The sequence below is a fragment of the Ustilaginoidea virens genome, chromosome 3, assembly GCF_000687475.1.
Source record: "Ustilaginoidea virens chromosome 3, complete sequence".
In the NCBI taxonomy this organism is placed as follows: Eukaryota; Fungi; Ascomycota; class Sordariomycetes; order Hypocreales; family Clavicipitaceae; genus Ustilaginoidea; species Ustilaginoidea virens.
In genome coordinates this window covers 1,646,705-1,718,793 of record NC_057318.1, presented here as the reverse complement: position 1 = coordinate 1,718,793, position 72,089 = coordinate 1,646,705, and the positions used below count along the sequence as shown (strand labels likewise).

General features: G+C 37.5%; 2 protein-coding genes across 2 annotated transcripts; one reads left to right on the top strand and one right to left on the bottom strand.

Moving 5' to 3' along the window:
• Window positions 1–43,915: 43,915 nt before the first annotated feature.
• On the top strand, window positions 43,916–45,929 carry UV8b_03724 (uncharacterized protein; the record flags this gene model as incomplete). The annotated part of the gene is made up of 5 exons (XM_043141222.1): window positions 43,916–44,058; window positions 44,165–44,906; window positions 44,974–45,544; window positions 45,634–45,754; window positions 45,815–45,929. The coding sequence occupies 5 exons, from the start codon at window positions 43,916–43,918 to the stop codon at window positions 45,927–45,929; spliced, it is 1,692 nt and encodes a 563-aa protein (XP_042997156.1).
• An 891-nt stretch (window positions 45,930–46,820) lies between these two features.
• Window positions 46,821–48,511, bottom strand: UV8b_03723 (uncharacterized protein; the record flags this gene model as incomplete). The annotated part of the gene is made up of 3 exons (XM_043141221.1): window positions 46,821–47,085; window positions 47,146–48,081; window positions 48,234–48,511. 3 exons carry the CDS (start codon window positions 48,509–48,511, stop codon window positions 46,821–46,823), a joined length of 1,479 nt encoding a protein of 492 aa, XP_042997155.1.
• Window positions 48,512–72,089: the final 23,578 nt, after the last annotated feature.

Genomic DNA, 72,089 nt, shown 5'->3' with positions numbered 1-72,089 from the left:
TATACGGCCAAAAGAGTACGTATTGTACCAAGTTACCATACTTGGTACAATTGACACCTATATCCCCTTGGCACTATACTGCGCGCAAGCTTGCCCTTAGCATGATACAGGCGTAGCTCGAATCCTTAACATAGCTCCCCTCTCCGCAGCCGGCTATATGATACCACGCACCCCCCAGAGGCTAGTAGCATGTCCTCTGTAAGCCCAGATAAGGAGCCCGCTATACGCACCACATACGAGATTCGAACCTATGACTTTGGGTAACTTGGTATAAATATAACGATATGGCCCAATTAGGCCCTAAGCGGGTGTCTGCGCATATCGCCAGGTGTTGAGCTGGCCCAGGTCCCAGTGCGTAGGGTGCGCGCGTAATACTACTGTATCGGTGACTATCACGGTATCACCTATCAGAGGTATTGATCGTTCCTAAAGTGAATATATTGTAATGTATCTATCTAAGAAAGAAGAAAGCAAGAAAAGACTAAGGGCGGCGATGTGCCCTATATGCTATATGTGCCGGGCACGCAATGACTATGTATGCCTGTATGCTATAGCCATATATGCCGCGTCACTATTAGGTGCACTGACTAAGTGACTGACTGACTGACTACGTATATATATGTGCTATAGCCATATCTGCCGTGTCATTATCAGGTGCACTGACTAAGTAACTGACTGACTGACTGACTGACTGACTGACTTACTAACCGACTGACTGACTTACTGACCGACGATTCCGACACTAGCAGTCTCTCTTTTTATAATAACAAAACAACGGAATCGCTCGGTTGTAAGGCAGATACATAGAAATGCAAGTGTGGCTAGGTCTAGGAAGGTTGTGCTTCCGACCGGTATTATACCCCTATTGGATTTGGCTAAGATGTTGAATATCGTAGCCATTATGCCAAAAGAAATAATAGGAATTGCGTAGCATAAAAGAAATAACAGGAATTGCATAGCGTAATAGAATATAAGAAAACAAACTCACTTACCTGCCGTAAATAACGGCACTTATCCACTTGCTGACCTTTTGACCCATCCTTCTATACGAATAGTAGCCTTATTGTGGTCGATAAAAGTTTCGAGGGCCTTATTTGGTGTTCCTTTAGTTATAGCATCGGCAAGGTTATTATTTCCGTTAATCCAACGGATCTTATAAATCTCTCGATGTTTATATGACTGTCTTAAGGCCATAATATCTATCATTAGTCTCTTTTCTTTTATTATGCCTAGCTTAACAAGGCATTCGTATAGTGAAAAAGAATCTATGTACACGACCGTAGGAATTCTTGGTAATCCTAGCTTTATGGTAATTATATTTAAAGTCGTGCCTATTGCATATGCAATATCGACTCCTTGTACTATACTATATAACTCAGAGGCAAGTGCACTGCGTGTTACGCGCTTGCTTTTGGTAGAGCTATACGTTATAATATTACCAGTTAGCATAAAGGTATTTTCTTCCATAGGGTTATCTTTTTCGTTGCCAATAATAACAATATATCCTATCTAGGAGCTTAAATCTTTATTGTTGACAAAGGATCCATCCACAAATACAAAGATTTTTGCTGTAGTAAGGTCGAGGTTAATATATTGTAAGCCATGGTCCTGATTATCCAGCTGCCATTTAAGGCGTTTATTTAATCTAGCGATATCATTAGAATCAGGCCGTTGTTATTATGCTGCAACGGATAGGTCATAGGATGCTTCGGGTTGGCAAACAGTTGCAATATAGGCGCCACGGGCACGTTGTTCGACATAGTTTTGTTGTGCCGTAGGCGTATTCTTGTCGATAAGGGCGATATTTTTACTCTGGCCTTTCTGGCATAATGTCATGGTACCATTATTGGCATTGATAGTTAGCTTGCAACCGTTAAATAATAGGGGCGTTGTGGGTGATAATTTTGTCTTAGGCTTTGCTTTAAATCCTGCCTTAGTGAGCTCTATATCTTCGCGGTCGAAAAAGGATATATTACTAAGGCCAAGTGTATCATCTGTTTGCATTCCTATTATACTAAAAGGTGTGGTATTATTAGTGGTATTATTCGTAATATTATTTGCGGTATTATTTGTGGTATTATTATTATCGTCATTATTGTCAGATATTAATAAACAAGGGTCGTATGTTGATATGGTCATGCGTAATTTATCGCAATAGTGCCGGAAGTAAGTTGCCCACTAATGTGTGCCTGCCTCAGCTATACCATATAGTGGCTTTATTACTTTTATAATAGTATTATCGGGATATAGGTGAGCTATTTGCTTAGGTAACTTCGCAATAATTAACCGGTTAAGAGTGGTTGATAACTGCACATAGGCCTGTGTGATATCTCTTATCCATAAGAATAAGCCGTAAGAGTGGTATAGTGATGGTGCTATAGATATTAATAAACGTTGACTTGCCCGTTGAATTGTAGGCGATTGGGTTAATATTAGTTGCTTTTTATTATCACTATGGCCTTGTATTATAAGCCTTGACTTTTCGTACGGCGTTGCGGTGCCTTTGCCTTTAATTTTCCTTACCATCCTAGAATTAAATAAGCGTTGGTTACCGTGCTTGCTATTATTATAGGTGGTAAATCGGAATATATCGCGGGCCTGTAATGCTTCTATTTCGGCTTGGTCAGACTGTTCAAATGGGTTTCCAGGCGTTGTAATTTTTCCTTATTAGCGTAATTCACTCGCAAGTTGTAAGTCGGCTTTTTCTTTTGCAGTTAAAAAGGCAGTATTAATTATACTATTAGAATTAACGGTATTATTACGGACTCGGGCTATGCCCGTATCATGGATTGACTAAGGCTTAGGCTACGCCCGTGCCTAGTCCGGGACGGATGACATAAGATAGATACGCGGGCCTATAGGGCAACGTTAGGGCTTTAGCCCGCGCCATACACAGATATATATAGACTGCGGAAGGGACCCGATTTAGGCTCTTCTCCCTTCCTCCTTAGTTTTATTAATACATCCAATTGACGCCTATTTGCAGCCGCCCTAGGGCCAGTCCGTCACAATTAATAAAACTCTCTCAACCCTTATTGTTATATTACATACAACTGCCGATAATAGATAGAGGCCCCTTATAGAATGCTATAGGCCTAAATAATGCCCGGCGCGCCTCTGCTTATTAATAGGCCGCCTAATGGGAGTTAATTACTAATGCTATAGAAGTTCTTAATACGAGGTTCTAAGAAAAGCTATCCTAAAGCTAAAAAAGCGAGCATTAGATATATACTTAGGCCGAGCAGACTGAGCATTAGATATAGGCTCTTATCGAATAGCTATAATAATAACTATTATTAGCCCCTATATTAACCTTTAACTAGTCTTAGACCGATTTTATTCTAATCCTAAAGGAAACCCAATTAAAGTATAAGCCGATACTAGTCGGGGAACCCTTTAATAGTAAGAAGGCTATATTTACTATATAGAAGACCTTTATAGAGTATAAGCTAAAGATCGACCGAGACTTTATTAGTAACGATAAGACCTAGTAGATATTTATCTATTAGAACCTTTTAGCTATAATCTAATCCTAAATTATAGTATTCTTTAAGAATAATACAGCCCTTTACTACCGCCCTATAGCCTTTTTTAACTACCTATAGCGACTCTTTAAGGACCTATACCGAGAGGAATACGCAATTAGTAAGCTTAAATATATCTTTTATTAAAAGCCAAAAGAACCCTTTTCTACCTTCTTTATATATTTTAAAGAAAAGTTAGTATTAGCGGGGGGGCTTAAGTGGCCTAAGTTAGTTAAGCTAGAAATGCTCTAATCTGCTTTTAACCTTTATATATCGGAAAAAATTATCGGCCTAAGGGTCTCCCATAAGGACTATAATACAGCTATTATATAGTACTATAAGATTGCTATCGACCTAGAGACTAGCTTTACCGTAAAATACTATATAAACTTATCCTGGAATTATAATGCTAATGATTGGGATCTATAGATAAACGCTTGGGATAAGGACGGTAATATGCCTATAATAGGCATTAATAAGTTAGGCTTAAAGGGTAAGAAGAAGTTATTTATAAAAAGGGTAGTATAGGTTTTAATAGACGTCCTTAAGGAATACTACTAAAAGTTATTTTATCCTTAATATAGGGATACCGGCTATAAGATATCGGAATATAAGCTAAAGCCGGCTTATCCTCTATAAGCGATAACTATAGCCTCTATAGACTTTAAGGCTATAGAAACCTTATAAATCGCTAAGCTTAAAGAGAGCAATAGTAGTAATACTTAGGGAAAAGACTAGCCCTTAAGCTAAATCTCGCAAGAGGGCTTAAAATATATACCTAGCCCCCGGCTAGGTTATAATAGGACTACTATTAAAAGGAGATTAATAATATTAAGGAATATATAGATAGACACCCCTTTTTAATCCTAATATTATATAATAATTCTACCTTTATCAATACCCTAATTGATTTTAGTTATAATTACTATAGTGCGATAAGCGATAGAACTATCTAAAGGTTAAGACTTTAGCCTATCTACTTATTATCCTATAGAAAGCTTAAAACTATAATAAATATAAAGAGCCGATCAAAAAAGCGATAGGCTATTACCCCCTTAATTATCTATACTATTTATATCGATATCGATATCGATAGATAGCTATTGGCTGTAATACTATATATCATCCTAGGCCTAACCTGCGATATTATCCTAGGGTTGCCTTAAATAGAGTATTATAATATCAAACTATAGGCAAAGCGGCGCCAATTAAGAATTAGAGCTATTAATAGCCTATTTATAAAGGAATCGATTATTCGATCCTTTAAGCCTACTGCAATTAATATTCTTAGATCGGTCTTTTATAGTATACTATAATATATAGTATATACTTAAGATAACTCGACCTCCTTCTTTTATATAAGCCTATAGGAGCTTATATACATCTTCTGCATTATGCTCCTACTATATTTGAATTTAGCTTCCCCCTTAGCCTAACTGTAGACCCTACTACTAAAGCTTTAGGACTTTACTAACCTCTTTAATAAAGCAAAAGCTTTTAGCCTCTTATTATACTAAGGCATACTTAATTATTATATTAAGCTTAAACTGACCCTAAATAAGGGGCCACCCGACCTCCTATAGGGACCGCTATGTAATATACTATAGGACTAATTGCTTAAGGTTTGGAGATAAGTAACTAACTTTATAGATAAAAGATAAATCTATATGAGTTCCTTATCAGTAGCGGTATTAATCTTACTTACAAAAAAAGCGAATAGTAGATAGTGCTTCTGCGTAGATTATTGGGCCCTAAATAAAGTTATAATATAAGACTAGTATCCCCTTCCTTTAATTAAGGAGATACTATATTCCCTATCTTAAGCGAAATAGTTTATAAAGGTAGATATTGTTAAAATCCTATAGTAGCCTACTAGGCTGCTGGCCTTCTTACCGCCTTTTTGACTTACAGTAGTCTTACCAACCCAGGCCCTTGCCTTTTACCTTAAGGATTTTCAGTGGATTATTTACTGTATATCAAGTAAGGTAGGCCTTAAGGTAGGCCTTGTTAAAAAGGTGTGGCATTGCTAAATTAGCGTGGTAGCCCACTAGCGTGGTGGCTAGTCTACTAGTGTAGTGGTTAGTCACTAGCGTGGTGGCTAGTCCACTAGTGTGGTGGCTAGTCTACTAGTGTGGTGGTTAGTCCACTAGCGTAGTGGCTAGTTACTAGTGCGGTGGTTAGGGTGGTTGGAAAGGCCGGATATAGCGGGGTTGCTGACGTATCATAGCGAGCATTACGGGGAGCCTTCTTACTGGCTACCCTAAATGCCTGGGCCCACCCCTCCTTCGTGTATATATAGGATAGCTTTCCCCCTTCTTTCTAGATAGTTGAAGGGCAGCACAATCGAACCTGTTAATGCACTACATGCCTCTTAACTCCCACCTTTCCTGCGTTATTCTGGTTATCTTATATTTGCTTTGCCTTTACACTTGCCTCGCTTTATAGCACTTGTATAGTCTTAGGACTTAGTGACGAATCTAGTATTTATACTAAGATTAAGTCACAGGTCGCAGACAGTCTTGTGCCATCTAGCTAGCTAGTAAGGCTTTGCTTTATAGTGACCTTTAGAATTGCAATAGATATCTATGCTATATTCTATAAGATCTATATCGCTAAAGGCGATAAATACCTAATTGCGTTTTAGATCCGTTTTAGTCTTTTCGAGTGGTTAATAACCCCCTTTAGCCTAATTAGGGCCCCTACGATATTCTAATAATATATTAATAAGGCTTTAGGGGATTTTTAAGGGATTTTACTACTACTTACCTAGATAATATTTTAGTTTTGTTAAAATCCTATAGTAGCCTACTAGGCTGCTGGCCTAATGCCCTACTGGCTTACTAACCTTCTGGCCCTTATACCGCCTCTTGGACTTACGGTAGTCCTACCAACCTTAGGCCTTTGCCTTTTACCTTAAGGATTTTCAGTGGATTATTTACTGTATATCAAGTAAGGTAGGCCTTAAGGTAGGCCTTGTTAAAAAGGTGTGGCATTGCTAAATTAGCGTGGTGGCCCACTAGCGTGGTGGCGGCCTACTAGTGTGGTAGCTAGTCCACTAGTGTGGTGGTTAGTCACTAGCGTGGTGGCTAGTCCACTAGTGTGGTGGCTAGTCTACTAGTGTGGTGGTTAGTCCACTAGCGTAGTGGCTAATTACTAGTGCAGTGGTTAGGGTGGTTGGAAAGGCCGGATATAGCGGGGTTGCTGACGTATCATAGCGAGCATTACGGGGAGCCTTCTTACTGGCTACCCTAAATGCCTGGGCCCACCCCTCCTTTGTGTATATATAGGATAGCTTTCCCCCTTCTTTCTAGATAGTTGAAGGGTAGCACAATCAAACCTGTTAATGCACTACATGCCTCTTAACTCCTACCTTTCCTGCGTTATTCTGGTTATCTTATACTTGCCTTGCCTTTACACTTGCCTCGCTTTATAGCACTTGTATAGTCTTAGGACTTCGTGACGAATCTAGTATTTATACTAAGATTAAGTCACAGGTCGCAGACAGTCTTGTGCCATCTAGCTAGCTAGTAAGGCTTTGCTTTATAGTGACCTTTAGAATTGCAACAAGTTTATACTAAGAGCTTATAAAAGGAATATATAGATTATATTAGGGTTATCCTTTAATGCCTATAAGATGCCGGCCTAAATCTAAATCTAAATAAATATAATTTTATAGTAAAAAAGGTATACTACCTTAACTATATCGTAATAATAGGGAAAGAGATCTGCTTAGACCCTAAGAAGATTAAAGCGATTTAAGAGAAGGAAGCCTTTACGAAATTATAAGGCATCTAAAGCTTTTTAGGTTTTATAAATTTCTATTACGATTTTATCCTAGATTTATATTATTTAGCTAAACCTTTAGTTTAATTAATATAAAAGGGTATCACCTTTTAATAGCTTAAAGAGGAAGAAAAGGCTTTTTAAGCACTTAAGTAGTATTTTATTTTATATCTAATCTTCGCCTAATAGGACCTTAAGAAGGAGACGATCCTTAAGGTAGATAGCTTTAGTATAGCTATTAATAGCTGCCTCTTTTAGATTAAAGAAAATAAAGTATTTTACCTAATTATATACTATTCGGCATAGCTTATAAAAGCTAAATAGAATTATACTATTTACGATAAGGAGCTATTTACTATTATATTATACTTTAAGGTATAGTCTACTAAACTCTATTTTATTGCCGCTTTATTTATAATCCTTATAAACTATAAGAACCTTAAGTACTTCGCTTAACTAAAGGAGATATTAGAATGCTAAGCGCAATAGGCTAAGATATTAGCCTTTTTAAACTTCTACCTTTAGTACCGGCCCGGCTTATAGGCCTAATGCCTTAATATACTCTCGCAATGGGAGCAAAAGGCAGATAATATAGCTCTAAGGTTTAGCTAAGTCCTTTAATTATTATCTATCTTTATTATTAAGGTAGATCTAATAGAAGACTATATAGACCTAATAGAGGATTGACCGGACCTAATAAGGAATTAATTAGCTATAGACCTAGATATAATAAAAGATATACTAAGGGTAATACCTTCTATAGGAATCTCTTTATTAAATAGCTTTTAAATCTTTACCGATACCTATCTATAGGTGCTTTAAGATTAGGCTATAGCTAAAGATACCTTATACTATGCCTAATAAAAGGCTATAGTAAATATAAAGCGATAATTCTTAGGAGAAATAAAGACTAAAGAATAGATTGCAGATTATACTGTCAGAATGAAATTATTTATTGTTATTTTATTTTATTATTATTTTTGGATATTAATCGCCGACAATTCTTACGCATCGCCGCATCATCAGATTGAAAAAAGTATTAAGTATTCAGTACTTATATTTATATGGCAACTGCTAGTAAAGTTGAGTACCTAGTACTTACACACATTCCTTCACGCGCAAATATATGATGCATCGCAAATTGATCACACCACTTTATCGTCGCAAATCTCGATGCACTACAAATGCACATTTTGCCACATATCTATGATATCACAGTATGGTCATGATATTCACGTCAGATTGATTTCACTAGGGATGTTCTATGTTGGAATATTATGTATTTAAATCCCTAGATATTCCTACCTAAATAGTGGGAAGGATGTATAGAGGGAGGCGCGCAAGCAAGTATGCAGAATTAATATATATTAGATTATCCCTACGCCTTAGTCTCGTATCTTATCTGTGCCGTTACTTTACCTTACTGCGATTTTACTATTCTACTGCCTTTATCCTTCGCATACTGTATTATCTTAGCAGGCGAAACCCTTTTGATAGTTATGAGCCCGGTTTGCACCCGGTAAATCGCTTTATTTTATCTATTTTATCCTCTCGATTTCTCTCCGACTATTATTCGCGTGCATTTATTGCTAGCTGCACGCTGATAAATTACCAGCTGGTCCGACGGATTGCCAGCTGTTTCCCCCTTTTATTATATACGCAAACAATTGCGTACTGACTTTAGCCAGCTGCACGCAGCTGTGCCTTAGTTGCAAGAGTGCAATTACGCATTCTATGCAATATTAATCTTTTCTTGCTGCTATATTTCTTATACCTTTGTGCTAATACTATTACTAGGACCGTATAAACGCGTGATAAATAGTGTGCAAACCTGCACAATCGCGCATTTTCATATTGAAATTCTGTCACTTTATTCCGACCTTTGCCGCGCAATAGGCATACCGACTGCTTACCTGCGCACCTTTTATTATATCGTCGCTATCTTGCCAGATGATTTTTTATAATTAAATATTCTTTCCGACGAAGAAATCAGCCTCGGGCAAAAGTTCTGCTAGGGCACCCGTGCTGCCATATAAATTGCTAGTGTAAGGTATAGCCCAAAAGAACGCAGCAGTACCGATACATTTGCCTGCGCGAAATATTTCTTCTGACTTAGGAAGCCGGCAAGCGACTTTTGACTACTAAGGCCGGAAGACTATAAGTATGGTATATTGTGACTGGATTGACTGGATTGACTACCTAGATTGATCCCTTTTGCCTAGGACTATTTACCGGGACTATTTTGCCCTTTAGATTTACTTAGACTTTTATCCATTAGATTTTCTTTAACTAAGGCTAGGTTGTTATTCTTTCTTATTGTTATTCTTTCCTATCTATTTTACCTATCCTACCTATCCTACCTATCCTGCCTTTCCTACCTATTCTACTATGGCTACTAATACCGACCTAGGGAACCCGGCAAACTTCTAACTGCTAGGCAGTAAAGACTAGTTTAAATGAATCTCGATTATTAAGAAGTTTGCTGTCAACGAAAATATCTGGGCCTATATCAACCCTTCTATGTAAGATAGGCCTACTTTATAACAACCCGTTAAGCCTACTGCTTCTACTATTAAGCCTTATACTTCCTCTATCTTTGACCTCGACGATTCTAATTTTACTAGGTTGCAGTATATAACGAATGTCTATAGAACTACCCTATAGGATTATAAGGATAAGAAAAAGGCTCTCGTCAATATCTAACGTTAGATTATCGCAACTATAGGCAATTACTACGATACTATAAGCCAGGAGAATGATGTTGCCGTATAGCTATACCTGTTAAAATAATGCTTGCAGCCCACCACTTGGGACTATAAAAAAGATATCCGCCAGCGCTATATAGCTGTGCTATAAAGTCCTAATAGGACTAAAATATCTAGCTGGATTACTTCCTATAAGAAAGTCCTTATAGAAGCTATTAATATCAATATACTAGATACATAAGGACTCCGACTAACCTAGGATTTTATCGATGCTGTGGAATCTATTGCACCAGCTTTTTCTAATTATTGGAAGAATAGAATTAAGGAAAAGTAATATAATAATAAAGAAGAATAGGAGAAGAAGATACCCGACGGTCATTATATTAGTGATTTATTTGAGTAAGAGTTTGCTATATAATAAAGAGCATAAGGTGCCTTTGCCTCATTCTAAGATATGGATACTACTATGGATGCAAATAAAAATCACAAAATAATCAATAAAAAACAATTGATATTACCAAGCTAAAACAACCATGCATTTATGGCCTTTTTCATCGCTGGGAAGATTGTTATGTTTTAAACTAGCAAAAGGCGCCTAAGGATTGGAAGCCTAATACCACTATATTTAATAAAATCCAATCCAAGTTTTTATCTGATCAGGGCTTTAAGGATATAGTTATTAAAATATTGCAAGCGAAAGGAATCACGATTAATCCTATTATGTTATAACCACCCTCTCCTTCTATATCACTTAGAATTGCGTTTGCTAGCAAGGATAGTAATACGTTATATAACGTTATACAACCCGAACCGACTATATTGTCAACGACTATTACTAGCCCACAGGCAAGCCCATAGGCATCCCTATCTATTATAAGCCCATAGGCATCCCTATCTATTACTAGCCTATAGGCATCCCTATCTATTACTAGCCTATAGGCATCTCTCTTAACTACACCCTATCCACTTAAAGATTCCTAGATACTAGATAGTGGTTCCAACACCCACATTACTAATAATAAGGACCGGTTGCTAGATTACGTACAAAATATCGAGCTAGAAATAGCATTTGCAGGCGAATCTAATCTTTCTATACTAGGATATAGAAGAGTGCGATTAAATACTAATAAAGGCATCTTTGAGCTACTATATGTAGCATATATACCGACATTTCACACTAATGTGGTAAGCTTGGAGCGATTTATGCGTGCAAATTACCACTGGAACTCACAGACTGGCTAGATTACACATAATAAAGACCGTTTATTTTATACCAACCGGATGTTTAGCCAGCAGGTTATTAAGTATAGCGAAGTTGCTATTGCCGCCACTACTACTACTTCTGAGGATACTACGCCTCCTTCATCTATTATTAGTAGGGAAGACCCTACTATACTAGATAAAAATATATCTCCGTTAATCAATAATTCTGCGGCTATACAATATATATTATCTTATCCCACTCCAACCAGTATAGCGCCCGCTACAGTAGTGGCTATCTCGAAGGATACCTAAAATGCATCTACCTTAGAAGCTATGGCTACGATATGGCATAAACGACTAGGCCACCCTAATAAGGAAGCCTTAGAAAGGATAGTCTAGTCGACTACTGGCACTAAAATTAAAGGATTACTTACTATTAATTATAAGCAGTATTCACTATCTAAGGCTACTAGGATTATCAGCCGGCAGCCCTATTTACCTAGCCCAAGACCTTTCTGGCGGGTATATATTAATATATTTATACTAGACCAAGCTTATAATAGTGCTGTTGCAGTACTATTACTACGGGATGATAATACTAAATTTATCTTCTATTATCCCTTATACTTTAGGATTTAGTCGGAAATCCTAGGAAAGCTAGCAGACCTTAATAATTATTTATAGCGCTAGTGGAACCTTGCTATATCTATTGTTTATCGCGATAACGACCCTGCTTTCCAGCAATAATACTATAATTGGAAGATATCCTTAGGTATAAAGGATAAAGTTATAGCGCCTTATACTTTAGCCTAAAAGGGCCTAGCTGAACGCTTGGGGGGTATTATAGGGACTAAAGCTAGGTCCTTACGATTAGCTGCTAACCTACCTGAAGACCTATGGCTGGAGCTATAGAAAGCCGCAACCTTCTTATATAATCGCATACTATAATAAGGCCTTTAGTGGATTATACTATATTAACGACTTCATTCCTGGCTAGCTAATAACGCTAGGGATACCCAATATACTGATCCTAGGCCTTCTATATTATTCCTTAAGGCTTACGGTTGCAAGGCCTATCTATTAATAATAATAGCATTAAAAGGCACTAATCGACGAGAATTAAAGCTAGCACTATACGCTAAAATAGGATATTTAGTAGGTTATAATTCTACTAATATCTACCGTATATAGATTCCTAACCCTTATGAAGTATAATAAATTCGCAATATTACTTTCGATGAAAACTGTCACGGGCTCGGGCTACGCCCGCGCCACAATATGGCTAGGACTCAGGCTGCGCCCGCGACTAGCCTTAAGAGTATCGGCACAGGGTCATAAGGGCTCGCTAAGGACTCGGCCCGTACTATATACGGGCATAAATAGGCTACTTAGAGGCCCTTATTCGGGCCCTCTCTCTTTCCTCCTTAGTCTATTTAATATATTCATTCGACGCCTATTCGCAGTAGCCCTAGGGCCAGTCCTTTACATTTAAATAGACTCTCTCAGCCTTATTATTATAACCTTATATTATAGAGCTAATAATGCAGGCTATATAAGATATCGAGATAAGCATACCTAGGGAACCGAGTAGAGAGAACCTAAAGCCATAATACCCCTAATGTAATATATATACCCAAGTGGAGCAGCTTGCAGCAGGATTATAGCAGATAGAGGCGCAGATGCAGACTAATGCGCAGCACCTTACTGCTATTACCGCCTCGCTGCAGACCTTTCTCGCGAACTAGTTAAATAGCTCCTAAAATGCTACTTAACCGGCTCTAATCGTATAATAGAATGCCCCCTTCCCTACTGCTTAGGATATCTAGCTAAAGCATAAGCCGATCCTAATAGGGGACCCCTTTAATAGTAAAAAGGCTATATTTATAGCCTAGCGGACCTTTATATAATATAAGCTTAAGGTCGATAGGGAGTTTATTAGAGATAAGAAGATCTAATAGATATTTATCTTCTAGAACTTTTCGTCTATAGTCTAATTATAGGTCGCGGCCTTCTTTAAGAATAGTATAGCTTATAATTATAATATAATAAGGTTCTTCGAATATCTTTAATATCTTTTTGAGGACCTATATTAGTAGGATCGCGCTATTACTAAGCTTAAGTATTTTTTATACTAAAGCCTAAAGGAACCTTTTGCTACCTTTTTCGTTCGATTTAAAGAAAAACTTATGCTTATTAGCGGTCTCGGTTGGCTTAAAGAAGTTAAATTAGAATACCTTTAATCGGCACTTAATACTCATATAGCTAATAAGATTATCGGTTTTAGGGTCTCCTATTATAATTACTATTCGGCAGTAGATTACTACTAATAAATTACTATCGATATTAAGACCAGCCTAACTATTAACTACTAATCGGGCTTAGCCTATTCTCGACTAATATATGCCTAGGATTCTAAAGGCAATATATAAATATTAGGCATTAATAAGCTAGACTTAAAGGGTAATTAGTATACTCTTAAAGCGATATAAGTCTCTAAAGAATAATATAAAGATTATAGGAAGAAAGGCCTCTGCCTTTAGTATAGCTCTCCTAAGCATTAGATATTTATATATTATCTACTGCTAGTAATCTAACCTAATATAGCTAAAGTAGCCTCACTTGATTTATAAGTTATAGAGGTCGAAAGTAGCAATAAAGATTAAAAAAAAAATAGCCCTTAAATCTAGTCTCATTAGAGGGCTTAAAACGCATATATAGACCCCGGCCTAATTATAGAAAGAATTAGAGAAAATTATAGAATAAATAGATAAATACCCCTTTTTAGTACCGATCTTATATAAATCCTATACCTTTATTAATATCTTAATCGACTTAGGATATAATTGCTATAGCGCTATAAGCGAAAAAATAATATAACGGTTAAGCCTCTAACCTATCCGCCTACTATAATATAGGGAAATCGGAACGGCAGTAGATATTTAAAGCTATTTAGGAGAATATAAGGTAATATATTTCTTTATTACTTATATCGTCTGCATAATAATCGATATCAATAGATAGCTATCTATAGTTATACTTTATATTATCTCGGGCCTTATATGCGATATTATCCTTAGGATGCTTTAGATAGAGTATTATAATATTATACTATAGGTAAAGTATCGCTAATTAAAGATCGGATTAGTAAATAGCCTTATCGTTAAGGAATTAACGAGAAAATAATAGGATCTAACCATAATAAATATCCTTAGCTTAGTCTTCTATAGTATATTAAAGCAAGCGAAATACTCTAGGGATCGGTCGACTTCTTTTATAGTAATAAGCTTATAAAAGATAATATACATCCTTTGTATTATACTACTACCTTATTAAGACTCTGCCCTATAATTATAAGAGCTATAGGTACTCCTAATAGAATTATAAGAATTCGCCGACCTCTTTAATAAGGAGAAGGCTTCCGGTCTCCCTCCGCACTAAGGTATATTAGACTACTATATCTAACTTAAAAAGACTATAGATAGGAGCCAATTAGACTTACTTTAGGGCCTATTATATAATATACTATAAGATTAGTTACTTAAGGTTTGGAGATAAGTAACTAACCTAATAGATAAAGGATAGATCTAAGCGAGCTCCTTATCGGCAGTAATACTAATCCTACTAGCTAAGAAGGGGAATAATAGATAGTGATTTTGCATCGACTATTAGGCCCTTAATAAAATTATAGTCTAAAACTAATACCCCTTTTTTTTAATTAAAAAGACCTTATAATCCCTCTCCTAAGCGAAATAGTTTACTAAGGTTAATATACGTATAGTATTCTATAAGATATATATTATAGAAGGCGATAAATACTTAACTGCATTCTATATATAATTCGGACTATTTAAATGGCTTATTATGCTATTTAGTCTGATTAGGGCCTTTACGACCTTTTAAAGATATATTAATAAGGCCTTAGGGAATATACTAAGAGACTTTATAACTGCCTACCTTAATAATATTTTGATCTATACTAGGGGATTAAAGGTAGACTATATAAGGCGTATTAAGGAAGTCCTTTAATAATTACAAAAAGCTAGCTTAAATTTAGATTTTAATAAGTATAACTTTACAGTAAAAGAGGTCTAGTACTTAGGATATACCGTAATAGCTAGAAAGGAAATCTATCTAAACCCCAAAAAGATTAAGGCTATCTAGAATTAAGAAGCACCTATAAAATTAAAAGGCATTTATAGTTTCCTTAGTTTTGCTAATTTCTACTGCGACTTTATTTTAGATTTCTCCCGCCTTATCGACCCTTTAGTTAGGTTAATAAAAAAAGGGGTTCTATTCTAATAGTTAGATAAAGAAGAGGCGGCATTCTAAGCGCTTAAATAGTATTTTATATTATTTCTAGTTTTCGCCTAATAGGACCCTAATAAAGAGATAGTCCTTAAGGTAGATAGCTTTAGTATAGCACTTAGTGGCTATCTATTATAGATCGGAGAGGATAGTATACTCTACCCTATCGTATACTATTCTATTTGCTTATTAGATATAGAATGAAACTATATTATATACGATAAGGAATTCTTTGCTATTATTTTTTGCCTTAAGGTGTAATTAGTAGAATTCTATTTAATAGCCTCCCCTTTTACTATTCTTACCGACTATAAAAACCTAGAGTACTTCGCCTGGCTATAAGAAATGTCCAAGCGATAAGCCTAATAGGCTAAAACTCTAGCGCTTTTTAACTTCTATCTTTAGTATAAGCCCGGATTATAAGCCTAACGCCTTAATACGCTTTCTCAGTAGGAATAAGAGGTAGATAGGGCAGAGCTATAAATCGGCTAGATCTTAAAACCGCTATTTATTTTAGCACTCAATATAGATAAAATAGAAAGTAAAAAAATACCGACTTTAGCCCTAAAGACTACCCTACCCTACGGTTTATATATCTTCGCCGACTCTTACCTTTAAACTATCTAAAACCAAGCAATATCTAAAGATAATATATATTAGGCCTAATAGACGGTAATCGCGAATAGGGAATAACGATTTTTAATAGAGGTAGTAATATAAGAACAAATTACTAACTATACCCTAAATATATATAGCGTACTCCTTTACCGGGTATAGGTATAGCTCCCATCGTTTGAGCCCCTAACTACTATAATAATCTAATATTACTATAATTTACCTATTATAGGCCACCTAGGGAAAAATACTACCTTCTAACTATTGCGATAAGATTATCACTTTAATAATATATCGTCTAAGGTAGCAAAATATATTTAGAATTGCCGATATTATAGGGTGCATAAGAGCTATTAATTGCGCTAGGGCTTACTGCAACTACTACTAATTGCAGACCGCTTTTAGTTGTAAATATTAATCGATTTTATAACTAACCTTCCTGCCTGCAATATATCTGACCTGCGATTCCTTATAGTAATAATAGACCGCTTATTAAAATATATCTAGCTAGAAGCTATATATTTAATAAAAGTAGAAGACTACATAAAGCGGTTCTAATAGTACTAGTAGCGCTTTTATAGTTTTCCTAAGGAGATTATTAGCAATTAAGGTTTAGATTAAGTAGGCTAATTTTAGTCTATACTTTATAAATCAGCCAGGATTAAGCAACTTCTTTCTATAGTATACTATCCCTAAACTAATAGCGGCATAAAGCAAATAAACTAAGAGGTATAAGCAGTCCTCTGTATTATAGTTTCCTTTAATTAGTATAATTAGCTAAACTATCTTGCGGTATATTAACTTATATTAAATAACCGGATATTATCTATTACTAGGTTTAGCCTAAACCGGCTGCTTAATAGGTTTAATATTCTAATTATCGCTTTGCCCCTAGAGATAACCCTAAGCTTAACTACCCTAAAGGGGTATATAGCTCTCTTTCTTAGTAACCTTAAAGAGGGATAGGAATTAGCTTAAGCTACTATCGCCTTCGTATAGTAATAATAGTAAAATACTACTAACTGTTTATAATACCCGGCCGAATGCTTCTAGGTTAGTAACTAGGTATAATTAAACCTTTAGAATATTAAAACGAACCGCCTATATAAAAAGCTCGATTAGGTCTCTACTAAATATACTATTATTGCCGTCTTATTACTGCTTAATATCTAGCTTAATATCCTATAGGGTATTTATCTAGTTTTCTATATTAACCTAATCGAATAGGCTGCTTTTAATTTATTACCTAATTAGGTAATAACTAATATATAACTTAAGCCCTTACTTATCCTCCCTTAAAACTCTATAAACCTATATAAAGAATATAAGGTTGAGGAGATACTTATAGCAAAGAATATATAAGGTTAAAGATAAAAACATAATATACTTATAAAGTAGAAAGGGTATAACTTACCGATATAGGAACCTCTAGAAAACTTTAAAAATACTATTATATAGGAAATATTTAAGGCTAAATAGGGGGATATTAGGACTTATAATAGGCCTAGCTAGGTCCTAAAATAGGGTCTATTAGACTAGTAAATAATATTAAATGCCTACTACTACTAAAAATAAAATAAAATAATAAAAATATACCTAAAAAAAAAAAAAAAAAAAAATATAATATAATAAACTAAACTAGGGCCGATATAGGTTTAACCCTAATACGCCCCTTCTTAGGGCTATTCTCTATCTCCTTAAGCCTCCTCCTACTCCTATAGTAGTATATAGGCCGGTAGCAGTAAAGGTCTTTATAAGGTAAAGCGTATATATAGGCTATATATTAGACGGGGATAATTCCCTATACGTCTATAATATAATAGAGTCTATAGGATACCATAAGGCGAATATAGCGGGGGCGTATTAAAAGACGATAAAACCCTTTAATAAGATAAAGCTAGATAATATAGTATCTATAGAGGCAGCTGCGATAAAGACGGCAAGGGTATAGGGGGCTATAGAGCGGGGTCTGCTTACTACTATAAGGGTTATACTAGATAACCTTATACTAGCGGCAGCAGAGCCTCCGCATAATATTAGCCGCCTTAATCGTATAATAGTTCCCCTCCTATATAATACGCGGGGAGGGCGGGCCGAGATAGGGGCAAGGGTAATTAGGGATATTAAGCTCTAACCTAATACTACTCCATCTTAGTATAATATTCCTAAGCTTCTACTTATATCTCCCTTATAATATTTAGAATAGGAGCGAGATTTATAATAGACCTAGCCTAACGCTATGAGGGCGTTAACACTATAGATGCGGTAGAAACTATACCGGCAGCATCTCTTAGCCTAAACGCCAAATGTAAGGCGCTAGGGGCTACCTACTCAGCAGTAAAAGCGCGATACTATTAATTATTTAAAGCCTAAAACTCGGGGATAAGGATAATAGTATACGCTTTCTGCATATCTATCTTAGGATAAGCGGGCTTTATAACGGCCCTCCCCTCCTTTACTGCTTTAATCTAGCTATATAAGATGCATTATAGTATGGGGTTCCCCGCGAGATACTGATTAAGCTATACGCAGGATATATAAGAATTAGCGCAGCTTTTATACCCTTTAGCTCTCTTATAACGCTTATATATAGGTAATTCTCCGGTCGATTATATATACTTAGTATATCTATCGTATAGAAACTCTTCGTCTTTTATATACTAATACTCCTTATCTAAAGAGTCCCCCTTTAGGAGATAATTACTAGCAGTATAGTATAGCTTTTAGGGACGAGTAGGGCTCGATCCCTCCCTAATAAAGGCACTTCCAGTAATAGATAAGGATATATTTAGGCTCTAAATAGGGTTAGTATAAAATGCTCGCGATAGAGGTAAGGACTTAAGACTTACTAATAGGCTTTATAATAGGCTAGACTAGGTCTTGCTATAAAAAGAGTTAATAATTAGTTATAATAGAGATAGAATTCGGTAAAGAATACTAACGCAAATAGGATAGAAATAATACTTCAACCGATTAGTATATAATATAGGCTCAATATAGGATAAAACTTATAACAATAAGGACCTTTAATGCTTATTAATGGCCTTAATAAGAAAAAGGGAAGAAGGAAAAGAGCCCTAATAAGGAAAAATAAAGACTATAAGGAGATTTCTGGCCGGCAGCTAGCGAAAATTTTTTTATAACGTTCCTAGCTATATTAGTTAACTTTTAGCTAGCAGCGCAACGATAAACTTCTATGCGCTTCCACTATATTATTCCTAATTAATAACTATACGACTCCTATTAATTATATAGCTATATCTGCTACGGTTATAGACGAATCCTTCTTATACCCGGCAATTAGCCTATATACGGATTTAAAGATATAGCGATATAGTAATCGGCGATATGATTAGTCCCTAGCGGAGGATTAATTAATAATAGAAGGCGATTTTTCCGACTCTAAGGCGGAGAAGGGGGGTATATTACGGGCTCGGGCTATGCCTATGCTATAATGTGGCTAGGACTCGGGCTACGCCTACGATTAGCCTCAGGAGTATTGGCACGGGGTCACGAGGGCTCGCTAAGGACTCGGCCTATACTACATACGGGCATAAATAGGCTACTTAGAGGCCCCTATTCGGGCCCTCTCTCTTTCCTCCTTAGTCTATTTAATATATTCATTCGACGCCTATTCGCAGTAGCCCTAGGGCCAGTCCTTTATAAAAACAGCTTCTATAGTGGTAAAGTCACCGCCACTATACTATAACGACTTGAAATATAACTACTATAATATATCGATAACGTATATAAGTATAAGGATATAGACGAGTTCTATATATCTCACCCTTCTACTACTATTATACCTGTTTCTTCTACCCCTAGTACTATCCAGCCTTATATTCCTAGTCCTATTATGCCTTCTACTAGCACAATATTACCTTTGACTTCTATACCTACTAGTGAATAAGCTATTCCTAGTAAATAATAACATCTTACAGTCTAGCTACTTACCCTAGCTTCTATATATCCTTCTGATATATATCCTTCCGAAGTAAGTACTAAGATTAGTAGTAGTCCTATACTACGAAGGTCAGCTAGGCTAGCTAGTAAGAATGCTTCTAGTATGGCTTTTATTAGTAGTTTTTTTCTAGGCACTAAGGAATGCCTATACCGATCATCCCTACCGCCTGAACTAAAGTTTTAGAAAGACCTAAAAGGTTATTATTTCGAATTAGAATTTAAAGAGGCCGTAAAGAGCGAATTCTATAATAATTGGAATAAAAGAACCTTTAAGCCTACCTAACTATTAGACCTTCTAAATAATTATAAGCCTGTACCACTTATGTGGGTGTTTAAATATAAGTATGATAAATACGGCTTTCTCACCAAATTTAAAGCCCGAATTTGTGTGCGTAGTAATCTTCAACCTTATAGTGATAAAAAGACTTATACTATTACGCTAGCTGCTAAGTCCTTCCGAATCTTAGTAGCTATTATAACGAAGTTCGACCTTAATACTATATAAATAGATGCTATATCGGCATTTACTAATAGCCTATAGGACGAAATCGTCTATATCAAATATCCGGATGGATTTAAAAGACCTTGATGGGCACTATTATTACTACGCGCCTTATATAGTCTTCGCAGGTCCCCTTACCTTTGGCAATAAGAGCTTTTATTAACCCTTATATCCTTCGACCTTACTCTTATTACAGAAGACCCTTGCATTATGATTACTACTACTGTAGTAGTCTTTTATTTTGTGGATGATATAATAGTATTATTTCAACTAAAGAATCGTCCTAAAGTAGAATCCCTCGTTAATAAATTAAAAGTAGCCTATAAAATGAAGGACCTTAGTACTCTGAAATGGTTTTTAGGTATCCGAATTATACAGTATCGGCCTACTAAGACCTAGCTATTGTAAGACTCTTATATGGAAAAGCTTGCGTATAACTTCTTAAAAGGAAGAAATATTATATATAAAGACTATCTAATTCCAGCATATCCTCTTGATAAATATACTGGTATCGCTACGGCACACGAGATATACTAGTACTAAAAACTTATAGGCTCTATAAATTACCCAACCACTATGACCCGACCTGATACTGCTGTGGTAGTCTCCCGCCTTTTAGAATATCTATATAACCCTTCCCCTTACTATTACCTACTAGCCATAGGGGTCACAATGTACCTCTATATCATACGTTACTTAGCTATTCAATATACTGCCATACAATAACAACCAAGTAATAATATCCAGTAGCAACCTTCCACTAGAAAGTTATTAATATCTTCTGATGCTGCTTCGGGCTTATAACTGTCAAAAGGGTTTCGCCTGCTAAGATAATATAGTATGCGAAGGATAAAGGCAGTGGAATAGTAAAATCGCAGTAAGGTAAAGTAACGGCATAGATAAGATACGAGACTAAGGCGTAGGGACAATCTAATGTATATTAATTCTGCATACTTGCTTGCGCGCCTCCCTCCATATATCCTTCCCACTATTTGGGTAGGTATATCTAGGGATTTAAATACATAATATTCCAACATAGAACATCCCTAGTGAAATCAATCTGACGTGAATATCATAACCATACTGTGATATCATAGATATGTGGCGAAATATGCATTTGTAGTGCATCGAGATTTGCGACGATAAAGTAGTGTGATCAATTTGTGATGCATCATATATTTACGCGTAAAGGAATGTGTATAAGTACTGGGTACTCAACTTTACTAGCAGTCGCCATATAAATATAAGTACTGAATACTTAATACTTTTTTCAATCTGATGATGCGGCGATGCGTAAGAATTATCGGCGATTAATATCCAAAAATAATAAAATAAAATAATAATAAATAATTTCATTCTGACATACCCCCCTAAATAGGCTATGATATAGCTCTATCTAGCTAATCGGTATTACTCTCGTCATCTTCTGTTTTTCGTACTAGGTCCTCAATATCTACTAGGCCTAGTTGGTTACAGAAGGTAGTAAATCATTAACCTATAAGAGCCTTTATGAGCCCATCCGCTACTATATTATTAGTAGGAATATAAGTAAGATCGAATAAACCCTACTAATAAGCCTGTCGCAGCCAACTATTGTGGATATAAATATGCTTTAATGCAGTATTAATACGGGGCATTGTTGTTGTTACTAGGCGTATAGCTTGTAAGTTATCGCACTCAATAGTGACCTTATAATCAAGCTTAAGTCCTAGTTATTTCATAAGACGGGTTACAGATATAGTGGTCTTAGCAGTTGACGATAGTGCTAGTAATTCTGCTTCAGTGGAAGATATAGTAACGGTATATTGTTTAGTGGCTTCCTAACCAATAGGTCCGCTAAATAGGCTGAAAAAAGAGCCCTAGGTAGACTTCCGGGTCTCTTTATTATCGGCAAAAGCAGCATCAGAAGATATTAATAACTCTCTAGTGGAAGGTTGCTGCTGGATATCATCACTTAGTTGTTATTGTATAGCAGTATATTGAATAGCTAAGTAACGTATAATATAGAGGTACATTATGACCCCTATGGCTAGTAGGTAATAGTAAAGGGAAGGGTTGTATAGATATTCTGAAAGGCGGGAGACTGCCACAGCAGTATCAGGTCGGGTTATAGTGGTTGGGTAATTTATAGAGCCCATGAGTTTTTGGTACTAGTATATCTTGTGTGCTGTAGCGATACTAGTATATTTATTAAGAGACTGTTCTGGAATTAGATAGTCTTTATGTGTAATATTTCTTCCTTTTAAGAAGTCGTGCGCAAGCTTTTCCATATAAGAGTCTTGCAATAGCCAGGTCTTAGTAGGCCGATACCGTATAATTTGGATACCTAGGAACCATTTCAGAGTACTAAGGTCTTTCATTTTATAAGCTGTTTTTAATTTATTAATAAGGGATTCTACTTTAGGACGATTCTTTAGTTGAAATAGTACTACTATATCATCCATAAAATAAAAGACTACTATAATAGTAGTAATTATAATATAAGGGTCTTTTGTGATAAGAGTAAGGTCGAGGGATATAAGGGTTGATAAAAGCTCTTATTGCTAAAGGTAAGGGGACCTGCAAAGACTATATAAGGCGCGCAGTAATAATAGTGCCTATCTAGGTCTTTTAAATCTATCTAGATATTCGATATAGACGACTTCGTCCTATAGGCTATTAGTAAATGCCGATACAGCATCCATTTGTATAGTGTTAAGGTCGAACTTCGTTATAATAGCTACTAAGATTCGGAAGGACTTAGCAGCTAGCGTAGCAGCATAAGTCTCTTTATCACTATAAGGTTGAAGATTACTACGCACACAAATTCGGGCTTTAAATTTGGTGAGAAAGCCGTATTTATCACACTTGTATTTAAACACCCACGTAAATAGTATAAGCTTATAATTATTTAGAAGGTCTAATAGTTGGGTAGGCTTAAAGGTTCCTTTATTTTAATTATCGTAGAATTCGCTCTTTGCGGCCTCTTTAAATTCTAGTTTGAAATGGTGACCTTTTAGGTCTTTCTAAAACCTTAGTTCAGGCGGTAGGGATAATCGGTATAGGCGTTCCTTAGTGCCTAGAAAAAAACTGCTAATAAAAGCCGTACTAGAAGCATTCTTACTAGCTAGCCTAGCTAACCTTCGTAGTATAGGACTACTACTAGTTTTAGTATTTACTTCGGAAGGATATATATCAAAAGGATATATGGAAGCTGGGGTAGGTAGCTGGACTATAAGATATTATTGTTTACTAGGAATAGCTTATTCACTAGTAGGTATAGAAGTCGAAGGTAATATTTTGCTAGTAGAAGGCATGGTAGGACTAGGAATATAAGGCTGGGTAGTGCTAGGGGTAGAAGGAATAGGTATAACAGTAGTAGAAGGGTGAGATATATAGAGCTCGTCTATATCCTTATACTCATATGCATTATCGATATATTGTGGTAGTTATATTTTAAGTCATTGTGGTATAGTGGCGGTGACTTTACCACTATAGAAGCTATTTTCATCGAAAGTAATATCGCGAATTCGTCGTACTTTATAAGGATCGGGAATCTATATACGGTAGATATTAGTAGAATCGTAACCTACTAAATATCCTATTTTAGCGTATAGTGCTAGCTTTAATTCTCGTCGATTAGTGCCTTTTAATACTGTTGTTGTTAATAGATAGGCCTTGCAACCGTAAGCCTTGAAGAATAATATAGAAGACTTAGGATCAGTATATTAGGTATCCCTAGCATTATTAGCTAGCTAGGAATGAAGTCGTTAATATGGTATAATCTACTGAAGGCCTTATTGTGGTATGCGATTATATAAAAAGGTTGCGGCTTTCTATAGCTCCGGCCATAGGTCTTTAGGTAGGTTAGCAGCTAATTGTAAGGTCCTAGCTTTAGTCCCTATAATACCCCCCGAGCGTTCAGCTAGGCCGTTTTAGGCTAAAGTATAAGGCGCTGTGACTTCATCCTCTATACCTAAGGATGTCTTCCAATTATAGTATTATTACTAGAAAGTAGGGTCGTTATCGCGATAAACAATAGATATAGCAAGGTTCCACTGGCGCTATAAATAATTATCAAGGTCTGCTAGCTTTCCTAGGATTTACGACTGGGTCCTAGAGTATAAGGGATAACAAAAGATAAATTTAGTATCATCATCCCGTAGTAATAGTACTGCAACAGCATTATTATAAGCTTGGTCTAGTATAAATATGTCAATATATACCCGCCAGAAAGGTCTTGGGCTAGGTAAATGGGGCTGCCGGCTGATAATCCTAGTAGCCTTAGATAGTAAGCACTGCTCACAATCAATAGTAAGTAATCCCTTAATTTTAGCGCCGGTAGTCGATTGGACTATCCTTTCCAAGGCTTCCTTATTAGGGTGGCCTAATCGTTTATGCCATATCGTAGCCGTAGCTTCCGAGGCAGATACATTTTAGGTATTCTTTAAGATAGCTACTGCTATAGCGGGCGCTATACTGGTTGGAGTGGGATGAGATGATGTATATTGTATAGCCGCAGAATTATTAATTAACGGAGACATATTTTTATCTGGTATAGTAGGGTCTTCCCTACTAATAATAGATGAAGGAGGCGTAATATCCTCAGAAGTAGTAGTAGTGGCGGCAATAGCAACTTCGCTATACTCAATAACCTATTGGCTAAATATCTAATTGGTATAAAATAAACGGTCTTTATTATGTGTAATCCAGCCAGTCTGTGAGTTCCAGTGGTAATTTGCACGCATAAATCGCTCCAAGCTTACCACATTAGTGTGAAATGTCGGTATATATGCTACATGTAGTAGCTCGAAGATGCCTTTATTAGTATTTAATCGCACTCTTCTATATCCTAGTATAGAAGGATTAGATTCGCCTGCAAATGCTGTTTCTAGCTCGATATTTGGTACGTAATCTAGCAACCGGTCCTTATTATTGGTAGTGTGGGTGTTGGAACCACTATCCAGTATCCAGGAATCTTTAAGTGGATAGGGTGTGGTTGAGAGAGATGCCTATAGGCTGGTAATAGATAGGGATGCCTATGGGCTGGTAATAGATAGGGATGCCTGTAGGCTTATAATAAATAGGGATGCCTGTAGGCTTGCCTGTGGGCTGGTAATAGTCATTGACAATATAGTCAGCCGATGATAAAGAGACCCGGAAGTCTACCCAAGGCTCTTTCTTCAGCCTATTTGGCGGACCTATTGGTTGGGAAGCCACTAAACAACATACCGTTACTACAGCTTCCACTAAAGCAGAGCTACTAGCACTATCGTCAACTGCTAAGACCACTATATCTATAACCCGTCTCATGAAACAACTAGGACTTAAGCTTGATCATAAGGTCACTATTGAGTGCGATAACTTACAAGCTATACGCCTAGTAACAACAATAATACCCCGTATTAATACTGCATTAAAGCATGTTGATATCCATAATAGCTGGCTGCGACAGGCTTATTAGCAGGGTTTATTCGATCTTACTTATATTCCTACTAATAATATAGTAGCGGATGGGCTCACAAAGGCTCTTATAGGTCAACGATTTACTACCTTTTATAACTAACTAGGCCTAGTAGATATTGAGGACCTAATACGAAAAACAAAAGATGACGAAAGTGATACTAACTAGCTAGATAGAGCTATATCATAGCCTATCTAAGGGGGTATATCAGAATGAAATTATTTATTATTATTTTATTTTATTATTATTTTTGGATATTAATCGCCGACAATTCTTACGCATCGCCGCATCATCAGATTGAAAAAAGTATTAAGTATTTAGTACTTATATTTATATGGCGACTGCTAGTAAAGTTGAGTACCCAGTACTTGCACATATTCCTTTACGCGCAAATATATAATGCATCACAAATTGATCACACCACTTTATCGTCGCAAATCTCGATGCACTATAAATGCACATTTCACCATATATCTATGATATCACAGTATGGTCATAATATTCACGTCAGATTGATTTCACTAGGGATGTTCTATATTGGAATATTATGTATTTAAATCCCTAGATATTCCTACCCAAATAGTGGGAAGGATATATAAAGGGAGGCGCGCAAGTAAGTATGCAGAATTAATACACATCAGATTGTCCCTACGCCTTAGTCTCGTATCTTATCTGTGCCGTTACTTTACCTTACTGCGATTTTACTATTCTACTGCCTTTATCCTTCGCATACTGCATTATCTTAGTAGGCGAAACCCTTTTGATATATACCTTAAATGCCTATAGGGCGCTGCTTTACTAGGGTTAGATTTAGCTCCCCTCTTTTAAACCATTAATAACTATAGTAATTTAATAATACTATAACTCCCCTACTATAAGGCACTTAGGGAAGAATACGACCTTTTAGTTATTATAATAAGATTACTACTTTAATAATATATCGTCTAAAGTAGCTTAATTCGTTCGGAACTATTAATACTATAAAGCGCATAAGAGTCGCTAGCTATATTAAGGCCTACTCTAGCCTTTACCGATCCCGGATTATTTTTAATCTTAGATTTCTATTAATTTTATAATTAAGCTCTTTACCCGAAGTACCGCAGGCAAAGGCGTATACTCCTTAAGTCCGGTCCTAGCTCTAGCCTACTTCGCAACCGATTTGGCATATCTATTACACTAGATAAACTACGCCTTGCATAAAAGATCGCTCGCTAGATGCTTAATATCGATCGACTCGACTAATTCCAGCTCGCCTAATCCCTCTAAGCCAGTATAGCCAAAGGCGCTACTAATCACCCCCGCATAGCCCCTGCATAATATTCATAGCAATCCTATAGTAGGAACGAAAAGCACTAGGAATAAGCAAATCTCTTAGGCCCTATGGGCCGAAACTAATTAATAGTTATTATATTAGCAATAGGGGCACTCTCCCCCCCCTCCCCCCTTTCGCCCTCCCTACCGCTCTCCCCCCCCTTATCCCTAGTCTACCCCCCCTCTAAAGCCCCCTCCCCTCCCTCTTAGGCTAGGAAAACCTGTAATAATATAGCGATATCCTCTTAGGCGTAGGCTTATTATTCTAAGGCGAGGACCTTCCTCTCTTTAAGGTCTAGTATCTCTCGGGTTGCCCCGGGAGCACTAAGGCCTCCTACTGCCGCCGCCGCCGCTACTACTGCCGCCCGGCTACGCCCCCGAGAAGCAGACGCCTATTTAGCCCTCTACTAGAGGGCCTTATAGTCGTCTACTTAAAGCCAAAGATAGTTAGCCGGTAACCTACACTATATACGAATTAAAAACGCACCTTTATCCCCCCAGTAATAGTCTCCTATACATCTAGGAGTTCTTAAACCGGGACCTAGTTCTTAGGGGTCCTCTCTAGGGGTATATACGTTTTGCCCGTAAGGGCATAGGGATAGTAGGCCGCTTTAGTCCTTACCTATATCAGCCTCGCTAGAGAGTAAGTATAATCCGGCCTATACTTTATTAACTATAGCATCGATATTTAGGGTCCTCCGAGCGTATTAGATATAGCCCGTATAGCTATACGTATAGTTTTCCGGGCTATTATACGAGGGTTAATAGCGGTTCTATAGCGCGTAAGACCTATACTCACCCCCTTATCTAGTGTCGCTAACCGTTTAGGTATTATTGCTTCTACTGCTGCTATTCTTATTCTTATTATTATTATTATAGCTATTGCTATTACTATTATTGCTGCTGCTACTATTCTGCTAATAGGGTTAGTATCGGCCCTATACCGCGATAGAGGGGTTATTATATACTTTAGAATTAGCACTATAAAGGAAAAGAAGAAAAAGAAGAAAAAGCATTAAATCGGGGGGTATTGCAGACCTATATACTAATATAGTGCCTAAGGCTAGCCGCTCCTATCTTTAAATCCGGCTTACCTTTGCCTATACACTATAGACTAACGCGCTTAAAACGCATCTAGGCCCCTATAGGCGCGCGCCTAATAAGAACACCGTTAACCCCACCCCCTCAACCTCACCTTCCCTTCACTTTATACTTAATAGTACTCCGACCCGGGCCTAATACTCCCGGAATTTATACTCGCACTCTTCCTAAGCAATACCGCCAGATATAGTCTTAAGCGGTTGCGCACCCTACTCTTTTACGCACCGGATACCCGCCGCCCCTGCCACGGGGCGATATAAAGCAGAAGTCAAGACTGTAGGAAGGGTTTTCCTCCCGGCTACCGGGTTTTTCCTTTCCGAATCATCTCTATAGAAGTACTAGATAGGTTATTTAGCTCTAAAATAGCCTCTAGCGTAATTTAATAATAATAATAATTAAGCTCTTAGCCTATAATGCCTCCGACCTATATTACCTAATAGTTATTACCGACCGTCTATTTAAATACATTTAGCTTAAGGTAATATACTTAATGCGAGCAAAAGATTATATAGAATAGTTTTTAGACTACTAATAGCGGTACTATAGGTTTCCCGCCTAGATTATTAGCAATAGAGGCTTAGACTAGGTAGGCTAATTCTAGACTATAATATATAAGGCTATTAGGATTAAATAACTCCTCTTAATAGTATACTACCTATAGACTAATAATAGTATAGAGTATATAAATTAGGAGATCTAGGTTATCTTATGCATTAAAGTAGCATTTAATTAGTATGACTAGCCCTAATATCTTACAACTTACTAATACACTCTAAATAACCGCACTTCCTTAGTTACCGGATATAGTCTAAACTATCTCTTAAATAGCTTTAACTCTCCTATTATAGTATTTCCCCCTGATATTACACGAAGTTTAATAACCCCTAAAGGGCGAGCGGCGCACTTCCTAATTATAATACAGAAGGGTGGCGAACTCGCCTAGGCCGCTATTGCCTTTGCCTAATAGCAGTAATAGGACGCAATAAACTATTCTTAATACCTAACGGAGTACTACTAAATTAGGGACTAAATTTAGCTAAGCCTGTAGAATATTAAAACTAACCGGCCTTATAAGAAGCTCAATTAAGTATCTACTAAATATACTATTATAGCCGTTTTATCCCTACTTAATATCTAACTTAATATCCCCAATAGTATCTACCCGGTTTTTTATATTAATCCTATTAAATATACCGCTTCCAACCTACTGCCGAGCTAAGTACTTATAGATACTAGGCCCAGCCCCCTACTAGTCTTACCAGAGGATTCTAATACCCTATATAAGGAATTTAAGGTCGAAGAGATACTAACTGCCAAAAACGCCTAGGATTATAATAGCAAATATAATATGCTAGTAAAATAGAAGGGATATAATTCGCCGACTTAAGAACCGCTAGAGAACTTTGAGGATACCGCGGTATAAGAGGCATTTAAGGTTAAATAGAGGGATATTCGGATATATAATAGGCCCGGCCGAATCCTATAGTAACCCTAATATAGAAACGGATGAAATTTTTCCTAAAGAAGGGGGGTACATTACAGACTCGGGCTATGCCTATATTATAGATTGACTAAGGCTCGGGCCGCGCCTATGCCTAGTCTGGGACGGATGATATAAGGTAGATGCGCAGGCCTATAGGGCAATATTAGGGCTTTAGCCCGCGCCACATATGGATATATATAGACTGTAGAAGGGACCCGATTCGGGCTCTTCTTCCTTCCTCCTTAGTTTTATTAATATATCCGATTGACGCCTATTTGCAGCCGCCCTAGGGCCAGTCTGTTATAGGTATTAATAAAAGCCTTTTTTTGGTCCTTATTGACTATAACGTTAGAAATGGATAGGGCAGCTGCAGCGGGTATTCTGACTTCTAGCCTACTAGAAAGGGCCGGGGTATTATTTATATCGGGACGGGCCGGGGCATTAGAAATTGCTGGGGATACTACAGCCGGTATCCTAACCTCTATTCTGCTGGGACGGGCTGGGGTATTTATCCTACTGGGACGGGCCCAATTTATATTATTAGGACGGGCTGGGGTATTTATCCTACTGGGACGGGCCGAATTTATATTATTAGGACGGGCCGGGGTATTTATTCTATCGAGACGGGCCGGGGTATTTATTATATTGGGATGGGCCGGGGCCTCGGTAGGTACGATTTCTATAGGGTCCGTTTCTATAGGGTCTTTATCTAGGTCGTAAATATAAGGCTTAACAACTGTTGATCGAAATTTAGTTGGTCCGTAAGGCATTTGCACAATATAAGTCTCATCGTTAAAACTTATCAGCTTATATGGGCCGTACCAGCCACCTTTCTCTCGCCATACCCGTACGTCTGACTATAGTGGTAATTGGTGAATAGGCTAGGTATTAGGTCCGTTATAGGTAGCGAGGGCATCATTAACTTGCCGCTTTACAAGGCATTTTCTAGCTGCATCAGTGGCTTTCCGTAATATCTCGGCATATTATAAGACTGATAGGCTTAGTAGTAAGTCATCTATAAGCCTAGGATATGTTCCAAAAACTAATAATGTAGGTACTAGACCATCTGGTCTAGCGGAATCATTAACGGCTTTAACAGCAAGCTGTAATTTTTGTTCCTTTATTATTATATCGCATATTTCGCTATTAATAATAGTATAGGCGCGTCGTAATGGAGCGTGATATCTTTCCACTTTGTCAATACTATAGTAGGCCTCGACGGGAACTTCGTCAATATTTATAGCTAATAACCGTGCATTATGGCGGAATTTAGCGGATGCGAAATTCTTTCTAGTATTATGCACTATCCAGTTAGGCGGTCTAAGATAGGTATTTATCTAGCATTCTTTAAAGGTATTCTAGATATTTCGGGCCTTCTATTTTTGTGAGTTGAGAAATCTAGCTGCTTGGAAGCTGGTTGCGGTATCTACTATATATAATACAGGCTGGTTATCTATTTGCATAATATTGACTATAATTTTGTAATTAAATTAGTAGTCGTCTCGAAGTGTAAATTTAAATCGGCTAGGTGCCTTTGCATTTAGCTGGTATTGGTGGCACATTTGTGTGATGCGTTTGATGATATTGCGGTCTATATCATTATGGCCAGCCTTATTAAGCACCTTTGCAAGCCTATTTATAGAAGGGTGCTTAAAACGTCGGTATAATTATCGGATTTTACTAGCGGAAAGATAGAAGGCTGTTGTTTCTATTGCATTTATAGGCCACCAAGGATGTCCCTATTTCCTTATTATAGGGACTTTAATATACCCTTATATTAGTACGTTTGCTAGATTATCTAGCTTAATACCCATTCTATCCATATCTGTAATAGAATATAGGAATGGCGTTACGCTATTTATAACGTAGAAGGTGATAGTCCTAAATATAGTAGGAATATATAATATACCAAAAGATATTGCCGAACCTTCGCTAAATTTAATAGTATGATGCCGCTGGCTTTTCTCAATTTTTAGCGATGGTATTATTTTTATAAGAGCCTTTGCTTGGCCTATACCAGCCGTTGATACGCTGGAAGCGCCAGTATTTAGTAATATGCCGCGGAAGATTTAGTTAGTATAGCGCTCTTCTTTTAAAAAGGTATAATTACGGTCTAGTAATATCTAAAAAGGGATGCGGCCCCCCACTCGTTACCGCTCTCATATATCTCCTAAACGAGATATACCGCATCGGGTATTACCCGGCTCTATATCGGGAGGCCAGAGTAATAATACTATAGAAACCGGGGAAAAAGCCAAAAGAGTACTCTAAGGCAGGAGGCTAGAGGCTAATATCGCTTTTTAACCTAATAGGAAAAGTCTTAGAAGCCGCGGTTGCGCGGCAGCTTACTGCTGCTCTCGAAGAGGGCAACCTCTTCCTAAACCTCTAAATAAGCAATAGGGTAAACCGGTCAACTAATATAGCCCTGAGTATACTAGTCAAAATTATACGCACGATTTAGCACTATAGTGGGATCGCCTTACTACTTCAACTAGATATCTTAACTGCATTTAATACCGTTAATTATACCCGCTTTATCTACCTATTGCTAGAGAAAAGGCTCCCGCCTTAGCTAGCGGCATAGGTATGCGGCTTTACCGACTTATATTTAGCGTAAATCCACTTTAAGGGGCAATTTATAGATAAACTACCGATTACCGCTAGGGTCCCTTAAAGGTCCCCCCTCTCCTTTATCCTTTTCCTTATCTATATTATACCACTCTATAAGAGATTATAGGAGGTTATATTAATTATTATACTAGGCTTCGCCAATGATACTAATATTATAGCCTATAGGAGAGACATAGGAGAGACTAAGGTGCTATTCGAGAAAGCATAGGCTATCTGCGATGATTAGTCTAAGTAAGTAGGATTAAATTTTAACCCTAATAAGAGCGAGCTTATCTACTTCACCTATACGTATAAGGCAGACGAGACTTTAGTACGATTTAGGACCGCTATAATATAGCCGAAATAGTATATTAGGTTCTTAGGGGTCGAAATCTACTATAAGTTAAAATAAAGGGAATACTATATTAAGATTGTAAAGAAACTTAAGCGGTAGCGATTCGCGCTTATAGCGATAGCAGCCTCTACCTGGGGCTACTAATATCGGGAAGTATACCTTATTTATATAAAGGTTATTTAAACCTCTATTGCCTTTAGCGTAAGGGTATAGTATACCCCTACCGCCCCTAGAGGGGTAGCGAAAGGTATTATAAAATCCCTAGCTATAGAATAATCAGCCTGCCTCTATATAATTACCGGGGCCTTTAAGGCTATACCACTAGATACCCTTAAGATTAAGGCGGCTATACCCCTAATCGACCTCTATTTTAACTATATCTACTAGTAGTTCCTCGAAAGAATAGCTAAGATAAATATAACCGATAGGATTAACTGCATATTAGTAATAGTAATAGCGATACTCTGATGCTAATAAAAGAAAGGCTACTAAGGACTCCTAGCCTATATATTATTCCTTAATCCTAATTTTAGTTAGCTTCTAGCTAAAGAGCGATTAATAAAAGATTAATATAATTAATAATAGAATAATTAGGCAATAATAAGGGCAAGATACCCTTAATATAGGATTCTAGCGGCCGAAAGGGTATTAGACTTCTAATCTATAGCGAAAATAACCTAATTATATAAAGGCCTAAAAAAATACAAATTAGCAATACTTACCTAACTCTATATAGAAAAAATTGGCTTTAACTCCTTCCTTTACCTCTAATAAGTATCTTTAATACTATTATTTTTCTATTACTATAGGGAAGGCATAAAAGACCTCTATTATATTATCCTTTCCTACCTAAAGTACTATAGATAAAGGCATATACTCTTTAGATTTAGTTTTAGCCTTAGTTTATTTTACGACTAATATAGTATATCTATCGCACTTAATAAACTATACCTTATATAGACGATTACCTACTAAATATTTAATATCGACCGACTTAATTAATTCTAGCTCGTTTAATCCCTCTAATATTGTATAGCTAAAGGAGCCATTAAACTCCCCTATATAGCCCTTATATAATATTTACGGTAATCCCATAGTAGGAACGAGGAGCCCTAGGAATAAATAAATCTTTTAGGCCCTATAGGCTAAAACTAGTCGATAGTTATTATTTTATATTAGAGGTATCCTTTTTCCCCTCCCCCCCTTTACTCCCCTTGCTATTTTCCCCTTTTTTATTTTTATCATTTTTAGTCTATTCCCCCTCTAAAGCCCCCTCCCCCCCTCCCGGGCTAAGAAAACCTATAATAATATAGCGATATCCTTTTAGGCGTAGGCCTATTATTTTAAGGTAAGGACCTTCTTTTTCTTAAGGTCTAATATCTTTTAGGTTACCTTAGGAGTGCTAAGGCCTCCTACCGCCGCTACTATTATTACTACTGCCTATCTACGCCTTTAAGAGGCGGATACCTATTTAGCCCTCTACTAAAGGGCCTTATAATTATCTACTTAAAGGCAAAAATAGTTAGCTAGTAATTCGTATTATATATAAATCGAAAATATATTTTTATCCCCCTAATAATAATCTCTTATACGTCTAGAAGTTCTTATATTAGGATTTAGTTCCTAGGGGTCCTCTCTAGGAGTATATATATCTTACCCGCTAAGGCGTAAAGATAGTAGGCTACTTTAGTCCCTGCCTATATTAGCCTTACTAAAGAGTAGGTATAACCCGGCCTATACCTTATTAACTATGGTATCGATACTTAAGGTCCTCTAAGCGTATTAGATATAGCCTATATAGCTATTTATATAGTTCTCCGGGCTACTATATGAGGGTTAGAAGCGGTTCTATAGCGCATAAGACCTATACTTACCCTTTTATCTAATATCGCCGACTATTTAGGCATTTTTGCTTCTACTATTGCTATTTTTATTCTTATTATTATTATTATAGCTATTGCTATTGCTATTATTGCTGCTGCTATTAATCTGCTAATAGGGTCAGCATTAGCCCTATATTGTAATAGAGGGGTTATTATATATTTTAGAATTAGTGCTATAGAGGAAAAGAAGAAAAAGAAGAAAAGGCATAAAGCTAGGGGGCATTGCTAACCTATATACTGATATAGTACCTAAGGCTAATCGCTCTTATCTTTAAATTTAGCTTACTTTTGCCTATGCACTATAGACTAACGCGCCTAAGATACGCCTGGGCCCCTAAAGGCGTATGCCTGGCGAGAATACTATTAATCCTACCCCTCTAGCCTTACCTTCCCCTTATTTTGCACCTAATAGTACTCCAACCTAGGCCTAATACTCTTAGAATTTATACTTATACTCTTCCTAAGTAATACTGCTAGATATAGTCTTAAGCGGTTATGCACCCTACTCTCTTATGCACTAGATACCTGCCGCCCCTACTGCGGGGCGATATAAAGTAGAAATTAAGATTGCAGGAAGGGTTTTCCTCCCGGCTGCTGGGTTTTTCCTTTCTAAATCATCTCTATAAAAGTACTAGATAGGTTATTTAGCTCTAAATAGCCTCTAGCGTAATTTAATAATAATAATATCTAAAAAGGGTTATTATATAATAGGGCATGCCTGCATATTTCATCTTATAAAGCCTGTAATATATTAGGCGATAATAGTGATTGCATCGGCGTATATAATAGGAAATATTAGGTGGCTATAATTTGCGGTGGGATATCCTCCTTAATATCTTTATTTATATCTACTGCTATTATCGCCTTAAAGTCTTTAATGATATCGTCAATATCGGTATTTTCAGGCTCTTATTGTTATAGGTTATCCTGTATATCCCCTTCGTATTACTGTAAAAAAGTACTAAACTTCTTATCGTTAGGTGTGATACGGTGTGACTGGCTTTTTATCTAATGGGCCTTAGAGTCTTATTATTCTTTAATAGGGTGGTTTAATAACTAGCAACCTATTTTATTGCATATAAAACATTTCTTCTGATAAGGTCTTATAAGGTATGATCCAAATTGCCGTTGTGAGGGTCTAAAACGTTAGGGGCGTTTAAATCGGCTATTAGATTGGTTATATCTGCGGTCTGTAAATAACGCTATATTATCACTAATATCTATATCCGTAGTATCTTGTTGTTGTATTTGAAGGAAGTGATTTTATTGATCTTAGTGTGATTATGCTGCTTTATATATGGATATAGAATGCCGTAGGTCTGATGTAAGCCCTTCAAATATTGGTATATAACGGTATATAGCCTGGCTGCACTCTAGGGTATCCCTTACGGCATTTAGTACTTACCGATATAGCTCAGTATCTGCTATCAAGGGGGGAAAAAGACTATAATGCAAGCGTTATAGTTCTTCTAATAAAATATTAAGGCATTCAAGCTTAGATTTATTGGGGTGTTTTGCAATAATTGATTATAGCGTTATTTTATTCCACCGATATAAATAGAATTGCTCTGCGCTTTTAGTCTTAAAGTGGCTTTTAACCTTATAGACCATTTCGTCAAATATAAGGGCATTATAGATAGGTTCTATATTATCGAAGTAAAAAGTCTCTATATCGCCGATTAATATGATTTGAAATGCCCTATTGTATGCGTAATTGGGCAAGCCTAGTAGTCGACATTTGCTTTTAAAAGATATAACCTTTGGAATAATAAAGTCATCTATTTTACCGCTGTATCTATCCTCTGTACGGTAGCTGCGTAATAGGTCAGATATCTTTTTAGATATATCGTCCCGGTGTTTTAGAATATCTGGCTCTAGAGGATATTCTGGAATATCTTATTGGTTGCGTTGTAGTATAAAATCCGGCTTGGATGGGTGCCCTGCTGTAATAGTTGGGTTATTTGTTATAATCGGGTTATTTATTATAATTGGCGGCTTTTGTAGGTGGTTATGATACCATGATTCGTCAAATCTAGCATTTGTTGTGCTTTGACCAATATTGGTAGCCTGCCTAGTGCCGCTGGAAACGGTAATACGGGAGTTATTAATATCGGTAATACGGGGGTTATTACTGTCGTAATTATTAGTATCGGATTGATGCCTATATACTTGTTGATCTGCCTTATTTGAGCTCTCTGTAGATGGCAGTATATTATCCGGGTTAATTATTTGGCCTCTTATTGGTATAGGCCGGCCTCGTAAGCCTCGAAAAAATCCGCCTCTATTAGGGGTATAAGCCCTAGGATAATATAAATCGTTGGGTCGGGCCGGTTGACGGGCCGGTTATTGCGGACTATATTCCTCGCTATTATCTTTGTCATGTGAATTATCTTTGCTTATTATATTACAAGAGCTTTCCCCTATCTCAATTTATAGTTTTAATGTTGATGGGGGGATAATTTCCGTTTGCCGTAGTTGAGCGCTGGGTGTATTAAAGTCCCTATTAGAAGAAGGGGCTTGTGACGGTCTTTCTGGTAAAGGTATGACTGTTGCTTGTAATATAGTCCTTCCAGATGTGTTTTGCAGTATTTATAATTCTCGCGCAGTATTACCAATTGGTATAGATACTTCCCTATGTGGATTTAATCGCGATATAAATCTTTTGCGTTATAGTTATCGGCTTATTTCTTCTTGTGGCCATATAGGATTTTCCGGTTGTTGTAGGCAGTTAATTAAAGACGGTATAACTGCTGAGCCTGATCGTCCTACATATACGCCATGCTCACGTAGGATTATACGGAATTCCCGTAATAGCTTACCATTAATGCGTTTAAATAAGACTTCATCCCACTCGCTAAAGTCATCGCAAAATATATCCTATAAATTGTCATCCATATCTTCGCCTATATCATAGGCGTTAAAGCGGTATATTAGCCGATTATGTAGGTCGGTATTGGTTGCATTTTATGGATCAATATGCTCATTTGCATCTATCCAATTCTTATCTATAAGCTTAGTATATTTTTGTAGTGGCTCAGGTAGTGATAAATATGGTGGTATTGGTGATAATAGTCGTGATGAATCTATATTGATAGTGTGTAATTTAATCGCTAAATAGTATTACCAAAGGTCGTAATATATAGCGTATTTGCAGAGTGTAAATTGGTCGCTAAATGGTATTATCAAAGGTCGTAATATATAGCGTTTTTGCAGAGTGTAAATTGGTGGCTAATTGGTATCGTCAAAGCGTGATATATAGCGTTTTTGCAGAGTGTAATTTAGTGGCTGATTGATATCGTTAAAGCGTGATATATAACCTATTTGCAAAGTATGTAATTTAGTTGCTAATTGGTATTATCAAAACGTGATATATAGCAGTATAAGTAAGCCTCGTAATGGACGAGAGGAGAGAAGGTTAATATCCGTAATTTATCTCTCAGATTAGCACAATCTCGCCGAGATCGTCTCTTCTAGATAAATCTCTAGCTGATCTATATTACTACTATAACACTGATCAGTATTGAGCTGGCCCAAGTCCTAGTGCGTAGGGTGCACGCGTGATACTACTATATCGGTGACTATCACGGTATCACCTATCAGAGGTATTAATTGTCCCTAAAGTGAATATATTGTGATGTGTCTATCTAAGAAAGAAGAAAGCAAGAAAAGACTAAGGGCGGCGATGTGCCCTATATGCTATGTGTGCCGGACACGCAATGACTACGTATGCCTGTGTGCCATAGCCATATATGCCGCGTCACTATCAGGTGCACTGACTAAGTGACTGACTGACTGACTACGTATGCATATATGCTATAGCTATATCTGCCGTGTCATTATCAGGTGCACTGACTAAGTGACTGACTAACTAACTAACTGACTGACTGACTTACTAACCGACTGACTAACTTACTGACCGACGATTCCGACACAAGGTAAAAACCTACCCTCTTGACCATACGGCCAAAAGAGTACGTATTGTACCAAGTTACCATACTTGGTACAATTGACACCTATATCCCCTTGGCACTATACTGCGCGCAAGCTTGCCCTTAGTATGATACGGGCGTAGCCCAAATCCTTAACAATTATACTCTAAATGCCTATAAGGTGCTACTCTATTAGGGTTAGATTTAACTCCCCTCTTTTGAACTACTAATAACTATAATAATTTAATAATATTATAACTCCCCTTATTATAGGGCACTTAGGGAAGAATACGACTTTTTAGCTACTATAGTAGGATTATTACTTTAATAATATATCGTTTTGTTGCAAAATGGTGATTCAGAACACTGTTGGAAATGTACTAGATACCGATAGTGGCGTACAAGGCGTTGCAGAATAAAATAAAGAGCTGGTTAAAGATTTAAAGCGTACAAGAGGTTGACTAGAGCAAAGATGTCAGAGAAATCTGATTCTAATTGTTGGTAACTATTCTAGCTAGAAAGAGGGAATTTTAGGCATATTTCTACCATCTTGAAAAAGTGGTTGAAAATAATGAAAAACCGCAAAAATAGCGAAAAACCCGACGAAAAGTCGGTCTGCCTAACCGTGCCCAGTCTGTGCCCAATATCCTACCTAGTGCCTACCCAATGCCTACCCAACCAAGCCTAGTGGCTTGTAGCGGTGTGCCGGATGCCCTATAATAGTCTGCCGTACGGGCCGGAAGCCCTATATCGGTCTGCCGTACGGGCCGGAATCCCTATATCGGTATGCCGTAAAGGCTCGATATAGCGGGAGACTGTATGTAGAAGGCCGAAAGTGCTGATTTGCCCATATGGTAATCCCATAGAAATGCGCCGCCTGTTGTGGGCCCTGTGGCCCACTGTGACCGGCCGCTGTGGCCGGATGTGGGTCGCTGTGCCGGTGCCGTGACCGGCGCTGTAGCCCACTGTAATCGGCGTTGTGGGGCGCTGTGCCCCACCATAGCGCCTGGTATAGCCACCGCGATATCTCAACGTAGAGACGTCGTACGGTAGCGAGACCAGTACCAAAAATACAGCTAAAAAGGCGCTGATTTCAACACGTTTAAAATAGCTTAATTCGTTTAGAACTACTAATACTATAGGGCGTATGAAAGCCGCTAATTATACTAAGGCCTACTCTAGCCTTTACTAATCCTAGATTATTTTTAGTCTCAAATTTCTATAAATTTTATAACTAACCTCCTAGCCTATAATATCTCCGACTCGTATTACCTAATAATTATTACCGATTATCTATTAAAATATATTTAGCTTAAGGCAATATACTTAATGTAAGCGGAGGATTATATAGAATGGTTCTTAGACTACTAATAGCAGCACTATAAGTTCCCCACCTAGATTATTAGCGATAGAGGCTTAGACTAAATAAGCTAATTCTAGATTATAATATATAAGGCTTTTAGGACTAAAAAACTCCTTTTAACTATATATTACCTATAGACTAATAGTAGTATAAAATATATAAACTAGGAGGTTTAAGCTATTTTATATATAAAGGTAGCATTTGATTAGTATAACTAGTCTTAATATCTTGCAATTTATTAGTATACTCTAAATAATTATACTTCTTTAGTTACTAGATATAGCCTGAATTGCCTCCTAAATGGCTTTAACTCTCCTATTATAGCCCCTCCCCTTAATATCTCGCCGAATTTTATAATCCCTAAGGGGTAGCTAGTACGCTTCCTAGCTATAATGCAAGAGGGGGGTAAACTCGCCTAAGCCGCTATCGCCTTTACTTAATAGAGGCAGTAGGATGCAATAAACTATTCCTAATGCCTAATAGAGTATTATTAAGTCGGGGACTAAATTTAGTTAAGCTTATAAAATATTAAAACTAATTAGCCTTATAAGAAGCTCGACTAGATATCTATAGAGTATATTATTATAGCCGTTCTATCCCCGCTTAATATCTAACTTAATATCCCTAATGGTATCTACCTAGTTTTTTATATTAACCTTATAGAATATATTGCTTCTGACCTGCTATTAAGCTAAATACTTATAGATATTAGGCCCGGTCCCCTATTAGTCCTGTTAAAGAACTCTAATACCCTATATAAGGAATTTAAGATCGAAGAGATATTAGCTATAAAAAACGCTTAGGGTCAGGGCAGAAAACGTAATATACTAATAAAATAAAAGGGATACGATTTACCAACTGAAGAGCCCCTTAAGAACTTTAAGGATACTATAGTGCGGGAGGCATTTAAAGTTAAATAGGGGGATATTTAGATATATAATAGGCCCGGTCAAACCCTATAGTAACCCCAATATAGAAATAGATAAAATTTTCTCCGGAGAAGGGGGGTATATTACGGACTCGGGCTATGCCTATATTATAGATTAGCTGGGGCTCAGGCTGCGCCTATGCCTAGCTAGGGACGGATTATATAAGATAGACGCGCGGGCCGATAGGGTAATACTAGGGCTCTAGCCTATATATATACGGATGTATATAGACTGCGGAAGGGACCTAACTCGGGCTTTTCTCTTTTCCTCCTTAGTTTTATCAATATATCCGATTAATGTCTATTCGCAGTCGCCCTAGGGCCAGTTCGTTATAATAGCGGCCTCTACCTAGGACTGCTAATATTGGGAAGTATACTTAATCTATATATAAGTTATCTGGACTTTTATCGCCTTTAGCATAGGGGTATAGTATACCCCTACCGCTTCTAGAGGGGCAGCGAAAGGCATTATAAAATCCCTAGCTATAAAATAATCAGCCTGTCTCTATATAGTTATTAGGGCCTTTAAGGCTATACCGCTAGATACCCTTAAGATTGAGGCGGCTATATCCCTAATCGACCTCTATTTTAACTATATCTACTAGCGGTTCTTTAAAAGAATAGCTAAAATGGGTATAACCAATAGGATTAATTGCACATTAATAGTAATAGTAGTAATACTCTGATGCCGATAAAGAAAGGGCTACTAAAGACCCCTAGCCTATATACTATTTTTTAACCCTAATTTTAGCTAGCTTTTAGCTAAAAAGCGGCTAATAAAAGACTAATATAACTAATAGTAAAGCAATCAAGTAGTAATAAAGGCAAAATGCCCCTAATATAAGATCCTAGCAGCTAAAAGGGTATTAGATTTCTAATTTATAGTAAAAATAATTTGATTATACAAAAACCTATAAAAATATAAATTGATAATATTTACCTAACTCTATATAGAAAAAATTGACTTTAACTCCTTCCTCTACCTCTTATAAGTTCCCTTAGTACTATTACCTCTTTACCGCTATAGGGAAGGCCTAGAAGACCTCTATTATATTATCCTCTCCTGCCTAAAGTATTATAGATAAAAGCATAAATTCTTTAGGCTTAATCTTAGCCTTAGCCTACTTTACGACCGATATAGTATATCTATTGCATTTGATAAACTATATTTTATATAGATAATTACTTACTAAATACTTAGTATCAACTAACTTAATTAATTCTAGCTCGCTTAATCTCTTTAGTATAATATAGCTAAAGGCGCTACTAAATACCCCTATATAGCCCTTATATAATACTTACAGTAATCCTATAGTAGGAATAAAGAGCACTAAGAATAATTAAATCTCTTATGCCTTATGGGCCGAAACTAGTTAATAGTTATTATATTAGTATTAGGGGCACTCTCTTCCTTTTCCCTTTTCTTACTCCCCCTACTACTTTCTCCCCCTTTATCCCTATCCTATTCACTCTTTAGAGCCCCCTCCTCTTCTTTTTAGGCTAATTAAGTCAATGCCACGGCGCTTACACGCTGTAATTCGCGCATATGGTTAGTATACCAAATATTGATTGCGAAAAGCAGAGCTATTCGCCACAACTTATTTTATTAGAATTAATGCATTACTACCTAAGTTGTAGTTATTTGAATTTTTCTGCAATAATATGGTGATGGTATTGATGTGGGGTTGTTTGTGCATTAATGAACACTTACTGTATTATCTGCAAATCTTAAAGTTAGCAAATTATCTACTGCTTTAAGTCTATAATATAGAGGTGCAATATAAAAGAAGAAGAGAATTAGGGAAATTAGAAAGCCTTAGGGAACTTTTGCTATAATTAAAAACTATTAGGTAGGTTAGCCTCTGAAGAAGATTTTAGCTAATCGCAATATAGTAAAGCTTTAGACCTAGGCTGCTATCTATTAGGGGATGTGTAAAGGACTAGCCCTAGGGCTACTGCGAATAGGCGTCGAATGAATATATTAAATAGACTAAGAAGAAAAGAAAAAGGACCCGAATAGGGGCCTCTCAATAGTCTATTTATCCATGCGTTAGCACGGGTCGGAGTCCTAGCGTAGTCCCGTAACCCCGTACTGCTGACTCATATGACTCTGCCTAGACTAGGCATAGGCGCAGCCCGAGTCCTAGCCATATTATAGCGCGGGCGTAGCCCGAGCCTGTAACAGGTGCCACTTTAGAGGAGGAGGTATATAAATCTAGTTAGCTAGTAAGACTTTGCTTTATAGTAATCTTTAGCATTATAATAAGAAAGTTTTTCCTATTCTAATAGATAGGGTTTATTACTAGGAGATATAATTATTTTAACTAGCTCTTTCCTAATAAGACAGCTAATAGCTGGCAACGGCAGTAAGTAGCCGGCTAGCTAAAAAGTTAACTAATAATTTAAATCTGATTTTTCTGGATTTTTTATATTTATTTAATTTTTTACATAATTTATTTCCTAGTGAAATTTGTTCTCTACATTTATTTATAATTGCATTGATTTTAATTTTTAGCATTATTGTATTATACTTCCCCTCCTGGATCAATTTAATTTAATCCCCTATGATATACATGTACGCGTAAATAGTACGCCTGGCGAGGCACCTCCAAGTTTCAACCAACCGCCTCATATAACCGACTGCCTTCGCATTTGATTCACAATATCAGCGTCGGACTGCGCAGGAAGACATACCACCATAAGTTTTTCTATATTTTGTGCACACTCTTGTGCTCCCCCATTGGCCCATTTAGCCACCTGGCCAGTTCGTGTCTGCCGAAGGCATCTATTGCGAAAGCTTGAGGCTGGGAACTAGAGTTGGACCGGCTGCGTGTTGTCAATGCCGACACCAAGACCCTCAGCGAGACCTTGTCGAACAATCCTCTTGCTGAACACGCCATTCCATTTCAATGTCAAGCGATCAAGTTTATGGCGTCACACCGCCCATTTCGATTATGCTGCCTACTGAGGCGGAGAAGCGCGCCAGTGACACCCTGATCGAAGAACTCCGACGTCAAAGGACTTTCGAAAGCCCGTCAGATACGCAGAAGAGGTAAGACCCCCCTATTATCAAACCTTGCAGTGATGCGGTCATGCGCCACGTTCGATTGTCATGATCGGTCCAACCATTTGCTCTAGCTCTAGCTCATCCATTGTAGATACAAAGTCCTCGAATCACTGCAGACCATCTGCGATGAGTTCGTCAAACGTGTCGCTCGGGAACGGGAACCGAAAAATGATGTCCTTATCAAGAACGCTCGCGGCAAGGTTTTCACGTATGGTAGTTTTCGCCTTGGTGTTTTTGGACCCGGGTCCGATATCGATACTCTCATCGTTGCGCCGAAGTACGTGACTCGAGAAGACTATTTCAAATACTTTCCCCTGATGTTAGAGGCCATGGCTCCCAAAGGATCTATAACGGATATGGCGGTAGTCACCGATGCGTTCGTACCAATAATCAAATTCGGATACTCTGGCATTAGCATAGACCTGATCTTCTCGCGCATTATTCAGAAGCAACTCGCTCCGGATTTCCAAGATCTGAAAGATTCTGGTCTGCTTCGCGGCCTTGACGAGGCTGAACTTCGCTCCCTTAACGGCACACGCGTTACCGACGAGATTCTGACTTTAGTACCCGAACAAAGTACTTTCAAACTTGCCTTGCGAGCCGTAAAATTATGGGCGCAGCGCCGCGCAGTTTACGGCAATATCATGGGCTTTCCTGGCGGTGTAGCATGGGCCATGCTTGTTGCTCGGGTTTGCCAGTTATACCCCAAGGCCGCTACATCTGTAATTGTAAACAAATTTTTCTTGGTAATGAGTCAATGGCGATGGCCTCAACCCGTTCTACTCAAACCCATTGAAAGTGGCCCTCTTCCCGTTCGAGTATGGAATCCAAAGGTAGGTTTCCTCCTCCGGCATTCAAGCACAAGCCCTGAGAAATGAGTGCGACTGAATTGGTTTTTAGATATACAAGGGCGATTCCTTCCATCTCATGCCAATAATAACTCCGGCCTACCCTTCCATGTGTGCTACCTTCAACATCACCAGGTCTTCCATGTCCATTATAAACCGAGAGCTCCGGCGTGGCTTGGGTATTTCAGAGAGCATCATGGTGGGCAAACAGCCTTGGTGTGATCTTTTCGCCAAACATACTTTCTTCACCGCAGATTATAGATATTATATATCCGTAATATCTGCTAGCAAGACAAAAGAAGCTCATAATGTTTGGTCAGGCTATGTCGAATCCAAAGTCCGCATGTTAGTACAGAAATTGGAACAGCATACGTCCATAACTATTGCCCATGCTTTCAATAAAGGCTACGATCGTCGCCATCGCTGTCGGAGCGATGCCGAGATTGCGCAAGTGCAAGACGGCAGTCTTGATTTTCTCCAAAAGGATGGCAGCGTTCCAAGTCCAACTTCAGGAACCCCTGGACTCCACGATTTTGGACAAATCACCCCCGAGACAATGTTATCACCAGAATCGACGGAGGTATTTACAACTACACACTACATTGGGCTGGAACTAGATGAAGGTGGGTTGTCCTGAAAATGTTCGAGCTGCGGCAATATTGGGCCTCATATTCTAGGTCGGTATGGAGATAACGTTCTAACCGTTTCGTAGGCGCCAAATCTCTAGATCTATCTTACCAGGTCGACGAGTTCAAGGCCTTGTGTACACAGTGGCAGAGATACCAGGATGAGCTGAAACCGCTTGTTTCCATTGGCGTTCAGCATGTACGAAAGTATGTCATTTCATCGATCACTATCGTCTTTGATACGATGCTAAAACAAGGTCTCCCAAGTTTCAATCTTCCTGATGACGTTTTTGATGTCGACGAGAAGAAACCCCAAAAGAAGGGCATGAAGTCAAAAAAACGGGGTGCTGCAGAGGTAATGATCATGGCAGAGGAAGATTAACGGACTTGCACGAGCTAACCCGCCTCCAGGACAACCCTCCGCCTGCAAAAAGGCAGCAGGCGCCCGTGACAGCTGTCTGCTGACAAGACTACTTTCAATAACAGAGCGGCTTGCTCAAATGATGTAGGGAGATAAATGTCAGAATGGCAGAAATCTAGCACAATCTCTGGAAGGCTTTGATGCAGGACATCCAGCAGGATGAGCAATCTTCAGATTATATCTCCCCGCTGACGTTGACTAAGGATTTCATCTTAGGAACAGCTTTGGCTTCTAGGTGATTTAACACGTAGCTGCCATATACTTGCCGTTGTTTCGATAAGTTCCTTTTCTCTCGCCTTCTCTCGCAATAAGAAGAGGAATTTGAGGCTCGGCCCCATGCAAGAGAACAACATTGATGCGGTGAGCGTTCAGCAACCTTGGAGATTAACAAGGACGATGGAAACTCATATCCACCAAAACCTGAACAAGTTTATGGCATCAAACTATGTTCAAAACAGGCATGGAAAACTGTTGGAGCCGAAGCCGTCTGTGAAAGGGCGTAGAAATTCAGACCTTTGACAGCCGCGTTTCGTTTCTTTCTTCTCTCTTCCCCCCCCTTTTTTTTGTTTGTTTTTGCGTGAGTCCTCTAATTAGTCTTGAAACCAAGGCACAAAGGTTGGCTGGAAAAGCCCTGACCTTTGTATGGCTTCCGTAGAAAGACAATTTACATACATGTCGCAAGAGTGGATTTGCGTAACAAAGTATCCATACGATCTTCCTTCACTTGTTGGGACTGGAGAACTCAATTGTCCATGGCCCGATAAGAAGGTCCGGCGTTTCAAATAGAAAGGTGACTCGCGACACAATGGTGAACTGCACGGGCTTGCAAACGTAGACTTTGACGATGCAAAATCATAAATCGTCATCGTCTTCATCACTGCCGCTAGACCAATCATCTCGGTAAGCATCGGCGATTTCAGATATGCCATTATCAAGTGCTTCTCGCTCGTTCGTGTGAATAAGACTAGTAGCTTGCAAGCGCAGAACCTTCATGCGATCGTAGATGTATGTATCTGTCGTCATGGTGGCCCGAAGTGGCACCTCCGTTTTGCCGGTCACAGTTCCAAAAACCGGTGGATAACTGTTCAGCAGAGGAAACGAAAGCGGAGTTTTATATCTTGTTTTCGACTATCAATTGGAGTTCAGGGCCCGGGATAAAACGCGTTGAGGCACTCACCTTTTAATGACTGATTCGCCGTAGACATGACGAGGCGATACTTTGTATTTTGCGTCTGAGTCTTTTTCGCTGGAAAGAGGCCCGCGTTGCGATATTACCTCACCGAATACGTGGGACGCCCGACTCTTAGTCTTCCCACCATCCCAGCCCAACTGGAACAGACTGGTATGCGTATTTTTTCCAGCAACGTCTTGAGTTCTTATGGAAGGCATGATCTTGGCAGCGGCCAGGTGCTGGTTGCCGCGAATGTTGAGCATTTCTGCCAGGTCGCTGAGGGATGGTTGCCGAGATTCACCCCTCAAACGACAGGGAGTCAAGGCAACCTCGGCCATGGCTGCAAGTAGGGCTGTAACGTGCCATGACGAGCTGCTATCGAGATCCTCTTGCGAGTCTGTGATAATTGGTGGCAGAGCGAGAGGAACTAACATGGATGATTGTCCATAAATTTGATGCAATGTTTGCACCGTGTTTGACAACCGAAGCTGACGCGTCTTTCCAGGGATTCCTAATGAGGGACTTTGCAGTCCCCAGACCCAAATGCAAGACTTTGGGTATTCATCGCGAAGAGCTTCCAGATATGATGCGGCAAACCCACCCCAAGCATCGTCCATCGTCGTAAAAACCTGCGTTCCTTGCATAAGATCGCATTCTTCGACAAAGGGACGCCAGTCGGTATCAACCACATCCTGGTGCTTGTCAAGAAACGAAAACAGCTCCGACCCGGTGGCAACGCTCTCAAAGGGTAGAGTTGTCGACTGACGTTCCAAATCGCACAATTGCATTGAAGACTTGGGATGAAAGTATACTCTAGAAAAGTCTGACCAATACCGCACGGTTGAGGTCGTTAGCGGTGAAGGCTCTTTGCCGGCATCGAGACTCTGTTGATATGCGCTTGGGGCCACAGCTTGCTGCTTGTGTACAATCGATGGTGCAGACCTAATCCACAACAAAAGGAAACGAGAGAACGAGCAGTCGGTAAGTGGTAGGCCATAGGCTGAAGAGTGGGAAAGGGGAGCGCAAGTTTGAGTGTGAGTGTGGTGATGCTGTATCGAGGCACCGCCATCGCTCAACCCGTCGTCTCAACTTACCAAAGGGAATCGGCAGCAGCGGCCGACTCTGACGTCCCATCATAGAGGGGGTTGATCTTCCGTAATGATCCAAACTCGCTTTTGAGGTCGTAAATTACTGTCCGCGGAAGGAAGGTCTCGCTTCCATCAACGCCGATGCCGGGCCGCCAATGAATGTCATGGTCAACTAGGCATTCTCCTTGGTCGCTGTACGTAAAATATGACTCCTGTAGGTTCCAGAAATGGGTTGCTGTGAAGTTGCCGAGATGGCCCAGCTGAAGTGTGAGAATTTCACGCATGATACTAGGAAGAAGCCATCTACAGTAGCAGATGTTGGGCAAAGCTGTGCTAAAGGTTGCAGCGTGCGCCACGTAAGTGCGAGAGCTATGCCTTCGAGCTTTGCTTCTTTAATAAGAGGCTAGGAGTGCTAAGCCACTATAATCACTAGCTATATTGTTGGTTTCACCAAGGGGTACCCAGTTGTACGTAGGGTCGCGCGCGTGGTATTATGTACCGTGAGGTCACCGGTCAAAGGTATGATTTACTTCTTTGATTATGACTGACTAACTAAGAGGAAAGAAAAGAAGCAAAAGAGGGTAATTATACGATATAGCCTTTTTATGCATGCTATAGTTATATATATCGGCGCAGTCGGGCCGGGCTGCCCGCATACCCTACCAGGCTTAGGGGTAAAGGGGCAAAAGGGGCCAAAGTGGCCATATCGTGCGCATCGGGTATACGCGGCATATCTATCGCAATATGCCTAATTGGTGCCTAATTAGGCACTTTGCAATAGCGATTCCGACACTAGCAGCTTCTCTTTTTATAAAAGCAAATATTGGAATCGCTAGGATATAAGGCGTATACATAGAAAGAAAAGTGCGGCGCAGTCTCGGCAGGTTATACCGCAGATAACGTTATCGCGCCGCAGTATTATACCGTATAGCCGGTATATTAAATATCGCAGCCAAAATAAAGGGGCAAAAAAAGGGGCAGTAGTAAACGCAGTAAAATAATACAGCATTAAACGTAGGAAAATCTATACATTTGCCACCTATAATATTACTAATACCTTCTAAATGTAGTTAGATATTAACCGGCCTCTTTACCTATCCTTCTATATATATAATAGCCTTATTTTAGTCGATAAAGGTCTTAAGGGCTTTATTTAGCATTCTCTTAATTATCGTATTAGCGAGGTTATTATTCCTATTAATCTAGTAAATTTTATAGATTTCCTAGCGCTTATATAATTATCGTAAGGCTATAATATCTATTATAAGCCTTTTCTCTTTCGTAATGCCTAGCTTAATAAGGCATTTATATAATAAAAAAGAATCTATATATATAACGGTAGGGATCTTCGATAATCCTAACCTTCTAGTAATTATATTAAGGGTCGTACCTATCGTATATGCGATATCGACCCCTTATGCTATACTATATAGCTCCGAAGCGAGTGCGCTATATATTACACACTTACTCTTTATAGAGCTATAAGTAATAATATTACTAATCAGTTGGAAGGCATTATTTGTAGTATCTACCTCATTCCCTAGTATAATTACGTAATTAATTTAGGAGCTTAAATCTTTATTATTAGTAAAAGATCCGTCAATAAATATAAAGATCTTAGCTATATTAAAGGCTAAATTGATATACTATAGGCTATAATCCTGGTTATCTAGCTGCTATTAAAGGCATTTATTTAATCTTGCGATATCCTTAGGGCCAGATTGCTAGTATTATACCGCGATAAATAGGTCAAAAGAGGCTTCGGGCTGGCAGACTATAGCTATATAAGCGCTATAAGCGTATTATTTGATATAATTATATTAGGCTATAGGTGCATTCTTATCGATAGTCGTAATCTTTTTATTTTAACACTTCTAGCATAAGGTTATACTATTACTATTAGCTATTAATATATATCTATTAAATATTAGGGGTATAATTAGCGATAGCCTTATCTTAGGCTTAGCATTAAAGCCTGCTTTAATAAGCTCTAATTCCTCCTATTAGAAAAAAGCATTATTACTTAAGCTAAGAGTATCATTAGTCTGCATACCTATAATACTAAAGTATATACTAGTATCGCTAGTATAGGGAATATCAGTATAGTCAATATCGTTATTACTAGCGGATATTAGCAAATAGGGGTTATAGGTTGATATAGTTATACCTAACTTTTCGCGATAATACCGGAAGTATATCGCCTACTAGTGGGTGCCTGCCTCAGCTATTCTATATAATAGCTTTACTATTTCTATAATCGTATTATCGGGGTATTAATACACTATCTACTTAGGTAGCTTAGCAATAATTAATCTATTAAGGGTAGTTAATAACTGCATATAAGCCTGCGTAATATCCTATATCTAAAGGAAGAGGCTATAAGACCGCTATAGTAATAGAGCTATTAATATTAGTAGCTATTAACTCGCTCGTTAAATTATAGGGGACTAAGTTAATATCAATCGCTTTTTATTATTATTATACCCTTATATAATAAGCCTAGACTTCTTATATAGGGTATTTATGCCTTTACCTTTAATCTCTTATACTATATATAAGTTAAATAGATATTAGGTTTTATGTTAACCGATATTAAAGGTAATAAATCTAAATATATTATGGGTCTATAGTGCTTCTATCTCTATATGGTTAGACTACTTAAAAGGGTCTCTAGGGGTTATAATCTTTCCTTTTTAGTATAATTAGCTAGCAAGCTATAAGTCGGCTTACTCTTTCGCAGTAAAGAAAAAGATATTAATAATGGTATTAAAAGTAATAATATTAATAAGAGCTTCTTTTTAATCCTTATTAATTATAATATCAGATACCACCCATACTAATAATAGTAATATTAGCTGTAACGCTAGTATCTTAGCTGGGTTAGGGGTTGGCAACAATAATATTGCAACTATAGGTATTATCGCGGCTAGAGGTACGGCTATAGCTAGTATTCTGACTTTTAGCCTACTAGGGTAGGCTAGGCCTTTAAAATAGATAATATCTTCAGGATTATCTATACTGGGATTAGTATTATAATTAGGGTTATAGTTATATAGCTTAACAACTATTAATTAGAACTTAATAGGGCTATAAGGCATTTATACGATATAAGTCTTACTATCGAGGCTAATTAGCCGGTATAAGCTATACTATCTACTCTTTTCTCTCTATACCTATATATTAGACTATAAGGGTAATCAGTAGATAGGCTATATATTTAGGCCATTTTATTAAGTAAAGGTATTGTAAACCTATCGCTTAACAAGGCATTTTCTAGCTTTATTAGTAGTCTTTTATAATATTAAGGCATATTATAATACTAATAAGCTAGGGGGTAAGTTATCTATAAGTCGGGGATATACTCTAAAAACTAATAATATAAATACTAGGCCGTTAGGCCTAGCAGAATTATTAATAGCTTTAATAGCTAGCTATAATTTCTATTCCCTTATTAATAGGTCGCCTACTTCTTCATTAATAATAGTATAGGCTCTATATAATAGGGCATAATATCTCTCAATTTTACTAATACTATAGTAGGCTTCGATAGATATTTTATCTATATTAATAGATAGAAGCTAGGCATTATAGCGGAATTTAGTAGAAGCAAAATTTAGTCTACTATTATAAATTATCTAATCTAGCGGGCTAAAGTATATATTAATCTAGTATTGCTTAAGGGCATTCTAAATATTTTAGGCCTTTTATCTTTATAGATTGATGAACCTAGCTATTTAAAAGCTTATTGCGGCATTTATAATATATAATACTAGCCGATTATTAATATAAAAGATATCGATGATAATTTTATAGTTAAATTAGCTAGTATCATCATCCTTAAGAGTGAATTTAAATCGGCTGGGTGCCTTTATGTTTATCTAGCATTAATAGCATATATAGGTAATACTCTCGATAATATTATAGTTAATATTATTATAACCAGCCCATTAAAGCAATTTGGTAAGCCTATTAATAGAGGAGTGCCTAAATTAGCGATAAAGCTAATAGATTTCCTATAATAAAAGGTAGAAGGTAGTAGTATTTATAGTATTAAGAGTCTACTATAGATATCCCTATTTCCTAATAATTAAAACCTTAATATCCCTTTTAATAAATAAATTATCAATATTATTTAGCTTCACGCCTATCTTATCTATATCTATAATAGAATAGAAAAAGAGGATACTACTATTAAGAATATAGAAGGGGATATTACTAAATATTATCGGGATATTTAGTATACTAAAAGATATAGTAGAACCTACTCTAAAATTAATAGTATACTATTTATCTATTAACTTAATCGTTAAAGATTTTATTACTCTTATTAGGGCTTTTACTTGTCTTATACCTACTATAGATAGGCCAGAAATGCTAATATCTAGGAGGATCCCGTAGAAGGTATAATTACTATAATATTCTTCTTCTAGAAAGGCAGAATTATAATCTAGTAGTAGTAAGGGCATTTGGAAGGGGTTAATTTATAAAAAGGCATATCGGTATGATTTATCCTATAGGGCTTATAATATCTTAATAGATAAAGAAGGTAATAGTTCTATTTATATAAAGGCTAAAAAATACTAAGTGGCTATAAATTATAGTGCGATAGCATTCTCTATATCCTAATATATAACCCCTACTATTATAACTTTAATATTTTTAATGATATTATCAAAATTAGTATCTTTAAAGGCTTAATCGGCAGTCCCTTTATATTCCTATAGGAAAATATAGAATTTCTTATTATTAGGGGCGGTCTAATTAAAGAAGTTCTTTAGCTATTATACCTTTAATTCTTATTGCTCTTTATTAGTATAATTAGATAACTAATATCCTAATTTATTATAAATAAAGCAATATCTTTAATAGGGCTTAGCTAGAAAGGCGCGATTCTATTATTTAAAGCGGCATTAAGGGGGTCCATATTATTAGGGGCATTAATACCGGCTATAGGATTAACTATATCTACGATCTATAAATAATACTATATTCTTATTAATATCTTTAATATCTTAATATTACTAAGGCTATTATTAAAGGAAATAATACTATTAAATCGTATAGGTAGTCTTATAAATTAAGAGGGATCGCTATAGGTTAGCAGTAAGGCCTTCAAATATAGCGGCATAACAATATATAGCTTAGCTATACTTAGGGGTATCCCTTATAGTATTAAAGACTTATTGGTAAAGCTCTATATTAGCTATAAAGGGGAGAAAAAGACTATAATATAGGCATTAAAGCTCTTCTAGTAGGATATTAAGATATTTAAGCTTTAATTTATTAGGATATTTCGCGATAGTTGATTAAAGCATTATTCTATTCTAATAGTATAAATAGAATTACTCTATACTCTTATTCTCAAAATAGCTTTTAACTTTATAAATTATATCGTTAAAAGTAAGGGTATTATAGATGCATTCGATATTATTAAAATAGTAGGTCTTAGTATCGCCGATTAGTATAATTTAAAAAGCTTTAATAAGGGTATAATCAGGCAATCCTAAAAGGCAGTATTTACTCTTAAAGGATACTACCTTTAGTATAAAGAAGTCATCTATTTTGCCACTATATCTATCCTCTATATAGTAGCTATATAAGAGGTTAAATATCTTCTTTAAAATATTATTAAACCCGGCTTCTATATAGGCTCTTTAGGTATAATCTTCTTAGTAGTATTCCAAAGGGTATTTTAGAACGGCTTATCGGTAATAGTTGCCTTACGGTAGGAAGTTAATAGGGGCTTCATTTCCTCCCCTATTAAAGGGAGCTTTATTTCCTCCCCTATTAGTAGGTACTTCGTTTCTTCCTATTAAAACCATCTATTTATCGGCTTAAGTAGGCTAATAGTACCGGGAGGGGTCTAATACTATGCCTATCTTTAGCATTATAGGCATTTAAGCCGGTAGTTAAGGCATTTGTGCCTATAGTTAAGGCATCCAGGCCTATAGGTTGTGGCTGCGATACTATAATTCGTGATATCTAGTATTAAAGGCAGCTATTTTATTAATATTAGGGGCTTGCCCTATGCCGCTAGTAACGGTATATCGGGGAATATTGATATTAGTAACTTCTAGCGTATTACTATTGGGTCCCTCTATTAAGGGAAGTATATCATCGGGTCCTATAACCTAACCTCTAATATTATAATTTCGAGGGATATTAGGGTAGCCGCCTCGGCTAGCTCGGCTAAAGGTATAACCCCTAGGGTAAAATATCTAGTTGGTCGGGCTATAATCATTATCCGTTAAATATTGCTATTATCGGGAGCTTTCCCCTATCTTAAATAGCGGCCTATAAATAGGCGCTTTCCCTTTTTATTATAGCGGCCGGCCCCTTTCTTCTTTGGTATTAATAGGAATAGGGGCTTTCTTTAATATAAATAAAAGGATAAGGGGTTATTATGCCGTTAGTATTGCAAAGTCCCTAAGGGTCAAAGGGGCTTATAAAGGTCTTCGCAAGGGTAATCGCAAGGGTATTCATAAAGGTATTCGTAATAGTATCCGTAAGGGTATTCAAATAATTATAGTAGGAAGTGAATTCCTTAAGCTTATAATAGAGGGGGCATCCTAGTTTATTTACATCTCCCGTTCGGTATAAGTAGTAAGGACTAATTAATCCCTATCTAGGTTTAACCGGGATATAAAGATCTTGCGTGCAAGTTAGAGGTCTATCTCTTCTTAAGGCCATTCAGGCATATACTCTTATTATATGCATTAGAGAAGGGTCATTATTGATATAAACTCGGGGTACCCAGTTATACATAGGGTTGCGCGCGTGGTATCATATACCGGGAGGTCACTAAGTAAAGGATTTAATTACTTTACTAATAACTACTATCTAAAAGGAAAGAAAGGAAGCAAAAGAGGGTAATTACACGATGTGGCCTTTTTGTGCGTGCCGTGGTCACGTGCATCGGCGCAGTTGGGCCGGGCTGCCCGCGTGCCCTACCGGGCTTAGGGGTAAAGGGGCAAAAGTGGCCACATCGTATGCAACGGGTATGCGCGGCACATTCGTCGCAATATGCCCAATTGGTGCCCAATTAGGCACCTTACGATAGCGATTCCAACACTAGCAGCTTCTCTTTTTATAAAAGCAAACATTAGAATCGCTAGGATGTAAGGCGCATATATAGAAAGAAAAATGCGGCGCGGTCTTAGCAGGTTGTGCCGCCGATAATACTATCGCGCCGCGCAGCCGGCTCGTACAGGCTTATACCGTATAGCCGGTATATTGAATATTGCAGCCAAAATAAAGGGGCAAAAAGGGGCAGCAGTAAACGCAGTAGAAATAACACAACATTGAACATAGGAAAATCCACATACTTGCCGCCTATAATATCACCAATATCTCCCAAACGCAGTCAGACATTAACCGGCCTCTTTACCCACCCTTCCATACGTATAATAGCCCTATTTTAGTTAACGAAGGTCTTAAGGGCTTTATTAGGCATTCCCTTAGTCATTATATTAGCGAGGTTATCGTTCCCATTAATCTAGCAAATTTTATAGATTTCCTAGCGTTTATATAACTATCGTAAGGCCATAATATCTATTATAAGCCTCTTCTCTTTTATAGTGCCTAGCTTAACTAGGCATTCGTATAACGAAAAAGAGTCTATATACATAATAGTAGGGATCTTCGGCAATCCTAGCCTACTAATAATCATATTAAAGGTTATGCCTATCGCGTATGCAATATCGACCCCTTGCACCATACTATACAGGTCTAAAGCGAGTGCGCTATGCATTACCTACTTGCTTTTTGTAGAGCTATAAATAATAATGTTACCAGTCAGCTGAAAGGCGTTATTTGTAGTATCTACCTCATTCCCTAGTATAATTACGTAACCAATCTAGGAGCTTAAATCTTTATTATTAGCAAAGGATCCGTTAATAAATATAAAGATCTTAGCTGTATTAAGGGCCAAATTGATATACCGTAGGCTATAATCCTGGTTATCGAGCTACTATTAAAGGCACTTATTTAACCTTACGATATCCTTAGGGTTAGGCTGTTAATATTATACTGCAATAGATAGATCAAAAGAGGCCTTAGGCTGGCAGACCGTAGCTATATAAGCGCTACAAGCGCATTATTCAATATAATTACGCTAGGCTATAGGCGCGTTTTTATTAATAGTCGTAATCTTCTTACTTTACCTTTTCTAGTATAACGTTATTATGCCGTTGGAAGTAGTCGTTAGTATATACCCATTAAATATCAGGGGCATAATTAGCGATAGCCTCGTCTTAGGCTTGGCGTTAAAGCCTGCCTTAGTAAGCTCTAATTCCTCCCGTTAGAAGAAGGCATCGTTATTAAGTCTGAAGGTATCATCAGTCTATATACCTACAATACTAAAGCATATACTAATATCGCTAGTATGGTCAGGAGCATTAGTACGGTTAGTATCGCCAGTGCGGTTAGTATCGCCAGTACAGTCAGTATTATTATTACCGGCGGATATCAGCAAATAGGGGTCATAGGTTAATATAGTCATGCCTAACTTTTCGCGATAGTGCCAGAAGTATATTGCCCACCAGTAGGTGCCTGCCTTAGCTATTCCGTATAGCGGCTTAACCACTTCCATAATAGTATTATTAGGATATTAGTGCGCTATCTGCTTAAGTAGCCTAGTGATAATCGATCTATTGAGGGTAGTAGATAACTGCACATAAGCCTATATAATATCCCGTATCTAAAGGAAGAGGCTATAAGATTATTATAGTAATAGGGCTATTGATATTAGTAGCTGTTAACTCGCCTATTAAATTATAGGGGATTAAGTTAATATTAATCGCTTCTCGTCATCACTATAACCCTATATAATAAGCCTAGACTTCTTACATGGGGTATCTATGCCTTTGCCTTTAATTTCTTATACTATATATAAGTTGAATAGGCGTTAGGCTCTATATTGACCAATATTAAAGGTAACGAATCTAAATATATTATGGGCTTATAGTACTTCTATCTCTATACGGTTAGACTATTCGAAAGGGGCTCTAGGGGTTATAATCTTCCCTTCCTAGTATAATTAACTAGTAAGCTATAGGTTGGCTTACTCTTTCGCAGTAAGGAAAGAGATATCGATAATAGTATTAGAAGCTATAGCGTTAACGAAAGCTTCTTTTTAGTCCTTATTGATTATAACATTAAATACCACTCTTACTAGTAATAGTAATAGCAGCCTAGCTTAATCAGACCTAGTAGCTAGCGACAGATATATCGCAGCTATAGGTATTAATAATGTCTTGGCTGCAGGTAGTCTATTAAGGGCCGGCAATAATATCGCAACTGTAGGTATTATCGCGGCTAGAGGTGCGGCTGCAGTTGGTATCCTGACTTCTAGCCTACTAGGGCGGGCCGGGCCTTCGGTATAGATAATATCTTTAGGATTATTAGCAGTAGAATCGCTATTAAGGTCATAGTTATAAGGCTTAACGACTATTAACCGGAACTTAACCGGGCTATATAGTATCTATACAATATAAGTCTCACCATCGAGGCTAATTAGCCGGTACGGCCCATACCATCCACCCTTTTCTCTCTATACCTATACATTTAACTATAGGGGTAATCGGTAGATAGGCTATATATCTAGGCCATTCCATTAGGCGAGGGCATTATAAACTTATCGTCTAGCGAGGCATTTTCTAGCTTTATCAGTAGCCTTTCGTAACGTTAAGGCATATTATAATACTAATAAGCTAGGCGGTGAATCATCCGTAAGTCGAGGATATACTCTAAAGACCAATAATATAAGCACTAAACTAATAGGTCTAGCAGAATCGTTAATAGCTTTCATAGCGAGCTATAATTTCTATTCCCTTATTATTAGGTCGCCTACTTCATTATTAATAATTGTATAGGCTCGGCGTAAGGGGGCGTAGTATCTCTCGACCTTACCAATGCTATTATAGGCTTCTATAGGGATTTTATCCACATTAATAGAGAGAAGCCGGGCATTATAGTAGAATTCGGCAAAGGCGAAGTTAGGTCTAGCATTATAAACTATCTAATCTAATAGGCCAAAGTAGGTATCAATCCAGCATTCCTTAAGGGCATTCTAAATATCATAGGCCTTCTATCTTTATAGATTAAGAAATCTAGCCGCCTGAAAGCTTATCGCGGTATCCATAATATATAATACCGGCCGATTGTCAATATAAAGGATATCGACGATAATTTCGTAATTAAATTAGCTAGTATCGTCATCCTTAAGTATAAATTTAAATCGGCTAGGTGCCTTTGCGTTTATCTAGCATTAATGGCATATATGGGTAATACTCTCGATAATATTGCGGTTAATATTATTATAACTAGCCTATTGAAGCAATTTAGAGAGCCTATTAATAGAGGGGTGCCCAAATCGACAATATAGCTAATAGATTTCTTATAATGATAGATAGAAGGCTGCAGTATCTATAGCATTAAGAGTCTATTATAGATATCCCTATTTCCTAATAATCGGGACCTTAATATCCCTTTAGATAAATAGGTTATTAAGATTATCAAGCTTCACGCCTATTCTATCTATATCCGTAATAGAATATAAAAAGGGGGTACTACTATTAAGAACGTAGAAAGGGATATTGCTAAATATTATCGGGATATTTAGTATACCAAAGGATATAGTAGAGCCTGCTCTAAAATTCACTATATACTTCTTATTAGTTATCTCGATAGTTAAGGTCTTTATTAATCGCATTAGGGCCTTTGCTTAACCTAGGCCTACTATTAATAGGCTAGAGGCGCCGGTATTTAGTAAGATTCCGTAAAAGGTATAGTTACTATAGTATTCTTCTTCTAGAAAGGCAGAATTACGGCTTAGTAAAGGCATTCGGAAAAGGTTGATATATAAGAAGGCATATCGGTATAATTCATCTTATAAGGCTTATAATATCTTAATAGATAATGATAGGTCGGCTTATGTAGGGGCTTGGAAATACTAAGTAGCTGTAATTTGCGGTATAGCAGCATTCTCTGCATCCCAGTTTATATCCCCTACTATTATTACCTTGATATTACCGATAATATTATTAAGATTAGCCTCTTCTTCTTCAAGGCCTTAGGGGCTAAGCTCTTCGTATTCCTATAAGAAAATACAGAATTTCTTATTATTAAGGGCAGTACGGTAGGATCGGTTCTTTATCTATTAGTCTTTTAATTCTTATTACTCTTTATTAGAGTAGTTAGATAACTAATACCCTATTTTATTGCAAATAAAGCATCTTCTTTAATAGGGCCTATCTAGAAGGGCACGATTCTATTATTAATATTATTGATATAAGCTAAATTATCGTTAAGGGGGTCTATATCGTTAGGGGCGTTAATACCGGTTATAAGATTAACCGTATCTACGGTCTATGAATAACGCTATATTATTATCAATATCAATATCTTCAACATCCTAATATTACTAAGGCTGTTATTAAAGGAAATAATACTATTAAGTTATATAGATAGTCTTGTAGATTGAAAGAGATCGCTATAGGTCAGTAGTAAGGCCCTCGAATGTAGAGGCATAACAATACAATACCTGGCTATACTTAGGGGTATCCCTTATAGCATTAAGGACTTATCGGTGAAGCTCTATATCAGCTATAAAGGGGGGAAAAAGACTATAATATAAGCATTAAAGTTCCTCTAATAGGATATTAAGGCATTCTAGCTTTAATTTATTAGGATATTTTGCGATAGTTAATTAGAGTATTATTCTATTCCAATAGTGCAAATAGAATTACTCTATACTTTTATTTTCGAAATAGCTTTTAATTTTATAGACTATATTGTTAAAAGTAAAGGTATTATAAATGCATTCGATATTATCAAAATAGTAGGTCTTAGTATCACTAATAAGTATAATTTAAAAGGCTTTAGCGAATATATTATTAGGTAATCCTAATAGGCAGCACTTGCTTTTAAAGGATATAACCTTTAGTATAAAGAAATCATCTATTTTGCCACTATATCTATCCTCTATATAATAGCTATATAAAAGGTTAGATATCTTCTTCAATATATTATTAAATCTAGTTCGGAAATAATTTTTTTAGTAGTATTATTATTCCGAAAGGTATTCTAGAACGGCTTATCGGTAGCCTTACGGTAGGCTAGCGGGATCTCTTACTGGGTTATCCTATAACCTGGGTCGGTCTAGGTTTACTGGTACTCCTATTAAAACTATCTGTTCATCGGCCTAAATAGGCCAATATTAGCGGGAAGGGCTAGGTGCCGTACCTATTTTTAGCATTATTGGATGAGGCATTAGGGCCTGCAGGCCGTAATACCGCGATTCGTAATATCTAGTATTAGGGGCGGCATTAGCTTAGAAGGTATTATCATTAAGGTCCTCTATAAAAGGAAGTATATTATTGGGGCCTATAACCCGAGCTCTATTAGGTATGCTATAACCTTGAGGGGCATTAAGGTAGCCGCCTCGGCTAGCCTAGCTAGGGGTATAACCCCTAGGGTGAAATATTTGATCGGTCGGGCTATAGTCTTTATCGGCCATTGCATATTATTGGCGGGAGCTTTTCCCTATTTCGAATAGTAACCTATTATAAATAGGTATCTTCCCTTTTAGTTATTAGGATTAGCCTTTTTCTTTTTTAGTAGGGATAGGGGCAAAAGGCTTCTTCAATATTAAGGGGGGGATAATAAGTTATTATAAATATAATCGTACCACCCTTAGTATTATAAAGTCCCTTAATATTAAGACTTATAAGGATCTTCTTAAGGGTCTTACTGCAGTAGATACTTGTAATAAATTCCGTAAGCCTATAACTTCTTAGTCGAAATTGCTAATAGGTATTAATACTTCCTTATAAGGGTTGAGTCGTAACCGGAATATTTTACGCCCTAATTAACGGTCGATCTCTTTTTAAGGCTATTTAAGGTTCTATTATTATTAAAGGCATTCCATTAAGGTAGGTATTATAATAGAACCTAATACTCCGATATACACACTATAATCCCATAGGTATATACGGAATTCGTATAGGAATAGAGGATTAATGCGGTTAAATAGCTATTCATCCTATTCACTATAATCTTCGTAGAATAGTTCCTATAGGTTATCGTTAATAATACGGTCTTTCTCATAGGTATAGATCAAGAAGGCCAGGCGGTTATATAATACTATAGTAGTAGCATCAGGGGTAACTGGCTCTATCGCAATAGCCTAATTATTATTAAGTAGGGGGGCAAATCGTTATAGCCTTTCGGGCAATGCCGGTTATGATATTAATAATTATAATCGTGCTATAGTATTAAGAGGAGGGTTCAAAAAAGGGGGAAAGGGGGGGAATATATTGCAAAGAGTGTAAGGTTCGTGCCTTATAAAGTTATTATAAGGAATGCAAGAGGGCTTTTATCTATAAGGGTATCTATAAGGATATCTATAAGGGTAGAATAAAAGAAAGAAAAAAAGGGGTTAATTAGTAAGATAACCATTCAACGGAATAGGTTATTTGCCTCCTATAGTTAGCAGTAGATTGTTTAACGGAATGGGTTAGCCGCCTCCTAAATACTAAGAGTATCATTAAAGATCATAATAGTTAGTATATTTTCTTCCTTTATAATAGATAAAAGTAGAAGAGGTCTATATTGTTCTTCTAATTAGTTGGCAGTATAACCGTTCAACGGAATGGGTTATCTGCCTTCCTAATTAGCACGATTTGCAATAGAAATTATCTCTTTAAGAGTAATCTTACTAATCTATAATATACCGTTCTTTGCGGGATATAATCCTGTGAGTGGTGGTTATCACTACTGATCAGTATTGATATAAACTCGGGGTACCTAGTTATATGTAGGGTCGCGCGTATGGTATTATGTACCGGGAGGTCACTAAGTAAAGGATTTAATTGCTTTACTAATAACTACTATCTAAAAGGAAAGAAAGGAAGCAAAAGAGGGTAATTACACGATATGGCCTTTTTGTGCGTGCCGTGGTCACATGCATCGGCGCAGTCGGGCCGGGCTGCCCGCGTGTCCTACCGGGCTCAGGGGTAAAGGGGCAAAAGTGGCCATATCGTGTGCAACGGGTGTGCGCGGCACATTCGTCGCAATATGCCCAATTGGTGCCCAATTGGGCACCTTGCGACAGCGATTCCGACAGTCATGATTGTTGATGATCCTGTGCTTCCAACATACACCCCACGTTTCCGTAAGGTTGTTCGGAATTCCTATAGGAGCCGTTTATTAATACGGCTGAATAGCTCCTCAGTCCACTCATTATAATCCTCACGGAATTATTCCATAGATCATCATCCTTCTTATCGCCTATTGTATAACTATTAATGAGGTAGGCGATACGATTGTATAACTGTTCGTCCGTAGCATTTATAGGGTCAACTTAGTCTATCGAATCGATCTAGTCTTTTATAATAATCTTAGCGAAAGGTTTAAGCTTTTCCGGTAGTAGTGCCTCCATTGTAATATTAATAGAGGTAAGGATGAGGTAGAAAAGGCAGAGAGATAAGGAGCGTTTGGCATAGATATTAAAAAGAAGTAATTAAAAAGAAGTAATTAATAGAAGAAAGAAGGAAGTAATTAATAAAAAGAAAGAAGGAAGGAAGTAAGGAAGGAAGCAATAGTCGGGTAGGATATTATAGGCATTCCGTTTGCTTATTTGACTGTATATCGGTAAATAGGTCCTTTACCGTAGATATTGTTGCGGTTCAGAGTTGCTTGCGTAAGAACCTGCGTTTTGTGCCTGCTAATAGTATCACGATAGATTTGGCGTTCTGTAGTTCCCGGCATAACCAAAGATATCGTAATATTCAGCGATCGTTACTAACTGATACAATCAATCAGTATAATATTTGGCGATTATTCCTCGTGATAGACGAGTAGGGAAGGTTAGACACAATTAATTTATCCCTTGGTCCGTAATATATAAGCCGTTTCGACTGAATTAGGCTAAATCACATTCCTTATTAGCACGATCTTTTTAAATCGTCTCTTCTTGTTGTCCTAGCTAATCTGTAAAATAAACTTCAACCTCACTAATCAGTATTGGTTTCACTAAGGGGTACCTAGTTATACATAGGGTCGCGCGCGTGATATCATATACCGTAAGGTCACCGGTCAAAGGTATGATTTACTTCTTTAATTATGACTGACTAACTAAGAGGAAAGAAAGGAAGCAAAAGAGGGTAATTACGCGATATAGCCTTTTTGTGCGTGCCGTGGTCACGTGCATCGGCGCAGTCGGGCCGGGCTGCCCGCGTGCCCTACCGGGCTTAGGGGTAAAGGGGCAAAAGGGGCCAAAGTGGCCATATCGTGCGCATCGGGTATGCGCGGCACATCCGTCGCAATGTGCCCAATTGGTGCCCAATTGGGCACCTTGCGACAGCGATTCCAACATATATATCATTTATATTGATATAAACTCGGGGTACCTAGTTATACGTAGGGTCGCGCGCGTGGTATCATATACCGTAAGGTCACCAAGTAAAGGATTTGATTGCTTTACTAATGACTGACTATTTAAGAGGAAAGAAAGGAAGCAAAAGAGGGTAATTACACAATGTGGCCTTTTTGTGTGTGTGCCGTTGTCACGTGCATCGGCGCAGTCGGGCCGGGCTATCCGCGTGCCCTACCGGGCTTAGGGGTAAAGGGGCAAAAGTGGCCATATTGTGCGTAACGGGTGTGCACGGCACATTCGTCGCAATATGCCCAATTGGTGCCCAATTGGGCACCTTGCGACAGCGATTCCGACAATTTAAGCTAGCAAATCTAAGTATTCCAGAGCGTGCTAAAGCAGTATTATTAAATTAAAATTAAGACTAGTATATATCTTTTTAAAGATTGCGATTTTATTTATATTTTAATAATAATATAGAATTATCTTTTTAAAATATTACGTCTCCAGATAAGATAGGATTTCGCCCGCACCTTGGTACTAGCGCGGATACACCCCTAAAATAGTCAAAAAGTTACTAGATCAATTCCTCACCTCATTTTACCCCATCCGCTAATAGCATATCAGCACTAAGAGGAAGGCGCGGTTAAAACAGCAGAAATTATAGATATAGATAAAGGAAATAGGGGTAGACTCAAGTTAAGCCACTATAACCACTATATTATTATTGCTAACAATAATTACAGACGAATTAGCTGTAATACCATATAAACTAATATAGGAACCCAAAAAGAAACCGAATTACTTAAATAATATTACTAAAAGATCGCAGACTATATCCCGGCAGTTATACTAAGAAATATATAAAATACTATTACTAGCCTAATTGATAGCATTAAGTATATTAACTGAACTAACCCTGCCCTAAACTTAAACCTTATTACGATTGATAATCTAGAAAAAGTTATAAAAAACGTTATAAATAAAGCTTTTGCCTTAAAAATCCCCCTTAAAATGACCTAGGCTAATATTGCTACTAAAGGCATACTAATAACTATATTACCTAGACCGACCACCCTACCTATACCGCTAAAAATCCAATGCAAAATAATAATTAAAAGAGATAATATTACTAAAAACTTACAATAAAAAACCCCCATTAAGATTATAAAAGCAGTAAATACTACTACTGGAGGTATTAACGCTATAGTAGCCCGCCGATTCTATAGTAGCGATATAGTTATTACCTTTATAGAAGCCGTATCCTATTATATAATAGAAACTATATAGATCCCCTTTGCATTTAGTATAGGAGCCGCACTAAACGTCTGCACTTTTAATATTATTATTAAAGGATTCCCCATCTAATTCTCTAAAAATATCTCTATTAAAGATATTAAATTAAACTTAGTCTAAGCTAATAGCCCTAGTATTAGTAGAGTTATTATAAGAAAACCCTATAAAGAAGTAATAAAAGCCCCCCTAATTATTAGAGTAATTAATATAAAAGTAGTAAACCGACTCTATAAGACTAGAATTATCTATTAAATAGAAATCTTTAAGGCTAAACTATATAATAAAACTATCTATCTATAATAGTGCTACTAATACTTTAAATTTAGCTATACCGCGAATTACTATATAGAGACCCCTAATTATATCTTACCTCAATAAAGAAAACTTTCGCGATTTCGCCCGCACCTTAGTACCGGCGCGAATATACCCTTAAAACAATCAAAAAGTTGCTAGATTAATTCCTTACTTTGTTTTATCTTATCCGCTGATAGCGTATCGGCACTAGGAGGAAGGCGCGGTCGAGGCGGCAGAAATTATAGATATAGATAGAGGAAATAAGGGTAGACTCGAATTGAGCCACTATAACCACTATATTACTATCGCTAATAATAACTATAGACGAATTAGCGGCAATACCATATAAACTAATATAGGAACCCGAGAAGAAACCGAATTACTTAAATAGTATTACTAAAAGATTGCAGACGATATCCCGGTAGCTATACTGGGAAATATATAGAATGCTATTATTAGCCTAATTGATAGTATTAAATGTATTAACCGAACCAATCCTACCCTAAATTTAAATTCGAATTTAAATCTTATTATAACTAAAAATCTAGAAAAAGTAGTAGAAGGCGCCGTAAATAAAGCTTTTGCCTTAAAAACCCCCTTTAGAATAACCTAGGCTAGTATTACTGCTAAAAGTATACTATTAACCGCACTACCTAGACCGACTATCCTACCTATACCGCTAAAGATCTATTACAAAATAATAATTAAAGGAGATAGTATTATTAAGAACCTACAATAGAGAACCCCAATTAAAATTATAAAAGCAGTAAATACTACTACTAGAGGTATTAATACTATAGCAGCCCGCCGACTTTATAGTAGAGATATAGTCGTTATATTTATAGAAGCTGCATCTTATTTTATTATAGAAACTATATGGATCCCCCTTATATTTAGCATAGGAGCCGCATTAAACGTCCGCACCTTTAGTATTATTATTAAAGGATTTCCTACCTCATTCTCTAAGAATATCCCTATTAAAGATATTAAATTAAACTTAGCTTAAGCTAATAGCCTTAGTATATGTTACAATTCTGAGGGTAAATATAAAGTGAAGCCGGTATAAAGGCAAGACAAATATAAATAACCAGAAACGCAGGAAAGGTGAAAAGAGTCAAGAGGCATATAGTGCATTAACAAGTTCGATTGTGCTACCCTTCTACTATCTAGAAAGAAGGGGAAAAGCTATCCTAAATATATCTAAAAGAGAGGGTAGGCCCAGGCATCCAAGGTAGCCAATAAGAGAGCTCCTCGTAATACCCATTATACCACATTATATCCAGCCTTACCATATATTTTAAAAATAAGGTCTGATACGTCATATCAAGCCTTACCAAATATTTAAAATAATGCCCGGTGTGCCACGTAATATCCAGCCGTATTAAATATTTAAAATAATGCCCGGTGTGCCACGTAATATCCAGCCGTATTAAATATTTTTTAAATAAGGCCCGGTGTGCCCACGTAATATCCGGCCGTATTAAATATCTTTTAAATAAAGCCCGGTGTGCCCACGTAATATCCGGCCGTATTAAATATTTTAAAATAAGGCCTGGTGTGCCCACGTAATATCCGGCCGTATTAAATATTTTTAAATAAGGCCCGGTACGTCATATGCCGCCTTACCATATATTTAAAAATAAGGCCCGATACGTCATATCAAGCCTTACCAAAAATAATGCCCGATAAAGGCCTACCTTATTTGGTATACAGTACTAATCCACTGAAAATCCGGAAGGTAAACGGTAAAGGCCTAAGGTTGGTAAGACCACTATAAGTCTGGTGGGACAGTCGTGAGTCCAAGAGACGGTGGAAGGGCCAGCAGTCTAGTAGACTACCATAGGATTTTAACACCCCCTCTGATTAGCTACTGTAGTAGCAAGCTAATCGTATATTAAGGATAGGGAAAGAAAATGCATTAAAAAAGGGCCAAAGAAAAATATATATATAAAAAACCTTGGTAAGAATAGTATAAGTTAGCAGGCCCTAAGGCCTAGTAACTCACGGAACCTGGTAAATTTAGGACCCGGCAGTGGCTTGGTAAGACCGTCAGCAGGCATACTATTAGTAGGTAAGTAGGTAATATTAACCAAGCCCAGCTGGGCTTGCTCCCTAATATACCGGAATTTTAATAGTATGTGCTTAGTGCGAGTATGCTGATTGGGGTTATTAGAATTAGATATAGAGCCTTGGTTATCGCAGTATAGCGGTATAGGGCGTTCTATATTAATATCTAGCTCTTTATAGAGGTTAGATAGCTATTGTACCTCACGGATTATCTCAAGTAAAGCATCTGATTCGGCTTCTAAAGTAGATAGTACCACTAAAGAGGCACGCTTAGAACGCCAGCTGATAGGACCACTATTAATAGTAGTAAGAAAACCTCCAATTGATTTAGAAGTCTCTTTACAGCCAGCAAAATCGCTATCTGAATAAGCGGTTATAATAGGCTGTTGCTTACTATTAATAGTACGATAATAAATAGCTATATTCTCAGTGCCTTTAAGATAGCTAAAAGCGCCTTTCGCAGCATTTAGATGCATAGTAGTTGCCTTGGTCATAAACCGAGAGAGATATTGGGTAGGAAATGCTAGGTCGGGCCTAGTCATCATCATAAGCCACATTATAGTGCCAGTAAGGCTCTGATAAAGGCTTTAATCCGTAGGGTTAAGGTCTTTTCCACTAGATTCATTTAGAACCCCTGGTTATAGTGGAATTAGCTGAGGTTTAACATCCTATAAGCCAAATTTAGCTAGGACCTCTGCTATAAATTGGGCTTGATGTAGCTATAGTAAACCTTCCTTCCTGTTCCGTATAATCTATACGCCTAGAAAGAAGGAAGCCGGACCGCGGTCTTCTATAGCATAAACCTTATGAAATTTTCTTTTTAGCTGGTTAATATAAGTTATATTAGGACCAACTAATAGACAGTCATCAACATAAGTAACGATAAAGGTGCTGGTTTGCTTATTATAAAAGACGGCAGCATCAGACGCTAATAGTAAAAATCCTTCACTAGAAATCAGATCTTTTAGCCGATATTGCCATTCGCGGGTGTTGAAATCAGCGCCTTTTTAGCTGTATTTTGGTACTGGTCTCGCCACCATACGACGTCTCTGCGTTGAGATATCGCGGTGGCTATACTAGGCGCTATGGTGGGGCATAGCGCCCCACAACGCCGATTACAGTGGGCCACAGCGCCGGTCACGGCACCGGCATAGCGCCCCACAGCCGGCCACAGCGGCCGGTCACAGTGGGCCACAGGGCCCACAACAAGCGGCGCATTTCTACGGGATTACCAAATAGGCAAAACAGCACCTTCGGCCTTCTACATACAGTCACCCGCTACACCGCGCCTTTACGGCACACCGATATAAGGCTTCTGGCCCGTACGGCAGGCTGTTATAGGGCATCCGGCACACCGCTACAAGCCACTGGGCTTGGTTGGGTAGGCATTGGGTAGGATATTGGGCATAGACTGGGCACGGTTGGGCAGACCGACTTTTCGTCGGGTTTTTCGCTATTTTTACGGTTTTTTATTATTTTCAACCACTTTTTCAAGATAGTAGAAATATGCCCAAAATTCCCTCTTTCTAGCTAGAATAATTACTAACAATTAGAATCAGATTTCCCTAATATCTTTGCTCTAGTCAACCTCTTATGCGCTTTAAATCTTTAACCAGCTCTTTATTTTATTCTATAACGCTTTATATACCACTGTCGGTACTTAGTATACTTTCCAATAGTGTTCTGAGTCACCATTTTGCAACAGGTTATGAGCCCGGTGTCTTAAGGCTTCCAGCTTAAGACCTTTTTACGCTAACTTAGGATTTTAACGCATTTGGCAGCTAACCTCCCAGAAATCTAACTAACGATATTACTAATCTGCAGTAAGGGACTAATCATCCCAGATTTAGAAACCCAGCTACCACACCAAGCTGCAATACATCCTTTTCAATAGGATTTTCTAAAGATTTTCTATAGATTACTCCTTAATATAGCTTTCTTCTAGTTTTATCTAGATTTTCAGTCTTAATTTTCTTCGCATTTTTAAGACATTCCGGCACCTTTTCTCTTCCTATAATGGCCAGTCAGAACGTTCCTGCTAATAACCCAGGCCATAATAACCCAAGCCATAATAACCCAGGCTACTAAGTCCTTAATGAAACAGCAGTAAAAGAATCTAATAATAACTAGGAAATTGCCCAGCTCAGGGAAAACCAATAGGAAATAAGAAAAGAATTCAACTATAAATTTAATCGAATTAATTCTAAAATCGATTTTTTGGCTGATAAGGTGGGCACTTTAGTAGACAGACTAATCAAGCCTGCTACTAGCCTACCATCCTAGGATATAATAGATGTGGATACCTTCTAAACCTCTATAGGTAAGGGAAATAACCTACTACTACTATCTAAAGCCTAGCAACCCCTGCCGGTTCCATCCAGCATTAGCAGCTAAATCAGCGCTATAGCTATTAAGGAATTAGCCAAAACAGCCAACGGATTCTAGGAATCCCAAAAGCTAAGGGGGGCATTTAACTTCGACTAATGGAAATAGGCCCTTATAATTCAACTTAGGGCACTTAATATCGCTAAATTCATCGAAAATCCTTCTATTGCTAGCAATTTCAACAATTTAGAGTAAGCACTTTTACTATTACTTATTAAGAATAGTTGCATAGAAAGACCAGCTGCCGCTATCAACTAGTGTACTAACCTAGAGTCAGCCTTTATATTACTCACCAAATAGTATTCTTACTCATCAGACGTATAGCGGACCCACCTATACCCTACCTTCCATTAACTAAATTTTATAGGCTATAAGAGTACCTTAGAATCTTTCAACGCCTCCTTTAATAGCTACCTATCCAGGCTGCAAATTTTAGGCTCCCACATATAACCTTTCGATTAAATCAGCCAGTATTTATATACTATAGAAGGGGTCTTTTTTCAGTAGGCAGAATAGCACCGCATAATAATAAGAATCGCCTATACTTAGGGAAATACATTAAATATTAACCTGCAATTTTATATGGTTGATTTACTGGAAGAACAACGCATTAAAGGGTCATTAGTAGTAAAGGCTACCACCTACCTCGCAAAGGTCAAGGGTGCCGCTACTAACAATAGTAGCAAGTCGGCTAGTAATAACACTAGCAAGGGTAGTAAAAATACTACTACTAACGCTAATAAGAATAAATAGGGGTCTTCTTCTACCTAACAATAAGGGTCTTCTTCAGCCACATAAGGCAAGCCAGAAAATAAAAATAAGAAGAAGAATAAAGAAAAGAAAGATTCAGCTAATAAAGCAGATACCCTATAAAAAACCGACAAAAAAGAAAAGACTATTAATTCCTTTATACTAGGAAACTATAATACTCTAAGTCTTACACCTAGTGAAATAGCCTATTTTTCCTTCTAGGACCGCAAATATATACAATTCTTAGCTACCAACTATAGTACATAATCTGGTAGGAAAACGCCAATAGATTCTTTGCTCTACAATACTAGTTCTACGGTGTATATCATTAATAATAAAAAGCATTTTACCTACTTCTAATACTATACCGGAAATAGACCAGTCATTAGCATAGGTAGTAGCCCAATCAAGCCTAGTGGGTGGGGCACAGCGCGTTTTACCGTGCTATAGGGCGCCAACCCACCTCAGTAGGGCACCTTAGAGCTTACTAACGCCCTCTTCATACCAGCTTTTGATATTAATATCTTTAGCGGCGTTAAATACTATCTAAATCGTGGTAGTATTCAGGGCTAAAGCCTTATTAATAGTAACAACAAGTGCATTAGGCTTTTTAACTTTAAGAAATATAGCTTCTTTTTATAATAAAAAGGGGTAGATTCGCCGTTTTTACATCATACCAGCCAAAATCACCCGGCTTCACATAATATCTCGGTCGAAATACCTGCCCTAGCTAACCTAGAAGAATATAAGGAATATCCCCTGCCAGAGGATTTACCTACCCTACTAGCTGACTCGGACCATCCACTAGCTAATTCTCAAGCTAATCTATTAGCTAATTCGCAAGCTACCCCACCAGCTAGTCCTAGTTTTTCGGTGGTACCAAAAGAGGCTACTATTCCTAATACAGCCTAACTACTATAGAGGGCCCCGGTCGCCCTCAACCCAGCCCTAGTATTAGCAGCTGATATCGAGTATTAAAAGCTGCTATTACTAGCCGGACTTTAGTATATCCGGCTTAGGCACATCGGAATCCAACTTTTAAAGAAAACCTGTGCATCAACCATAGGGTTACCTAATCTCAGTAAAGTAAAGGATTCTGATTTTAACTGTATTGCCTGTAAAAGGGCAAAATTAGTACGGCATTTTACATTAGGGGCTATACCAGACCCGATGCACTGTTTGGATATTATAAAGGGTGATATTTTCTAAATTAATCCTCTTCTATATAATAAACGCCCTATTTGCCTTATTTTAGTAGACCGGAAATCACGCTTCCATTAGGTGCATTTACTACCCAATAAGGAAGGACCTATAGTATTCCCAGTATTATAGGGGTTCTTCTAAGGTCTTAGGAATCGCTACGGCAAATCAGCTATTAAATTCCACTATAATAGTGGTAAAGAAATCAACAATATTATTACAGCCTAGCTAGCTCTTAAGGGCATAGATTTTTTAACCTCTTCCCTTTATATTCATAAGCAAAATAGGTTAGCAGAACGCTCTATATAGGTCATTATTAACCGACTTAGAGTTACTATACTTTGGTCTCGGTTACCTTCTTACTTTTAGTCCATAGTAATTCTTAATATTACTACCTTAGTAAATCTAATAGCAGTTATAAACCGTTCTTTATCACCTTTCGAGGAATTAAAGAAGGACTTTCCGGAAATTACACACTACTACCTACCCGACCTTAC